The sequence below is a fragment of the Onychomys torridus genome, chromosome 2 (assembly GCF_903995425.1).
Source record: "Onychomys torridus chromosome 2, mOncTor1.1, whole genome shotgun sequence".
In the NCBI taxonomy this organism is placed as follows: domain Eukaryota; kingdom Metazoa; phylum Chordata; class Mammalia; order Rodentia; family Cricetidae; genus Onychomys; species Onychomys torridus.
Genome location: NC_050444.1, coordinates 67,319,999 through 67,390,097, shown reverse-complemented (window position 1 = coordinate 67,390,097; position 70,099 = coordinate 67,319,999). Strand labels below are relative to the sequence as shown.

General features: G+C 50.7%; 1 protein-coding gene across 3 annotated transcripts; it reads left to right on the top strand.

Annotated features, from left to right (window-relative positions):
- The first annotated feature begins 15,765 nt into the window (after positions 1-15,765).
- Tbc1d2 (TBC1 domain family member 2) lies at positions 15,766-63,230 on the top strand. 3 transcript variants are annotated; one of them, XM_036177241.1, is made up of 13 exons: positions 15,766-16,310; positions 19,689-19,830; positions 27,807-27,954; positions 34,653-34,786; positions 36,101-36,297; positions 46,117-46,500; positions 51,088-51,198; positions 52,145-52,326; positions 52,940-53,416; positions 58,244-58,364; positions 60,463-60,648; positions 61,149-61,270; positions 61,827-63,230. In XM_036177241.1, exons 1-13 carry the CDS (start codon positions 15,948-15,950, stop codon positions 62,032-62,034), a joined length of 2,775 nt encoding a protein of 924 aa, XP_036033134.1. In that variant the 5' UTR covers positions 15,766-15,947; the 3' UTR covers positions 62,035-63,230. The 3 variants fall into 3 exon arrangements, with proteins under 3 accessions (XP_036033134.1, XP_036033135.1, XP_036033136.1); XM_036177242.1 differs by lacking the exons at positions 15,766-16,310; positions 19,689-19,830; positions 27,807-27,954; ... (1 more) ...; positions 36,101-36,297; positions 46,117-46,500 and adding exons at positions 47,934-48,382; positions 48,985-49,009; XM_036177243.1 differs by lacking the exons at positions 15,766-16,310; positions 19,689-19,830; positions 27,807-27,954; ... (1 more) ...; positions 36,101-36,297; positions 46,117-46,500 and adding exons at positions 47,937-47,991; positions 48,985-49,009.
- The last annotated feature ends 6,869 nt before the right edge of the window (positions 63,231-70,099 follow it).

Below are 70,099 nucleotides of genomic sequence, written 5' to 3'. Positions count from 1 at the left end.
TCCATTAAAGGTTCCACCACTCAGTCTGCCAATCTGGGAACTGACCTTCCAGCACATGAGCCTGTGGATAGCAAGTTATTAGAGCAAGCATCAAAACGTGTTGTGCCCTGGAGCCACGGTTCTCAAAGAGCCCGAGTACAACCATAAAATGCTAGCGAGCCAGGCCAGGAACACTATGCTCACCCGGATTGCAGAATAAACTCTACACCCAAAGCTTCAGGAGTCAGGCAGCTAGCAGTTGGCCCAAAGGCTCAGCTGGGGCTTAGGAGCAATTCCCTTGGCTACCTTTGCTCTCTCTAGTGCCATGGTGGCTCTAGTGCCCTCTCATTCTCCACACCTGTAACCGGAGAGTTCTGGAATAGTCAGGAAATTAGAGCCTTAGTACAGACAAGACACATTCGAATTCTTTCTGCCGGAAGTCTGAGGGAACCGGGTGCTGGTGGCGCACGCCTTTAATCCCAGCACTGGGGAGGCAGAGGCAGGTGGATCTCTGTGAGTCCGAGGCCAGCCTGCTTTACAGAGCTAGTTTCAGGACATCCAGGACTACACAGAGAAGCCCTGTCTCAAAAAAACCAAAACAAAAAAGTCTGATGGAAAAACCTGGAACAGGATCCCCAGTCTTGAAAAACACAGACAGTTTTTTTTTTTCCCTTTGTTCCTATGTCTGGGTGTTCTGACTGCATGTATATCTATGTATAATGTGAGTGCAGTGCCTGTGGAGGCCAGGAGGTGGCTTTGGATCCCCAGAACTGGAGTTCCAGACAGCTATGAGCATGGACACCTTTTCACGCCTGCCACTGGCTTTAATCTTTTTGCTGTTGTTTGTTTGTTTGCTCAGGACAGGATCCCCTGTGACCTTGAATTCACTATGTAGCCATAGGTAACCTTGAACTTCTGATCTTTCTGCCTCCACATCTTGAGCACTAGGTTACAGGCACGTGCTCTCGGGCAAGGTTTGTGTGGTGCTGAGGCCCAAGATCACAGCTAAGCAAATCCTCTGCCTGCCGAGCCACACTCCCCTAGCCCAGACTTCAATCATTGTTATGAAGTTACCTACACATGTTCAAGCTAGAGACAAACTCATGCTGAGAGCCTTCATGAAAAAAGCCAGACAAATGTGTAGTCACAAACAAAAATGACAAGTTCAGTTTAAAAAACAAAACCAAACACATTAACCACCTTGATGTGGAGGGCCAGATGAGGTTTCCTGAGGAGTAAATTGTGGTTCGTGGAGTCAGTGAGCCCAGCTTGGCTCGGGGATCATTCTAAGCTTTCCAGCCTGCTGTGAGGCCTCTGTTACCACACTCCTTTTCTTTACTTAAGCTGCAGTGAACATCCCTGACACAGAACCCCACAGGAAGTCTGCCTCTGGTGTTCATTCCTGCACATGTGGCAGTCCTGGCCAAGTAACACACAACAGCAACTGTGATTGTGATGCCCGTAAGGCTGAGGTGGCTGAAGGTACTTAACTCTCAGTCACCCTCCACCAGATAAAAGCTCTCAGCTCAGAGGATGAGTGAGTCCTGAGTCACACAGCCAGGATGTGAGGTAGGAACTTGGACACACCCACCCGTGTGTCTTCTCTTTACAGTCTTTTTAACTTGTGTCAAAAAAAGCAGCTAGCTGAAGACAACCCACTATGCTTATTTACTTTAGATTCTATTGAAAGGAAAACTTACCTTCTCTTAGTGTTACAAGAGAGTTGCAGACCCCTGAGATTGACCTGGGGCATGCCCTAAGGATCCAGGCCCAGTGACCATAGGGAAACAGAGGCCAGCCAGCAGCTTGGGGCCATGCCTGTCAAATGCACAAATGAGTCCCTTGGAGATCCAGGGCCTCGGGACATCGACTCTTGAGGGGCCCTTGGGAGAGGGAGGCAAGTCTGCATTGACCAGTGTTGACACCAGGACTCCAAGGCAGCTGTCACAGCAGATGCTTGCCATGGCCTTGGTGGCCACCTGTCTGAAAGCTCCTTGATAGGGTAGCACTTAGGTGGGGATGGAACTGGTCAGAACTGGCTGAAGAGGAGGGCTGTCTCTGTTCTATCAGAAGCCACACCCAGGGCTGGGGATAGAGTTCATGCTTGAGGCCCTCGGTTCCATTTCCAGCAACTGCAATCAAAGAAAGAGGGGTATAACCTGGCGGGACAGATGTGGGCTTCCTCAGCTTCTGGAAAATGAAAGGCTTTCAAAGGGTCTGTTCATCATGAGGTTTATGAAGGATAGTTCTGAAGGAGGGGACTGGACAGCAGCAAACTGAGAAGCCATTTCATTAGCATCACCAAGACTTAGGGGCCAGTGGGACAGCACAGTGGGACAGAATTACCTCCGGTGGCATGTCATCATACATGAAAGGCCTTGCCTCACTCCCTGACTTGGCTTGCTGTGTCCCCAAAGGTACATGTACTAGAAATTACCAGCGTGTGATGTGCTGGAAGGCAGAACTGCAAGGGATGTGAACTGGTAGGTGATGGCTCTGTCACTGCCAACCTTGGAAAGAATGGATGTAGTTCTCAAAGAACTCTAGTTCAGCCAGAAAAGCACTTGCTGTACAAGCATTGAGGACTGAGTTCCATCCCCAGAGCCCATGTTCTGTGAAGGAGGAAGAGGAAGAGGAGGAGGAGGAGGAGGGGGGAGGAGGAGGACGGTGAGGAGGAGGAGGAGGAGGAGAAGGAGAAGGAGAAGGAGAAGGAGAAGGAGAAGAAGAAGAAGAAGAAGAAGAAGAAGAAGAAGAAGAAGAAGAAGAAGAAGAAGAAGAAGAAGAAACAGCTAAAATAAAAACCACTTCCCACTAAGCCTGATGACCTGATTTCAATCTCTGGGATCTCCATGGTGGAGATTCTCAAACACCACGATGTGCAGGCTCATGCGCGCACGCGAGCGCGCGCACACACACCACACTCAGGGGTTAGACAGTAAAGCCATCTTACAGGCTCCACACCTTTGATACACACCTATTTCTCCTCCTGCAGCTCCACCATGTACTGGAGTAGCCAGGGAGTCCCTTGCCAGAGGCCAAACAGATGGGGCTGCTAGATCTCAGTCTGCCAGCCTCCAAAGCTGTGAGCTAAATAAGCCTCTTTACAGCGTGTCCATCCTTGGGTCTTTCGTTACAGCAGTAGATCTAAGATCTCTCCAAAGGGACAAAAGTGGACAAACTCCATGAAGACACTTGTTTTGGCTTTTGGACTCAGTAAACAGGTCACACAATGGAAGGAGGCCCTCTGAGGAAAGGTTCAAATGTGGAGACTGAGAAGTCTTTGCTCCAGAGGATGCCAGGTTGAAATGAGCAAGCCTAAGAGCCCTGCTGCGGAGACTGCAGACTACCGATATAGATTCTAATTAAATATCTAGTTAGGAATCTTGGCTTGGAAGGCCCAAGAGCAGACCCCTCCCCCACAGTCAGCAGCTGTGAAACCCAAGGCCTTTAATTACTGGTCAGAAGAATGGGACCCGAGTCATGTCTCTGGTCCTGGAAGAAGAAGTGATATCTTTGTTTAGCCAGCTCTAATCCTGGCTCCAGCTGACCAGATTCCCTGCTCTGCTGGAGGCGTTCTGATGAGGAACGATGGTACGCCATTTCACATCCTGTATGAGGCAGTCCCGACAGGCTGTCCATCTCTGCCCAGGAGAGTCTCTTGGGAAAGGCTGCTTATTACAGAGAGTTTAGAAAATTGTCTACAGCCCCCCAAGAATGCAGAACACAATGGTCTCCTTGCCACTGTCTGCTCCTCCACTCTGTCTCCTCTGAATTCTTTCCATGGATAGCTCTTCAGCAGTGGCTTTTCTAGCACATTCAAGGTGTGAGCTCCTTGTTAAGACCCACATCCAAGTGGCCGTTTCCAGTTCGTGGTCTGCCTGAACTGGAGTTTTCCCCGCATACCAGCCCACTTTACTCAGGTAGGACCGGCTGTCTTCTTGTTGTAAGCACCAGAGTAGTGACTTTTCTTAGTCTTCACCTGAAAACAACAGCGGGCAGCTGTGTGTGAGCCAGTGTGCCCTCTCTCCCTGCACCACTACCATCATATACCTCTGGAAGCTGTGTGTGAGCCAGTGTGCCCTCTCTCCCTGCACCACTACCATCATATACCTCTGGAAGCTGTGTGTGAGCCAGTGTGCCCTCTCTCCCTGCACCACTACCATCATATACCTCTGGAAGCTGTGTGTGAGCCAGTGTGCCCTCTCTCCCTGCACCACTACCATCATATACCTCTGGCACCCTATACAGCTGTCCCGCGGCTTCCCTGCAGTGTAAACAACACAGAGGCAGTCTGCATGTGGTCCTGGGATCCCCAAGGTCGGGAGAGGAGACTCTTGGGATGTGAGCTAAGAGTCACGAAGCCAGGGCTGGACTCTAGCTCCCGGTGCAGCAAGGACTATTTCACATCCGAGCACTGTATTGCTTGCCTTACTGCTGACTTCGAAGAGGGTTTGAAGCGCTCTAGTCTGCTAGCCTGGGATACAAACAATAGAGTCTGAGCACTGGTGAAGTGAATAGTTGAGGTTTCCTACTGCCTCAAAACCAAGGACTTCCCGTCTTCTCTCAGAAAACAGCCTCACCGCATTTCTTGCAAAGCAGACTGAGAACATAAAACACGTAAGCCTAGAGTTTCCAGTGCCTTGTGAAATGAAATGAAGTCTAGAAATTAAAATGAAAGTATTCCACATTCTCTCATTCTTTAAAATACAAAATAAGGGGCCAGGGACTGTGGCTCCATGGCACAACACTTGCAGGCATATGAAAGGCCTTGAGTTCAATCCCCAGCACTAGAAAGAGAAAACAAAAAGACCTGAAAAGACATAAACTGGGCATGATGATGCACATCTGCAACCTGTAACATCAGAATTTGAGAGACAGAGACAAGGAGGGTCAGAAATTCAAGGTCATCCCTTGGCTACAGCAAGGATAGCCTGGGATACATGAAGCCCTGCCTTAAAAAACAAACAAACAGGGTTGGGGATTTAGCTCAGTGGTAGAGCACTTGCCTAGCAAGCGTAAGGCCCTGGGTTCGGATCCTCAGCTCCACATTAAAAAAATAAAAAGTAAAATAAAAATAAAACTATAAGACCAGCAAGATGGCTCAGTCAGTAAAGACACTTGTTGCTAAGCCTGATGAGACAGACTAGTTCAATCACCAGGGCCTACATGATGGAAGAAGAGAACCTAGCTCTTCAAGTTGTCCTCTGACCTCCATGCATGTGCCATGTCATGCAAACACACACACACACACACACACACACACACACACACACACACGATAAATAAATGTAAAACAAACTCTGTGTGTGTGTGTGTGTGTGTGTATAATATTTTCTTGTAGAATCTATCTGACATTCAGAATTCCACATGGAACATAAAATGAAGTGTGTTCATGTGTGCAAGATCAGGCAGTTTTTCTCAAGATGCTCTGGCTAAGTGCTATGGCTGACACATGAAACTGAATTTCCATTATGTTCAATCAAGTGAGCTGTGACTGATGGAAGTGCCATTTGTTCCAAGGTCCTGCCAGGTAGTGCAGGGAGCCCATCCTGTCTTCTGGGATCCCATCACATCATGCAAAGAGAATGATGATTCTCTGCCCTCCATTTCCAGCAGCCATGGATGACCTCAGTCAATAGTTTACAATGAAAACACCTGTTTGTAGAGGATGTGTGCCTTTAAATGAAGTTGATTCTCTTAAGGAAGGAAGGAAGGGGGGGGGCAAGAGGGGCTAGTGAGATGCACAGTAAGTAAGGACATTTACTGCCAAGTCTGATGATCTAGTTCAATCCCTGAGACCCACATGGCAGAAAGGAGAGAAATGACTTCTGCAGATGGCCCCTCTGTCCTCCATGCTCTCTCTCTCTCTCTCTCTCTCTCTCTCTCTCTCTCTCTCTCTCACACACACACACACACACACACACACACACACACACACAAAATACATGATTTAAAAAACTTTGACACATTACAACCATCTGTAATGAGATCTGGCAACCTCTTCTGTGTACATAATAAATAAATAAATCTTTAAAAAAAAAAAAAAACAACTTTGACACAGCCGGTCGGTGGTGGCGGTGGCGGTGGCAGCAGCAGCAGCAGCGGTGGTACACGCCTTTAATCTCAGCACTGAGGAGGCAGAGGCAGGTGGATCTCTGTGACTTCGAGGCCAGACTCGAAACAACAACAACAAAACTGAAACAACAACAAAAAAAAGATAATGCTGAAAAAATAGGTATATTAGAAAGCAAGTGATATTCCCAATGGTTTTAAACATATTTTCAACACTACTGTATAATCACATTCATGTAAGATAATCCTATTCCATGATAGGGAAAAAATGGCATAAAAAATAACCTGAAGCTTATGGTTTTTTTTCTTTCTTTCTTTCCTTCTCCTTCTCCTTCTCCTCCTCCTCCTCCTCCTCCTCCTTCTTCTTCTTGTTTGTTTTTTGTTTGTTTGGTTTTTGGTTTTTTGAGATAGGGTTTCTCTGTGTAGTTTTGGTGCCTGTCCTGGATCTCAGGCTGGCCTCGAACTCACAGAGATCCGCCTGGCTCTGCCTCCCCAGTGCTGGGATTAAAGGCGTGCGCCACTGCCACCCAGTTTTTCTTGGTTCTTTTCAGACAAGTCTCTCTATATAGTGAAATGTACAATAATTATTTCAGACATAATATTACATTTTTTACTCATATCTTCTTTAGTTATTTTAATTTACTTTAATTATTTTGCTTAATACATCTAGACCACAGTCAAAGCCATGAAAATCTCAAATATGTTGTGAAGGTAGCCATGACTGATGGGGTGAGGAGGGTCCAAAGAGCTGAGAACTGTCTAACTAAACAAGCACAAAATGGAGTCAAAACAAGATGGCATTACCTTAGTCATTTCAGTGGTCCTGGCTGTCCTGGAACTCTCTTAGAGCAGACTGACCTTGAACCCAGAGAGCTCTGCCTGCCTATGCTTGCCAAGTTCTGGGATTAAGAGCATGTGCCCCTAAGCCCAGTTTTAATTCTTTATTAATACACGTAATACAATTCTGAACAGGAACATGTGATTTGGATAGAAAGTTTTTCTGGCTTTCACTAAATAAATGGGGTGGAGGTATACTAAAGGCTTAAAGGGGTCAAATTAGTGGCACGTCTGTTTGGGATACATTATAGGTGTAAGGTTACACGCAGCTGCTTTCAAGGACTTGTGAAAGGTTTTAGGAAAGCTTGCGCAGGAAGGAAGTACCTGAAAAGGCCACAAGGTGTCGCTTTCTGACAAGCTCCTGTTTACCGCTATCCCACAGTGGAAGGGACTGTGGGGAAGCGTGTTGATGGCAGTTTGACATAATAATCACAAATGCATACATTAGAATAAGGGACAACCCATACCTCCAGATCAACAAGGACTCCTTCCCGGTGTCCCTAAACACACAGCACAAACCTCTTTTCTCCTATTTTCTCTTTTCCACGAAGCAGATGTAGATAGATGGGCTATCTGCAGCAGATGTTAGGATTCCTGATTTCAGGATAGAGGAACTAAGTAGCCAGTGTGTGTGGCGGGGCGTCACTGCCAAACAAAATTCTGGTGACCAGATTTCCTGACATTGAGCATGAGCACCCCAGCCAGGGCTTGTACAGTGAGCCCTCCTGCTGATGCTCTTATAATGAGATGGTTTTGTGCCGGAATTTACTATTTGGGGCTTTAGTAATTTTCAGTCTCCTCCCTCAGCTCCCTTCTTAATCAACTGGTATTTATTCCCTCTGTCCCCCTGTTCTGGAAACTGGGGGACTGAGGGTCCTGGTTTGCAGATGGTTCCTTCTCAGCTTGGACCACAATGGGGATGGCTGTATGAGTGAGATGCCCCCACCTGGACCTTTGTCTCCTTCCGATCTAACCCACACAAAATGAGCCATGAACCTGCAGGTGTATGAACGGCACCGTTCTGTAAGTCGGAACCCTGGTGTGGTTCTACAGACGATCAGCCATAGGTTCTAGGGCAGCTCCTCTTCTGGCTCAGTGTTGGTCAAACTCCATTCCAGGCAGGTGTAGGACTGAGTGTTCCGTTTCTGTCTGGACAAACTTCTAGAAGCTCTTAGTCCTCACACACAGCCGGCTCACCCGTACAACACCAAATGTGCCTCCTGCGGCCTTCTCCATTTCTGCTTCTGCATCCACTCAAGCTCTCCAACTTGGAAATTCATTTAGAATACTCTAAACTAAGTTTTGTAATATGACTCACATTTATACTTATTCAACATGGCTTCCAAGAAATTTCCTGGGTGTGCTAAGCCAGTTTGAGCTGCTCCTGGCATGAGTCCCCAAAGAAGCACTCTTTGATGATGGGGCGTGTGTGGGTTTGTGAGTGCCGAGGCTGAAGCAACAGAAACCAGTCCTTCACTGTTCTGGAGTCTGGGAGTCGGGCTGAGGTCTCAACCGGGCTGTTTTCTTCTCAGCCGCGGGCCCCACCCCACCCCTGCCCCGTCTGGCAGATGGCTGTCTTCTCCTGTGTCCTCAGACAGTCTGGTGTGTGGGTGTGTGTGTGTGTGCGTGTGTGTGTGTGCGCGCGCGCGTGTGTGCGCGCACACCTCCTAATCAAACTTCATAAGGCCATTCATATTAAATTAGACTATTTTCTGTAGCTTAACTCTTTAAAGCTTATCTTCAATTATAGTGGTATTCTGAGGCACTAGGGGGCAGGCCTTCCTAACGAATTTAAAGAGAACATGCTTTGACCCACAGCTGGCCAGAAAGTGAGAAGCCTAAGTTACTCTTTCCAACCCTCCCATGAAGATGAAGCTATTCTAGACTGTGTCCTCACACCTGTGCCACAGGGCATTGTTGGATGAGATATATACAAATATAGACAGATCTTTTGAGATGGAATCTGCTGTGCTCCAGGCTGGCCTCAAACTCTCCTTGTAACAGAGGATGACCCTGAGCTTCCATCTCCCAACCCCCACCTCTCAACTGCTGGGATTACAGGAATGTGCTCCCATGACTGGCATATGTAATCCTGGGGATGGAAGCCAGAGCCAGGACTCTGAACCCTGAGTCTTGGCCGTGCTAGGCAGTCACTCTACCAACTGAGGTATGTCTCCAGCCCTAAATTTCCATTTTTGTTTTGTTTGTTTATTTGGAGAAGAGAACCGAACCCAGGGCCTTGTGCTTGCTAGGCAAGCACTCTAACACTAAGCTAAATCCCCAACCCCTAAATTTCTATGCTTAAGGGTGGCTGAAGAGACGGGCCAAGCGGCTAAGTGCAGAGGACCCAAGTTCAGTTCCCAGCACCCACAACAGGCAGCTCACACCGGCCCACAGCTGGAGCTCCAGGGAATCCAATGTCTCTGGCCTCTGGGTGCATCTATAACCCAAGGACACATGTCTACACACGACACATAGGTATGATTGAAACTTAAAAAGGAAAGATTTTTTAAAATTTTCATTTTCTAAGAAAACTTCTCACTTACTGGATGTGTGAGCCCTTGATTTTCTGGGAGTATTGATATTTCACGGTGCTGGAGACTGAACCCAGGCCCTTGTGTGTGTAGGTGCACATGCATGTGTTGCCAGACAGATGCTCTACTACTGAGTCACATCCCCAAGCATTTGGTGTTTGGACCAATTGCAGACCAGAAGAAATGCCCCCCCCCCCCCCGGCTGAGACAGAAATGGTTTGTCCAGGCCGTCACCACAAAAGCCTGGTATGAAGTATTTCAGACAGCCCTAACTAGGACTGTAGGACTGTACCCTCTAGGGCCAGGGTAATCTGTGACAATCCTTTCTTCTTTCCATCAGTCCCTGCCCCCCAGCATACGTGGTGTGTGTGTGTGTGTGTGTGTGTGTGTGTGTGTGTGTGTGTGCATGTGTAGTCCTGAAATTGATGCCCATCCACTGTCTTCCACAACTGCTCTCCACTTTATTAAGGCAGGTTACTAACTGAACCCTGATCATGTGGATTCTGGCTGTCTAGCTAGCCAGCTTGCCCCGGAGATCCCCTATCTCGGCCTCCCAAGTACTGGGGTGGTAGGCAGACACATCTACTCAGCTTTAACCTTTTCCTGGGTCCTAGGAATCCAAATTCCCATCTTCACATTTTCAAGGCAAGTGTTATATCCAGGGGGAGGGAAAAAAGCAAAAATAGAACAACTCAGTATAGCCCAGGCTATCCTTGAACTCCACTTCCTCGCACCCCGACCTTCTAAGTCCTGTCAACTGCAGCCTTCTGCCCAGTTGACTCGAGGTGTCCATGGAGTGTTCCAGATGCTGGTTCAGGAATGAAGATAGTTGGGTTAGCGATTGGACTGACAGTCCTTGTCTTAAGTCACGTGGACAGCAGAGAGGTCGATACTTCTAATTAGGAAGTCAAGTCCCTCCTGCCCCAGTGTGTCTGTTTACAGGGATATGAACAACAGAAGTGCTTACAAACACAAACAGCATATCATAAACAGCGACAGCAATTTAACAGCGCTTAACACTTGCCAAGAGCACAGGGAGAGGTATGGCAGGCTCCCTGGTTGTCTCAGGAGTGGAGCTTGGAGAAGATTTTCAGATCTCCAATCTTCAGTTAAAGAATTGGGTCCAACTCTTTTTCAACTATACATTTCTGAAATATAGGAACAGATGTATGCTTGCAAACTTTTAAGGCTTAGACTTTGTTTAAATTTTGTGACAGAGTCTTACTCTATAACCTAGATTGACCACAAATTCTTTATCATCCAGCCTCAGCCTCACAAGGGCTGAGATTACAGACATGTCCCCAGTTCCTGCGGGCTCTGTTACAACAGGGTCTCACAGTGCAGGGCCTGGATGATCTGGAGCTCTGTTTAAGGCAGGCCATGCTTAGCCCTCAGATTCAGCTGCTTCTACATCCCAATGTGCCACCACACCCACCGCTGATTATATTGTTTAAATGTGGAAAACTATGTAAAAACAAGAAAAAATGAAAATTATCTCTGTGGTGGTTTAAATGAAAATGGCCTCCACAGGCTCATATGTTTGAATGATTGGTCCCCAGTTGTTGGAACTGTTTGGGAAGGATTAGGAGGTGTGGCCTTGTTGGAGGAGTCACTGAGGGTGGGCTTTGAGGTCTCAAAGTCCAGCACATTTTCATTTAGCCATACCTCCACTCTCTGCCTCATAGTTATGGATCAGATATAAGCCTCAGCTACTGCTCCAATGCCATACCTGCCTGCCTGCTGCCATGAGCCCACTATGATGGCCATGGACTCATTCTCTGAAACTACAAGTAAGAAGTAAATCCCCAATTAAATGCTGTTTTGGGGGAGAGGATTTTTTGTTTTGTTTTCTTTTGTTTTGTTTTTTGTTTTTGGAGACAGGGTTTTCTGTATAGCTTTGGCACCTTTCCTGGAACTCACTCTGTAGCCCAGGCTGGCCTTGAACTCACAGAAATCTGCCTGCCTCTGCCCCCCAGTGCTGGGATTAAAGGCATGCACCACCACCGCCTGGTTTGAATGCTGTTTTTTGTAAGTAGCCTTGGTTATGGTGTCTCTTCACAGTAAAAGTAACTAAGATTTTTCAATCTCACCACCCAGAGATAATTATCAATATTCTCAATTATTGGTTCAATTTTAATTTTTAGGTACACACACACACATTTGTTACCAATAGCAATTGTGTTGCTACATGACCACACATGCGCTGTTCAGTAGCCAAGCAAGGGGCCTAGGAAATCTGAGTGCTGTGTGGTTTCATAATTTGCACACAGGGTGATCACACAATCTATGTGCACGTGTGGTGTAGTTATGTGAGCCCACATGCGCATGTGCAGGGGAATCCATAAAAAGCAGGTCACAGACTCCTCCCCCTTCTTGTTCCCCCTTCTCCTTCCTCTCTCTCCACACATGTCCACAAACAGGCCTGAGCACACCCTCTTCTGTCTCCCCTTCTCCTAATAAACTCTCATAGTGGGTTTAGTTATGCCTCGTGACTTCTAGCAAGGTAAACAGTGCTGCATAAAAGCTAACAACCTGCCTGGGGGAATAGTCTGTGGTCTACTCTGTTAACTAATATTTCTCAGTGTCTATCCTTACTTCAGCTGTTGCTCTGACACAAATCAACTTAAAGAAGAGTTTGATTTTGCCTCAGTTCGAGGCCCAGTCTATCATGGTGGGGAAATCAGCACAGTGGGAGCTTGGAGCAGTTGGTCACATGGCATCCATAGTCAGGAAGAAGAATCAATGAATGCTTGTGCTCACTGTACTTTCTCTTGATTTAACCCAGATGCCCATCCCAGGAAATGGTGCTGCCCACAGTGGACAGGTCTTCCCAGCTCAATTAATGTGACCAAAATAACCATCCACAAGCATGCCCAGGGACCTGTCTTCCAGGTGATTCCAATCTCAAATTGACAGTTGAGATTAACCATCATGTCTTAATCCCTTACGTACCTAACTCTTGATTTGGGGACATTCATACTGCTTTTGATTTTTCATAATAATGCTATGATGAGCATGTCCGTGAGCATGTGTAGGGGTTTTTCTTACAACAAATTCTTACAACTGAACTCCTAAACTTAAATGCAAGTTGCTAAAGTTTTCTTATTTTATCTTTCTTTTTCTTTTAGTGCTAGTGAAAATTACCACAAGGTAAAAAAAGATGTTATGCTTTTTACAGAATGGTCAATGGCTCACTGGTCCTTTAAGATCTGCCCTTTGGGACCCCTAACAACCTCTCTTCTGAACTTGGTTTCCACGAGTTAACTGCTTTCGACTTATATTTGCCCTCTGAGCCTGGCTTCCTTCACTTAGAATAATGTCCAAGTTCACCCACGTTGTCCACCTCCCACCCCCAAAAGGGCACGATTTTCTGCATTTTAATGGCCTATTTTACAAATCAAAAAACTATAATCCAGAGAAATTAAATAACTTCCCAAAGGTCACAGTTAATTATCATTGGTGCTAAAATTCTAACGTGATGGATTTTGGTAAGAACAGTTTTTATTGGCTTCTACTCTCCCCACCAAATGATTTATAATGGCCACTTCTGTCTACCTTTTAAAATAATTTGTGGGTGGGGGTGTGGATGTGTGTGTACCAGTGGTAGGACTTGTCTGTGGAGAGCAGAGGACTTGTGGGCATTGGTTCTTTCCTGCTACCGTGTAGGATCCAGGGATTGAACTCAGACCAATCAGACTTGTGCCCCGGGCACTATCCACTGGGCCATCCTGCCAGTGCCTTGTCCTCCTTTACCTATAGTTACGCAGGGAATCTGAATTTATTTCAAAAGCTTGAAGTAAAGTTAATTGTGATTAATTTTTTTAATTTCAAAAATTATCCAGTGTGTGTGTGTGTGTGTGTGTGTGTGTGTGTGTGTGTGTGTTTGCACAAAGGTTAGATGACAACTTTTGGGAATCTGTTCTCTCCTTCCGCCATGTGGGGGCCCAAGCACAGAACTCAGGTTATCAGCTTGGGCAGCAAGCACCTTTATCCACAGAGCCATCTTATCAGCCCAAGATTAACTTTCTTTATACTGTTTCCAAAAGTTCTGACATTGTGGTGGTAAAAGTATTTGGAGATTTTCTGTGGAAACCAAAAATCTCTTTCTGACTTGGAGCATCAGAGATTGGGTGATCTCTATGAAAGTCAGCCTTATTACAGAATTCTTTTTTTAGGGGGGGGGGGGTGTTTCCTTTCTACTGACCCTTACAAAAGACTAAAAGCACTGTTAAAACCCACGGCAGCCAGGCATGGCAGTCACACCTATAACCTCAGCACTTGGGAAGTAGAACCCAGAGGGTGGCAGATAAAAAGACTGGGAACATTTTTCAGACACAGGACGAAAAGGCAGCCCTTCATTCCAGAGTCTGGCCAAAGTCTCTTGCTTGCTGAGAATCCCAGGACAATGGACAATTGCTCAGGCCTTCCTCCCTTCCTAGCAGTAAGCCTGCAATTTCTTAAGAATCTCACTAGAAACCCTCAGGAGGTAAGAGATATCCTAAGTCCCTTGTGCAACTAGAATGGATCCTGATTTTATCTTATTAGATTGTAATTCCAGCAAAGGCACCTCCAGAGCCACCCTAAACTCATATTATCAAAAAGGAGGACAAAAGTAAATTTTCTTAGCAATCCTTGGAGATGTCACTTGAAGGCACCAAAATAGTATCTATGGCTAGTGCTGACATGGAAGTACTACTTTTCTTTGTGAAGTCCATACCCATGCTCTGGGGTATGCCTTGTTTTCCTCAGTGCCTTTTAAATAAACTCCAATTTTGTTTCTTACTGGTTCATCTTCAAGTTATTGTTCTGCAATAAAGCCAAAGATTCAGTTTCATGTGAATTGAGGTCCCTAAAAGTTTAAGAGGACCACCCCACCCCAGGCTGCTGCCAATAACAGGTCTATTCAGAATTGAAAAGTCTTATTTGGCTAAATACCAAGTTTGAGGCCAGCCTGGGATATAGGAGACCATATCTTTAAAAGAAATATTGAAATTGCAGTATTTTCCAGTTTTAAGTGGTATGCATTCTGCCAGCCATTCCATTGTTCTCTTGGTGGCTTACTGCTCACTGCTTTGATGTCTGGTTTATGGACCTTTAATTACAGCTAGCATTTATTGGAGACTCATCCATTTCTACCAGCTATGTTCAGAGCTTCCTGCATAGTATCAAAAACAGTTCTAAAGATAGATAGGTGTGGATCAAGTTTTATTGGAACGGGAACTTTCGAAGTATTGAGGAATTTCTTAGAAAAACGTAAAATTGTGAACAAATAACTAAGCACGATAGCCAATGTTGACTTGGGATGAGAAATTATAACCAGTTAAGAGATCTCCCTAGCATTTAGACGATATGCTGATTGTAACCTTCCCATTTATAAAACCACTACTCTCCTCCCTCTGCGGCCTCTGCAAATCTAAGAGGGCTCCGTAGAGCCCCCATAAATCCGCTTTTGTCGCGAAGGGCAGGCGTGAGCAGTATCCTTCCTTACATGAGGAAACCTTGGTAGAGCAAGTCTCTCAACCCTGGGGAAATCAGAATCTTAAAAGCCCACAGGGTACTCAGTGCCATACTCCGCTCCATTAATACTCCTGACCGTACACGGATTTCTTTAAGGATGGAGGGACGAGGGAGTTGGTGGGGATGGGCTAAAAGTAACAGGAGGAAGCCCCAGGAGAGAGGTGAACCGGAACAAGGTGTATAGCTGTAGTGCCGAAATACGCCTTGGGATGGCATTTGTAAACTGAGGCAGGAAGTTAAGGGAGTTGGCTGGGATCCCAGGCCCTTTTGCTTAAAGTTCAGCTACGTCCTAAATGTGCTCTGGGTTCCTACAACTGCAGCAGGGTACTGGACGCCCGAGGCAAGGAGACTAGAGCAGTAGGGAGAACGCGAGCTAGCCGAGCAAGGGGCGGTGGAGGCGGTGGTGGCCGCGTAGGGAGAGCTGGAGGTGACCGAGAGGCTTCCGAAGCTTCTTAGAGAGCCCCGCGCCGCAGCGCCGGGAACGCCCCGCGTCCACGCAGCCAATGGCTGCGCGATGCGCCGTCCGACGGTGGCTCGCGCGGCACCCGTAGGGCGGCGGCGGCAGAGGACGCCGTCACCCTGGGCTACCACGCGAAGCCCACGGCTGCGTGGCCAGGGAGTGGCGTGTCTTGCCGCAGCCCTTCCCCGGTTTAAAGCACCTTCGAGCCACCTCGACTTTAAACCGAAGCGCCTGCACACACGACAGACGCGCAGCAGCAAACATGGCCGACGACGCGGAGGAAAAGCCGGAAGTGGGTTTGTGTGGGCGGGTCGAGGGGCGGGGCCTAGGGCGGGCCCTCGCGTGATGGAGGCGGGGCCTGCCGCCGGGAGCGGGGTTTGCAGTCAGGTGTCTAAAGGCGGTCTCTCGGCAGCGGACTGGAGCTCTCCGCCTTCTTCTGGGGGCCGGGCCGGACCCGCTCCGCCCCAGCCAGGTGTCCGTCGGGTCCCAGGTGCCCGCCGGGTCTCTGAGATTCCGGTGCCGCTGGCCTGTGCAGCGGGCCAGCAGCGATGGAGAACCACCCCGAGTGCACTCCTCTCTCCGAGTCCACACAGCTCCCCAGCTCGGCCAGGGAGCCCGAGGTGGTGCCACCCGGCGACTCAGAGGGCGGCGCCCGGCCCCTAGACACGGTCCCCAAGAAACTCTGTGGGTATTTAAGTAAGTTTGGCGGCAAAGGGCCCATCAAGGGCTGGAAATGCCGCTGGTTCTTCTACGACGAGAGGAAGTGCCATCTGTACTATTCGCGCACCGCTCAAGATGCTAACCCCTTGGACAGTATCGACCTCTCCAATGCGGTCTTTGACTGCAAGGCGAACGCTGAGGATGAGGGCACTTTCGAAGTCAAGACTCCCAACCGGGTTATTACCCTCAAGGTAAATGGAACTTTGCCCCCTTTTCCAGATTGAGCGAGTTTTCAGGGCCGATGCATGGTCACCGTAAATTGACCTGACAGTGATTACCACCTTGTGCCTGGAGCCTGGAGCTTTCCCACAGAGCCTTCACACCATTTCCTTATTGCCTTCCCACAGGCAAGGGTGAGGGACTCATTTTATGGATTGAGAAAGTGAGTCATAGACAAAAGGGAAAGGCTCAGATTGGGCGTTTACAACGATGTGGTCCACTTTTGGAATCTTCCAGTGCCGTATCAAAACTTCACTTCGGTGGTGCCTAACTACTCGATTTCCTTGACTTACTTCCTTGGTACTGAAGAGGTCAGGTTACTGTGGTTGCATTCTTTGAGGCCAGATCTGATTCATGTCTTGGTGGTTTGGCCAAGGGGAGTGAATACAGACATGGGTAGGGGTTAGGAGGGAAAATACGAGTAAGTTTAGTGATCAGTCTAGATGGTTCACCCAGGCATGTCTGAACTGGTGAGTTCTTAGTAAATGTTGTTTGAATAAACACATATGCACCCACGGGGTGATACCCAAGTCAGACCCTACCTGTTAAGAGGAAGTGTCCTGTCACCTGACTGGGAAGACAGATGCAAGCTTAGTTCTTGAGGCCCAGAATGAGTGCAAGGACAAGGGGCTGGAGAGATGGCTCAGAGGTTAAGAGCACCGACTGTTCTTCCAGAGGTCCCAAGTTCAATTCCCAGCACCCACATGGTGGCTCACAACCATCTGTAATGAGATCTAGTGCCCTCTTCTGTGTACATAATAAATAAATAAATCTTTAAAAAAAAAGAGTGCAAGGATGAAGGTCTTCTTCCCCATTGCTCTGACTCCATCTCTCTATGCCCCCAACCTGCCACTGGCCAGACACTAGGATGCCCACAGGTTTTGTTCTCCTTCCCTTGCAGGAGGTGGGGAAGGTGCCATTAAAATAATGGAAACCCAGACTTTTAGTCCAGAAAAGACATTTTAGAGGGCATGTGGGCCTTAGGTCTTGTGTTCCTAAGACAAGTGCTGTGGACAGGGCCTCTTAGCACATGGTTTTAAAGTGTTCCACTGGTTCATACATATGCCTGTGCTAGGCTCTGGGGTGTGGAACAAGTCTGACTTGTTTGCCTCTGCCCCTTGTTCTCCAGCAGCATAAGGTGTGATAGGAAAATTGACAGGCATATTTCAATGCCTTGTGGAGACACTGTGATGAGTTTGGACAGTAAGAGTGTGGTGACAACCGGGATCTGCTCCTCCAAATGAGGAGGGGACTGTTCAGAAAGGCATCACTTAAATGAGAGGAATGATGGGCTTTTTGACATGCAAATGATAAAGGTCATGATGCTGAGGGAACCTATGAGCAAAGATGAGAAAACACAGCGTAACCATGAGTATCCAGGCATACATAGGTGCTCAGAAGATGGAGATGGAGGGCAGACATTGGTGAATTAGGCTCAGAGGCTTGGACTTTGTCCAGTAGGCTGTAGAAGTTGGCTAAGAGCCTTAAGCTGGGGGCGGGGGCTGCACAATGAGGTTAGAGGGCTTAGAGAGTTCATTCAGCCTGGCTGTCGGGCAGAGAGCAAATTGGGGCAAGAGGAAACTGGTAGTCTGAGGGTCCATCCGAAAGTAGCCAGAAGGGAATGATGGCCGAGTGGGAGCTTTGGCCCTGGAGCAAGCAGATGAAGTGTAGATGGAGGAGGTGATAACTGGTTGTTGCATGATTGGAGTAATGCTAATAGGAGAGAGACCTCAGGGTGAGACTGTAGGGACACTCAGATCTGTCTTATCTGAAGTAAACTCTGGAACCTCAGTGTGAACCAAGATCACAAATGCTGGCCTGTCACAGGGTCTCCAGTGTTAGCCGAGCCTCTGACATAGAGGGGTCCCTCAGTGTGAACATGTCACATGACGTAAGGAATAAAATGAGGTGCTTGTGTTTGGCTGGAGATTGTCAGTCATGGTGAAGCCTAAGAGCAGTTGAAGCTTTGGAGGGACAGGGTGAAAAGAAAAAACTAGTAGATGCCATTCTGTCTTATTGATGTCTGTGTAACAGGTCAAGGGACTCTCATAGAAATACCCTTGTTCTAGTTGAGTTTCTGTTGCCTTGAGAAACACCACAACCAAAAGCAATTTGGGGAAAGGGTTTATGTGGCTTACTTACATATCCCAGTCTGTCATTCAAGGGCAGGAACTCAGACAGGAACCTGGAGACAGGAACTGAAGCAAAGGCCATAGCAGAACACTACTCACTGGCTTGCTCTCTCAGGCCTGTTCAGCTCCCTTTTCATAGAGCCTAGACATTCCTGCCTAGGGATGGCCCCGCCCACAGTGGGCTAGGCTGTCCTGCATCATAGACATGGCCACGGGCCTATCTGATCTGGGCAATTCTTCAGTAGCGTTTTTTCTTTTGTTGTGTTGACAGCTGAAGCTCACTGTGACAGCCTCTCTCCCCACCCAGGGCACACCTCATCTGTGGTCCTCTTGAAAGAGTGAGCTTGCCCTGATTCCTCCGTAGCCTTTTGCCATTTTTTTTTTTCAGCTTTGATTGTAGCAGCTCCATGAGGCTCACTGTCTACTCCAGTGAGCCGCCGCCAATCAGCTGTGCCTTTACAATTATGTTTAAAATAAAGTTCTGTTCTACAACTCAAAGACCTTGGTCTTGGGCCAGCCTGCCATAGCTGTGGTATATCTCCATCTATGAAAAGAGCTGGTCACTCCTACCTTCTTCCTAGAAGATCCAGCAAGCTAATGGATGTAAAAAACAGACTGGATTATTAGTTGGGAAAGTCATGATGGACATCAGCTGCTAACTTGTTTGGAGTGGTGTAGGTTTCTACCATGTTAGCATAGTGTGTATGTGACTTTTCTGCCCCTGTTCAGAGTTACGAGTTGGTGTATCCCTGCAGAAGCTGGGATTACCTCCATCCCACAGAAAGGCAGCTAGGACTTGGAGTTGTCACACAAGGAGAGTGGTGGTCACTGGGTCCCTCTGGGTCACAATTCAAAGCTCTTTCCTCTCTCATGGCACCTCTCTTTCTCTGTCTAGGGAATGCATCTGTGCACCTGCCGTGCGCCAGGCACTGTGCCGAGCACCGTATTCCCCTTTGTCTTCATAGCCGCTCTATAAAACCTGTAGTATTGTCATTACAAAACAGTTGGGGAAACAGAGGCACAGAGGCATGAGGAGGCATAAGCAGGAAACCAGAGCCTGATTCTTTTCTGTGATGTTACAGAAGTAGATACAGACCCACAGTGCTGGATTTTTTTCTGGGCAGGATGGAGTTTCTAAACGTCTGCGATCTCTAATGGCCATGCCCAGTGCCAGCCTGCAGGCCTGGGACCTTACTAACTAATGCTTGTGCTTCCCAGGCCGCCAACAAACAAGTGATGCTGTACTGGCTACAGCAGCTGCAGATGAAGCGCTGGGAGTTCCACAACAGCCCGCCTGCACTTCCTGTCGCCCCTGCTGCCGGCCTGTCTGGGAACGTACCCACCCTACACCTCAAGCTAGGTACCAATGGGCCGGCCTTCTGCCACATACCCAAGCATGTGATAGCCAGGCCTTTCCCCTGTTGCTGGGAGCTGGGGAGGAGCCCTCTGCCAAGAAGTAGAACCAGGAATGGAATATGGGATTGCTTAGGACAGGCACATGGGCTCTGAGGCCAGCCTACTTGAGTTCAGATCTCAGCCATGGTTGATTTCAGGCAAGTTACCAATCCTGCCTGGGCTTCAGTCTCCTTCTCTACCAAGTAAGGTGGAAAAAGTACACCCATCTTCGCACTTTCCTGAGGCTTAGCTGAATCCATATGCCTCAGATGCTGAGAACAGTGTCTGCATATGGTCAGAACCCAACAGAACGTCGTGATATCCCTAGGATAGCTCAAGAAGTTACACCAGCCAGAGTTGTGAGAAGGGTCAGTGTAGTGTAGTGGTTTCTTAGGCATTTTGTAATGATTTGGTGTATCTGTTACTTTAAATGTTTTCAGGGATCAAAGTTCTTTGTCCTACATTGCCTGCAAGTAAGGTTCTCTCTCTCTCTCTCTCTCTCTCTCTCTCTCTCTCTCTCTCTCTCTCTCTCTCTCTCTCTCTCTCTCTCTCTCTCTCTCTCTCTCTCTCTCTGTCTCTCTCTCTCTTCCCTCTTCCCCCTCTCTGTGGTGTGTGTGTGTGTGTGTGTGTGTGTGTGTGTGTGTGTGTGTGTGTTTACTGGAGGTTGAATCCAGGACCTCATGAATGCTAGCCAAGCACTCTACCACTAAGCTGTCATTTTTGGGGACAGACAAGGTTCTTGCTGTGTAGCCCAGATTGGCCTCGAAGCTCTTGGTCCCGCCTCAGCCTCCCTAGTGCTAGGATAATAAACATGAGCCATCATGACTTGCTGTAAGTTCTAGAATATCCCAACATGGAGAAACCTAGAAGTCCCACTTTCTCCTACCACGTGCCGTGACTGGAAACATGACTAATAGACTTCAGCATGGGGATGGACCACCCCACAGCTGCCCCTGCAAGAGCATGTGTAATCAATCAAGTCCCAGACAGAGTCAGTGTCTACAATGCCACAACGTCCCTGGACAGGCCAGTTAGCTCGAGTAGAGCTTCACATGTCCAACACTGAGAACAACCGCTGTAAGGGTTTCCCTCTCCCTTGGTAGATGACCCCGTGTGCCCACAGCAGGCCACACCCAACCCCTTCCTCAGCCTCTACCAGCCAGTCCAATCAGTCCAGCTGCCCTGAGCCTCTTACCCCTGAACTGCTTGTCAGTTCCAGTTCCCCTCACTGCCATCCCCTAGGTTAGATCTCTCAGCTAGAAGACCCCAGCATCCTCTTCTCCTTGATAGTGTCCACTGTCAAGACCTGTGTCTGAGCCTGTCCCCTATAGTCTGAGTGGGCTTTCTAAAATGAAAACCCACCCAACCCCATCACATTTCTGCCAGCAGCCCCTCAGTGCCCACCTTGTGCCCATGCTTTAGCAGGAGGTTCTCATGTCCCTCTGTTTTGCTTGATAAATCCCTGCTTATTCTGGAAGGTGCGGCTCATGTCACATCTTGTCCGCTTCCCCTTGGGTGCCTTCCGGGACTTTGCCATCTAGACTCAGTATAGGCCCTTGACATTTTTTCAGACACAGCAGGGGGACCTGTCGCATGGGTGTTCTGATTACCAGTGTCCTGGTTAGTCTCCACCCACTAGCCCTTCAGAATAGGGACCGTTCCTTTGTCGCCTGTGTCCCTAGGCCTTAGTGTCCAGCGTGTCCAGTAGTCATTTGCAGAGCGAATGTGAGAGTAAACACACCGAGCTTTATGACTAAGGACGGGGCTGTAAAATGTCATGTCAGGCGCAGGCCTAGTGCGCGGTAGCTACACTAATGACGTGTGTTTGTTTGTGACACACATTATTTATGCTATTATTGTCATCGTAGCTCCTACAAGCACATGTATGCTATCACTATCATAACATGCATGTTAACACTATCACAGTAGTACACACTGTAGTACACTGTCACAATAACATACTCATGCTATTTTTACCATGTGCATGCATGTGCTGTAGCCATCATAGTAGCATATACATGCTATTGGTGTCCAGATAGTACCTATATACTATTACTAGTGTAATAGCACACACACACACATGGGCTATCACTACTGTCCAACAACTGCTTCTTGTTGTGAATAGTCATTCACTTCTTTGGGCAGCCCTTTTTTTTTTTTTTTTTTTTGCTATGAGACAGTGTCTCACGTAGCCCAGGCTGACCTTGAGCTCACTGTGTAGCTGAGGCTATTCTGGAACTCATGAGCCTCCTGCCTCCTCCTCTCAGGTGCTGGGATTACAGGCACACACCACCATATAGCTCCAAGCAGGCTTTTCGAGGGTTTCTCTGCTCCCGTCCTTCTGCTCTGGCTCATACCCACCACCACCACACAGCCAGGCAGCCCTGACTATGTGGAAATTATAGCCTGAGTCGACACAGTTCATCACAGCCAACTTTAGAGCAAAGCCAAGGAGAGAGCCTCCTTCCTGTGTGTGTTGATCTGAACTGTGAAGAACTAAGCTCAAAGGCACGATGTGGAAGCCCACCAGCCTCGTCAGCTCTGCCACACCTGGCCCAGGTTCTTAGTTCTATAGTTTTGCTTCAGTACACATGACTAGGCCTGTCTGGGGCTAGCATTTTTTCTCATGGGGCAGGCAACATGGTGGCCTGTAACCAGGGTGGTGGTATCCCAGGGAGAGCACTGGCCTGAGATTTGGGAAGCAGGGTATGGACTTCACCTTCTGTCAGCCTTTCCATCCTGTAGCAAGCCTACCCCTGCTGGACCCAGGGTCTGAGTGGAAACTTCCTACATCACATGTGTATATATGCCCCCACACACAGAAAAAACCTTTATGAAGTCTGTTGTTTGCTTGCTTGCTCCGTAGCCCGGGCTGGCTTCAGTCTCACTGTGCAGCCCAGGCCGGCTTTAAACTCACAGTGATCATCTTGGTTCAGCTTCCCAGATGCTGGGGTTAGAAGCATGTGTATTATGCCTGTCTCCTTTTCTCTCTGGAATCTTGAACAAGCTGCTGAGCCTTAGATTAGCTGTGTGGAGCATGCTGCCCTACTCCAGCCCCTCCCCATCCTTCCTGAGGAAGCAGAAGGCTGTGCAAGCCTCCTGATACACTTCTGACTTTGAGTCACAGAGGCTGGGTCCTTAAAAAAAAAAAAAAAAAAAAAAAAAAAGTTCCGTCACACCCTTGAACAATCTGGAGGCATGTTCTCTCTGCAGCTTTATTTTATACTTCAACTACACAGTGGTCCCCAGAGAGCCAAGAACAGTCAGAGGAAAACTGACAGACGTCTGTAATTATACATTTGCCAAAGCTTACAGGGGATGTCATAAATGTCCGACATCAATAGCTCCCATTTACCAACACTGCTCTAGCGTGGCCGTGTGTCATCTCCTGTAATCCTTCATCTTCCAGGTGTTATTCTCATTTTATAGCGGAGGAAGCCGAGGCCCCTTGGCAAGGAAGTACCCACCCTCAAATTCAAACTGCGTCCTGCAGGTTCACGCCTCAGAGCTGAGGGGCCACTCAGGGCTGTACCACAGGAGCTGCAACCTCCTGGCCTAGGCCCTTTTTGTGTAGGCCAGGACTTCCTTCTAGTGCAGGGATGGCCCAAGCGCTCAGGCAAGAGAAGTCTGAGGGCTGCTGGCTATGCCTAGTATGATCATCTCACTGGGAGCCTTTCTTCAGGCAAAAGGAGCCAGGGCCTTGGGCCATCAAATCTGTCTCCAGTGGCAAGTGCTGGTCTCAGCTGTAGCAGGATCACTATGTGTGCCTGTCCCTGTTACTCTGCAGTAGGTGGTGCCTTTCTGGGCACCCCCACTTTTCCGGAACAGCGTTCTGCCCCCAGTGAGCCCCAGAGTTTAGTAAAAAAGGCAAAATGGCTGAATTGCATCTGAGCTCATGTCCCTGGCTGGTTTTGGCTTCCCCACAGACCTTATCCTCTCCAAGCTACCCTTTCCTTTCTGGTGATCCCCCACCCCTACCCCCCCCCCCCCCCACCCCAGGCAGTTTAGTGTAGCCCCAGAGTTGCTCTTGGCCACAGGCAGAGAGAGGCGGGGTGTGGGAGACCTGGCATTGCAAAAGAAATGCACACAGATCTTAGAATCTGAGAGAAACTGGTTTTGTTTGCTCTGAAAAGGGAGGGGGGGGTGATAAAAGTTTTGATGAGTAAGAAAATTTTATATTGAATCTGTCCAGAATCTGAAAGGTTGGAGTCCACATTATGGGACCTTATCCTTTTTTTTTTTTTCCCCGTGTTCTCTAGCCGTGAAGAACACAGGGTAGAGAGTAGCCTTCCTGAGTTTTCATTTTATTTTGGTGTAAGAAATTTTCAACAGATCACCAAATCCTGTGTGGAAACAGGGCCTAGCTACAGACATTCCAGAAGGTCTAGTACTTCAGGCTCTTGCTAAATAGCAGTGTACATACATCATACACACAGACACACACACACACACACACACACACACACACACACACACACAGATACACACACACACACACACACACACACACGCGCGTATACACATAAGCACACACTCCTCCTCACACATACATACAAACACACATACTCCCCCCCTCACACACACATACTCACACACCCTCATGACCCAAACCCCCAGCCATACCCTACACATGGCCGTCCCGTCTGGTCCTTGTCCACAGGCTCAGCTCTGACACTGAACTGTTACTAATGCCTCACCTCCTTGCCGTCCTCCTTATGCAGGGCCAGTGAGCTCCGGCCCTCCCGGATTCCCTGTTCTTCCCCCAGGAGTCTGCTCTGGCTCGAGGTGGAAGGACTGTCTTGACATCCCAGAACAGCTCTCGGCCCCAGCTCCTGCCGACCTGGGTCCTGAGCTGTGACTTCTTCCCCTTGCCTGCTCCTTAGCCTCAGTATCCTGCAGCTTTGCTTCATCTCACTCCCTCCAGGCCTCCCTGGAAGCCCAGTCCCTGTGTGGGGGAGAGGGGGATAGGAAGGAGGCCTCGAAAGAACCGCTCGAGTGTTCCTGCAAGTCAACAGACCAGCCTGTGCAGTGGCCGGAGCCTGCTGGGAATCAGCAGTGTGCGGTCCACTGTTGTCTAAGGGATTTCAGGTTTTCTTGGATGACTGGAGCAGCCTCCACTCCCACCCCACCCCGCTCCTGGGATCACCACCATACAACCCCAATCACACTTTTTCAGTATCCAAGCATTTCTTAAATCAGGTAAGGGCTGTCCACACTGCTACATACCAACTGTATGCAATTATAAGGGCATGCCATTTGTTTACAAAGACAGCTGAGATAGGTTGGCAAGTCCAAGACTTTAAGACATTTATAAGCTAACATAGTAAAGGTCATGCAGATTCCAGAACTGTGAGTCATGATACAGCTCTCTTTCTTATCTTCAAAATCCAGGATTTTAACCAGAAGAAATCTGCATGAATTCTGAAGATTAACAGGTTATCACTAGTCAGATAATATTTTATCCAAGAATATTATACCTTTTATCATCAACTTACTACTAATTAGGAATAATCCTTGTCATGGTAGAGGGCATGAAACCTACATTTTTTTTTTTTTTTTTTTTGTAGATTTTTCAAGTCAGGGTAGTTTATGCTTTGGCTGTCCTGGAACTTGCTTTGTAGACCAAGCTGATCATAAACTCACAGAGATCCTCCAGTCTCTGCCTCCCGAGTTCTAGGATTGAAGGTGTGCACCACACCAGCCAGCATAAGCAGAGTATTTTTTTAAAGAGACTCATGGTAAAATTCATGTCTTTGGGGTTGGGGATTTAGCTTAGTGGTAGAGCGCTTGCCTAGCAAGCACAAGGCTCTGGGTTTGATCCTCAACTCTGGCACACACACACAAAAATTAATAAATAAAAAAAATTCATGCCTTTTATCCATATTATGCCTTGAAATCTCACTAAGGTATGTGTAGTGAAGCCCAGATATGAGCCCAGCCTGGGATCTTTTCACTTAAGTGATGCTACATACTGGAACAAAAGAGACACTGAAGAGTAAACAGACTGAGACGCAAAAAACAGTTCAGTGGGACCAGAAAATAACCTGGTCAATGTCACTTGAGCAAGTGGTGAGATCTTTTTGTTTGTTTGTTTTGTTTTTGTTCTTTTGTTTTTTTTTTTCAAGACAGTGTTTCTGTATATAGTTTTGGTGTCTGTCCTGGATCTCACGCTATAGACCAGGCTGCCCTCAAACTCACAGAGATCCGCCTGGCTTTGCCTCCCGAGTGCTAGGATTAAAGGTGTGAACCACCATCACCCAGCCATAGTGACTTTTTCTTAAGTGGCAATTTTGAATTGCCCTGTGACAAATGGCTAATGATTAGATGCAAAATGGTAACTGACTAGAAGTCTTTGCTGCTAATTGATCTTAAATCTTGTTGATACCTGTGTAATTTATAGCCAATATAGTAATGGGAAGGTTCCAGTCACTCTTAAGATCAAGAAGTTTCTTTTCTTCTTTTCTTTTCCTCCCTCCCTCCCTCCTTCCCTTCCCCCTCCTTCCTTCCTTCCTTCCTTCCTTCCTTCCTCCCTCCCTCCCTCTCTCTCTCTCTCTCTCTCTCTCTCTCTCTCTCTCTCTCTCTCTTTCTTTTTGAAATTTGGAGCCTTAGATCCTGGAGCTTGTGCATCTAAGCAACATCCCTAACCCATGCAGAGTCTATTTTGAAACTTTTCAGTGTAATTGAGACCAACTGTAACTCCAGTTTTTTTTTTAAAGATTTATTTGTTTGTTTGTTTGTTTATTTATTTATGTATTTATTTATTTATTATGTATACAGTGTCCTGTCTACACATATCCCTGCAGGCCAGAAGAGGGTATCAGATCTCATTACAGATGGTTGTGAGCCACCATGTGGGTGCTGGGAATTGAACTCAGGACCTTTGGAAGAACAAGCAGTGCTCTTAACCTCTGAGCCATCTCTCCAGCCCGTAACTCCAGTTTTAAACTGGCATTTCCCACTTAATATTATATTTCATGTACGTTCCTATGTTCACTGGAGGAAAAGGCTGGCCTGGAACTCACAGCAATTCTCCTGCTTCAGCTGCCCACTTCTCTTACGTTCTTCATCAACATTTTTTACATAGTTGAGTGACAGCTGTGTGGAGACATCATGATTTACCCAGCCTGCCTCTGTAATCCTGGGTACTTGAGAATTGGAGGCAGGAGTGTGCAGTACAGGGTCAAGGCCAGTGTGAGCAATTTAGTGAGACTCCATGTCCAAAAAGAAAAAAAAAGAAAAAAGGACTGGGTAGGGAGCTGGCTGAATAGATAAAAGGTTGCCAGGCAAGCCCAGGAACCAGCAGTCAGACCACAGAACTCACGTAAAACCCAGGTGGGTGTGGCCCCTGGCCCCTGTAATTCTGGTCCTGGGGATAGAGACAGGAGATTCAGAACAAGCTGGATAGGCAGACGTGTCCTAATCAGCAAGCTCTGGGCACAGTGAGAGACATTGTTAGTAAACAAAGCACAGAGACCAAGAAAGATTATCTGACATCAACCGCTGGCCACTACACACTGGCACATACATATGCATATGTGTCCAATATGCTCTCTCACACACATGGCACATGCTATAAACAAACACACAAACAAACAACCCTGGAAAAAGTTATTTCCACTTAATTATACTACAAATGATGTTAGGATAGACCCCTTGGCCCATCAAGTTTTGGCACATTTCAGCCATCTTTTAAGAGGCTTTTGAGATATAGACTAACCTGCAGGCCTGCATGTTTGTGAAGAGTCTCTGGGAAGGCTGCAGCTGCAAAACAGATCGTTTTACAGCTGCTTTGCTGTTAATGTGCATCAAGTGTGCTGGCCCAGCAGCTGTCACAGCCCTGCATGCTGTCAGTCAGAACTGAGCCCATAGCCTGGGACTTTGGCATCCTACCGATGTACACTAGTTCATGCCAGTGCTGACTGCCTGTCTTTGGCTCCCTAGAACAAGAGGAGGAGGAGCTGGAGGAGTTCCTGTGTCCTGTGAAAACACCCACCGGCCTTGTGGGTGCAGCAGCTGCCTTGCAGCCTGTCCCTGCCATGCCTTCAGCCCTTCAGAACATCTCCCTGAAGCATCTGGGAACGGAAATACAGTAAGTGCCAGTGGGATAAGACAGCCAGTCCACCAGCACCCCTTCCTGTGGGCTTCATCTGGTTGCTGCTCTGTGTAGAGGTAGGACAAGGCTGGGATTGTTGGCTTAATTTCAATTAATCACATTGTTATTTAAAAATATGCCAGGGACTGTAGTCCCAGCACTTGGGAGGCAGAGGCAGAGGCAGGGGTGTCATGAGTTCTAGGGCAGCCTAGGCTACATAGTGAGATCTTGTTTCGAAATAGAGAAACAGGGCTCAGCTGGTAAAGCACTTGCTGCTCAAACCTGGTGATCTGAGTCCCTGAAATGGGCGTCAAGGTGGGAGGAGGGAACCAACTCCACAGAGCTGTCCCCATAAGCACCCACCCACCCTCCACCACTTCCCCACACACCATGCCACACACTAATAAACAGCATCTTAAAAGGAAAATCATTAGAAATCACCCATAGTTTCACCACTCATCATGCTTAGCAGTGGTAAATAGCTCTACATATCTATGTATAGCTGAGATCACATCAAATGATGATTTCATATCAAATTATTTCCTTTTTTTTTTTTTTTTTTTTTTTTTTTTTCCCAAGATAGGGTTTCTCCATGTAGCTTTGCGCCTTTCCTGGGTCTCACTCTGTAGCCCAGGCTGGCCTCGAACTCACAGAGATCCACCTGGCTCTGCCTCCCGAGTGCTGGGATTAAAGGCATGCGGCACCACCGCCCAGCCAAATTATTTACATCTAACACATGCCCTTGGTCATGTCAGTCATGTCAACTGCTTTGTGGTGGAGGGTGTTGAGACAAGGTCTTACTCTGTAGCCCTAGGTCAACCTGGCACTCACCACTCACCTTGTGGCCCTGGCTGGCCTTGAACTTGTAGCGATGGTCCAGTCTCAGCCTTTTGAGTGCTGGAATTATAAGGCTGAACCACCATGCCAGGTTAATTTAACTTTTAATTTTGTTATTTTATGTGTATGTGTGTTTGAGAGGGTGGCAGTGTCCTTCCCAGGAGAGAAACAGGCATTAGAGAGAAGACAGGTGTGTTCTCTGGGGCCTGCTAACCAAAGCAATTTGGACAGAGGGGCATGGAGCCCAGGAGAGAGGTCTGAGCTGGAGACAGAAGCCTGGGGGGACCTGGAGCATGGGTGAGCACCCAGACTGCAGGGTTTGTCCCTCCGGAGAGACCGAGAAGAACCGAGTATGTTGGGAACATGCGAAAGGGAAGAGGAACCTGGGAAGGCCAGCCTCCCAGCCAGCATGCATCCAGAACAGGTGGTTTGTGCCTGAGGGAAGCCACAGCCACAAAAGTGGAACAGAGGGCGTGTGGAAACAGAAAGGAAGGAAGTTTCGTGGCATCGCCCTGGCACGGCCCTCCAGTCGCTTGTGACAACCACAGACACAGGGCAACAGCAGCATTGCATTTTCGTGCCCGCACACACTGCCGGAGCCCGCAGATGATGGGGTGAAATGAGAGCTGCCCATGTGCCTGGCATAGGCCCTGGCAGGCCTGGAGCTTGCAGTGGTGCAGCCTGAGCACAGGTCATCCTCAGGGGACAGGATGAAAGGCATCCTGAGCACCGCCAGAGGCTCTGTGCTCTTGCCAACTTGTTAGGACAGGTCCATAGCGAGCTGACACTCAGTTCTCCTCCCCGCCCATCGGGACACGTCGTAACACTCGCTTCCAGGCTGTTGTGAAGATGAAATGACTATGATGCATTAACGGGGACGGGGACGGGGGGGGGGGGGGGGGGGGGGAGGGGGGGCGCGTGTGTTGGTGTTGCGATCTGTTCCTAATCGCCGTGGCAGGGGAGGCGACCCAGGAAGATAACTGGCTTGCTGGCTGCTGGTGCCCTTCCTTCTCATCACCCCAGTGCTGGCCAAGCCTTTCAGAACAGAGCTGAATTCCGTTCCCCTCTCACTGCTGTGACCTAGCTGAAGCAACTCAAGGAAGCAGGCTTGTTCTGGCTCACAGGCAGCCCGTGGTGTCCAGGAAAGCATCGAGGCGGGAGCCGGGCACATTGCGTTCACAGTCAGGAAGCAGAGTCAAATGAGCGTAGAGCTCATTTTCATCTCCTTTTTATTCATTCTGGAACCCTTGTGTCCATGCATGATGCTGCCCACATTCAAGGTGGGTTGTCTCCCTTCAGTTAAAGCTTTCTGGAAACATCTCACAGGTGCACTTAGAGGTGCATTTCCATGGTGATTCAAATCTAGTAAAGCAAGCGAGGAGTAACCATCCCAGGAGCCAGCGTACACAGAGAGTGAGCTAAATTGCACCAGGCAAACTTGATGTGTTGATGGTAAAAGGTAGAAGGCATCTCTATTCCAGAGAGATTCCAGCCAGGACCAAAAAGGCCCTTCCTGACTTAAAGTTGGGGTTTTCTTGCTCTCCCACACCCAAGGACCACCAGTCACAAGCCCTGTGACATGCTGGGGAAGCTTAATTCCTGAAAAAAGGAAGTGTGGGCAGCAGTGACAGTCACCCTGCTCAGCCAGTACCTCTGGCTATGGCCTGTGTCCCTTGTTCCCTCTCCAGCGTTTGTGGCTTGTGACCTGTGAGCTGCATGCCAGTGGTGCTCAGTACACACTGATCCCCATCATGGTGGTTGGTGGTCTTTCCTGTATGCCCACTGACATTTGTTTTCTGATGGGGGAGTAAGAAGCAAGAAGGGCAATGACCAGTCCTAGAAGTCAGGGGTCTTTTGTAACAGGGTCTTAATAATAACCAAATGTTATTATTTGTCTGGTTATTAGGATCGTAATGCTGATCTTAATCTTACAGATGACTACATTCTTTATCAGTCTATGAAAAGACAATCTCATTCATTCCTTATTCTGACCCCATCTATTTAAAACAAGCAGACTGGATCTCCTTTTAGAACTAAGTTTCAGGCTGGTGAGATGGTAAAGGTGTCTGCTGCCAAGCCTGGAGACCCAAGTTCCCTCCCGGAACACACTTGGTGGCTGAAGAGAACTAACTCCCCCCAGTGTTCTCTGACCTCTGCACATGTGCTGTGGCATATGCATGTGTGTGTGTTCACACACACAAATAAAATAAAATGGGTTTGCTTTTTAAATGTCCAACAAAATTGGTAACTTTTAGCTAGGTCAAGAAAGAGAGAAAATTCAAATTACTAAATTTGGGAACAATAACAAAAAAAGGGGGTCATTTACTACCAACTCTATAGAGATGGAAAAGGATTGTTAGGGCCAGACATGGTGGTCGGGAGGACCTAGCACTCAGGAGATTGAGACAGGAAGATTCTGAGTTCAAGGTCAGCCTGAGCTACTTAGCGAGTCCCTGTCAAAAATGAAACAGGCTCCAAGGCGTAAATGTGAAATCTTAGATGAAATGGACAAATTCCTAAAAAGACACAAATTGCTGGACTGACTGAAAAAGAATTCAGAATCTGAGTAGACCTAATAACTAGAGCCTGAAGGGATGGGGTGGCGCAGATACCTGAAGAGAGGCGCAGCGCTCCCTTTGGGGGGGGGGGGCATTTGCTGATCTGATCGCTGCACCCCCTCTCCTTTTCAGCCCGTCCCAGTTTCACATCCATTATCAGGCTCAGGCCCTTATTCCCTTCCTTTTCTGGGACCTGAACTAGATTCTCTAAAACCGTGTTTTGTGTTTCTCCAGCGTCCAAGCATTTGTGGAATGAGGGTTTTCCAGAGTGACTGTCTATCCTATTTCTCAAAGGACATGTCTCACACAGGGATGAAACAGCAGAGTCAGGGCCCATGTAGGTCTACTGACTTTCATATCCTCCTGTCTGAACATCCCCACCCCACCCCACCCCACCCCACTGCCCTTTAGTAAATGCCCTCCAGGTAGAATATCACCTAAATGGTAACTGGTCATAGTGGAAATTAGTTGTTTGTTACAGCTCAGAACAAATGTCTGCAATTCACAGAAAATATTAACCCTCACTAGACAGGGTAACTCTTAATGTTTTCTCTTTTTTTTTTTTTTTCTTTTCTCTCTTTTAGAAAAAGAGTCAACATATCAAATTTATTTCATTTTTTTCCTATTCTTTATTTAAGGCAGACAATGTTCATGGATACTCTGTGACAGTGAGCATTCTCAGTGAGATTGGGTCAAGAGAAACGTGGGGCTGGCGATGTAGCTCAGCAGAGAGAGCTCTTCCCGCTCAGGCTCATCAAAGCTCTGCACTTGACCCCTAGCAGCCCATAGCAGAAGGATTAGAAGTCCAAAGTCGTCCTCCTCTGTCACATAGTAAATTTGTGATGCCTGAGATGCAATCTGAGATGCATGAGACCCTGTCTCAAAAATGTAAAAACTGAATAGAAAGAACTAGAGAGGTGGCTCAGTGGTAAAGTGCCTGCTGTGTGGACCTCAGATCCCTGGCACCTGCCTCTGACTGGAGCACAGGGGAGGCAGAGACAGGAAGATCTCTGGGGCTCTCTGGCCAGCCAGCCTAGCTGATCAACAAGCTCTGGGGTCAGTGAGAGCCCTGTCTCAAAAAAAAAAAAAAAAGTGGATAGTGAATGAAGAAAATACCCAATGTTCCCTGTTGCCCACACACAAACGTGGGGGTGGGGTGGGGCTGAGTTTAACCTTTTTTCTACGTGACAAAAGGATTTTGATTGTAAGATCATTGTGGACTCACAAATAGGAACATTCAAAACACATTTCAATCACTCAGGCACCAGAGTCTTCTACATCTTTTGCATCTACATTGAAACAGGTCTCGGGAAATTTCAAAGGCCAGTGGCTAAGTCTCCTTGCCTTCAGAACTCCTCCTACAAAACTCCACCAGGAAACATGGATGCTTTCTGTGGCTGGCTTTCAGAAACCCTCATCCTCCCTGCCACACACCGTGGCCGCCCCCCCTAGACAGGTGTGCCTCCTGTGGTCTATTTCTTTTCGTTGCGCCTAGGCTGGTTCTTTTTGCACAGCCTGACTTTTCAAACGGTTCACTCTTTTTCCCTCCCTTGCTATTGATTTCAGAATTGATGTGTTTTATCTCTTCGCCAGGGAAAATAAACACTTGAGCTCCCTCTTCATCTGGTGGACCATGAATTTTGCTGTGGTCTGTACTCTCAGGCCAGCCTTCGGTACTAGCCGGCTCCTTTCTGTAAACTGCACAAGGGTTAAAGTCTGGACCCTCGGATGGGGCCTCAGCTTCAACAAGCTATTGGCTGAAGCTGGCCTGGGAACCAGCATAATAAGCTCCTTGGAAACCATGAGTCAGTGAAACCTGCAAGGCAGGGTGGGTCTGGGTCCAGGAAGAGGGCAAAAGCAGAACGCTGCCAGGAAATGCTTACAACATGCCTCAGCAGAGCTGGGAACCACTTTGGGCATGGCAGTTAGGAGGCCAGAGGGTTTGGGGAAGTTAGGTTGGCAAGTCCATTCAACATTTGTTCAACAAACATGAAGCAATTTCTTATTACAGTCACTGTTCTCAGTCTAGGAGCAAGCAGAACAGCAAGTATGGAACACATACTCCAGCAGCAGGGTTGAGGCTGCAGGAACAAAGCCTAAAAGAAACACAGTGTCCATTGCAATTGTGAACTTGCAGAACTGTGGTTACCTGTGCAAGACCTGTACTAGATAAAGCCAGTCAGCAATTTCAGCATCAGTCAGGGAGAGGCTCATGAGGTTCGCCCCTAGCTGAGGAGCTATTGGCCACTGGAGGCTGCCAGGGGAGGGAGTCATTGTTCTTCAAGGCTGTGGCCAACAGTAGGTTGTCCATGCTCAAGCAGGCAACAGTAATTAGACTCAGTAGGAAGGCATATGTGGGGGCGGGGTACTCAGGGAGGGGGGAGGGAGGAGGATGGGTAGATATGTGGTCAAGATACATTTAGGGGGCTGGGGAAATGGTTCAGTGGTTAAGAGCACTTGTTCTTTTTGTAGAGGCCTACCTGGGTTCACTTCTCAATACTATCATGGTAGTTCACAACCATTGGTAACTCCAGTTATAAGAGATCTGATGCCTTCTTCTGACCTCCACAGACGCCAGGAATGCACATGGTTCACAGACATATGTGGTGTTTTGAAAGAAAAGGGCCCCCAAAGGGAGTAGCACTATTAGGAGGTGTGGTCTTATAGGAGTAGGTGTGGCCTTGTTGGAGGAAGTGCATCACCATGGAGGAGGGCTTTGGGGGTCTTATATATGCTCAAGCCACACCCAGTATCTTAGACCACTTCCTGTTGCCTGCAAGTCAAGATGCAGGCCTCTCAGCTAGCTCTCCAGCACCATGTCTGCTTGCATGCCACCATGTCACACCATGATGATAATGGACTGAACCTCTGAACTGTAAGCCACCCCATTAAATGTTTTCCTTTATAAGAGTGGTTGTGGTCATGGTGTCTCTTCACAGCAATAGAAACCCTGACTAAGAGACATACATACAGGCAAAACACTCATAAAAGAAGTCTAAAAAATTACACTATATATATATGTATATGTATATACATATATATATATACGTGTGTGTGTGTGTGTGTGTGTGTGTGTGTGTGTGAAATTCACCAAGAATAAAAGGGAGGGGAAGTATGGTGTAAAAGGGGCTAAATGAGAATGGTGAGGGGCTTGGGGCAGGGGGGTGGTCCCTCGCACAGGATGGGGAGTGTGGAGCCCAATCTGGATGGTTGGAAGCATGCTGGTGAGGCCGGAGCTCCAGCAGGCAGCCAGAAGAGCAAAGAGGTCGCCAGCCTCATGCGCCTCGCTTCTTCTTTCAGAAATACCGTGCACAATATCCGTGGCAACAAGCAGGCCCCGACCATGGGCCACGGACGACTAGTGGGAGAGTCTTCACAGGGTGTGGAATCTCAAGGCGGGGAGCAGCCCTTGATCTCGGACCCCAGCACTCCAGGTGAGCTCTGCCCAGGTCTGAGACCAAGCCCTGTGTCCTCCCTGCCTGCAAGAGCGTATGTGTGTGGCTTAGACAGAGCACATTTACTGTAGTTCTGGTTGGATGGAAGGCTGAGAACTCCAAGGTCAGCACACTGAAGGTTTGGATTCTGTTCAAGCCTCCATTCTAGGCTTGGAGACGGCCACTGCTGTCTCTCGGGCGCTGAGAGTCTCATCTTCCTCTTCTAAGGGCACTAATCCTGTCAGGGCTCTATCTTTATGCCTTCATCTCCATTACTTAAGGCCCTTCCTCCTAAAGCCATCGCACTGGGGACTAGAGCTTCAGCCTGGGGCTATGGGGGACAGACATTCAGTCCTTAGTGGTGTATGGAGTGTGACAGACTTTTCCTGGGGAGATGTAACACACACACACACACACACACACACACACACACACACACACACACACACACACACACACGACTATTTACCCCCAGAAAGGAGACCCACGACAGACTAAAATAATGATTATACCAAAGTGCAACTTGTCTGAACCAGTAGGTTTTGGTGGGGTTACTTAAGAGGGTCAGGAATGACTCAAACAACTGCATCACCCAAAGGTGCCCAGCACAGGTACAGACTTCCAAAAGCTGCAACCCTGGAGCTCTCTGCACACCTCGAGGGCAGATCAGCAGTCTGTGTAGTCGAGTTGATCTGTCTCCTTCCCCGAGCAGTTTCCTCGGTTTTATGCTACTGGGGAGAGGCCTCCAGAGTCTCCCAAGTGTTCCTTCTCCAGTGAGTTACCTTTTGTCTACCTTTTGTTTACCTTCTGAGTCTTACAAGTCTCCCGTCCCTCTTGGAGTGAAATGTCCAAGCCGAAGGCCTTCAGCATTCTCCTGGGCTTCCAGGGGTTAAAGAGCAAAGATTGCTTTGTTTCCACCTTGAGACAGGGTCTTCTGTGTCCCAGGCCTCTAATTTGCTATGTAGCTGAAGATGACCTTGACCTTCTGATCCACCTCTGCCTCCCTGCTGGGATACAGGCATGCACCCCACACCAGGTTCAAGGATGTTCTCTTGTAGTAAAATATACGTAACAATTTTCCGTTTTACTAGTTTTTCATTACACCGGTCTGTGGCATTACGTGCGTGCGTTCACACTATTATGTGACCACCACTGCCATCTTTCCCCCAAAATTCCTAGTAATGATTCATGAATAAAGCAAATTCATAGGGAAAGAGCAGATAGGTGCCACTGTGTACGTGAGGCGTCTGTAGGTAGATGGACCATTTTATTGTTTCTGCCCATCCTGACATCTGTGTTTTTCTCCTTGAGCAGGAAAAGAGCCGGAGGATCCTCCCAAGCCTGCACCCAGGTCCTCACTGCCCTCCAGTCCCATGCAGAAACCTAAGCGACAAAGCAATACTTTCCCATTCTTTTCCGATGGGCTGGCTCGGAGCCGCACAGCCCAGGAAAAGGTGGTGGCCTTGGAACAGCAGGTGCTGATGCTCACCGAGGAACTGAAGTCACAGAAGGTGAGCCCAGCCCTGTGAGCCTTGCTGATAACTGAGCAGTGCCTCAACCCAACCCGGCACAGCTAGTCTGTGGTCTCCAAAGGACACCTGTAGAGGTCAGAGAGCCTCACTATCAATCACTCAGAAACATGCTGTCACACAAACCAGGCGTGACACCGAAGGCATGGGTCTCTGGAGGCTCACTTTAATAACGGGTTCTTGGATGCCGCTTAGAGAGACTTGAAGAAAGGCAGTGTCTGGGAGGTGCTGTCTGGAGCAAGGTCTTGGGAGGGGTCACTGATGCACAGGGAGGGTTGGTGGCACCTGATGACTTTGTGCACTTGAGGAACTGGCACAGGACAGAGAAAGCTGGCAATGTGTGGCAGAGAACGGTGACAGGCAAGGTGATTTCATTTTCACATGAGAAGTTCACTGTCGCAGTTACAAAGAGGAGGTGTGGGGCCGTTATGGAAAATACAAGGCATGTACCCAGAGGCAATAACGTTATTCAGAAGGCTTCAACTCAGAGCAAGGCATGTTTTTATGGGTAAAGGCTATTCTGTGATGTGGTGAGCGTCAGTGACAGGGGCATGGGAGAGCGGCAGCGCTGGGCAGGTACCTCTCTCTAGCATAATGAAAGTGAAGGTCTCACAGCTGTTATCACAAAGCCCAAGGAGGGCCTTGGTGGGCTCTTTTGCCCCAGTAAGGAAGGTGGAAGCTCCAGCTCCCCAGAGCCCCTTCCTGCTTTCTTCCAGGTCCTGGCTTGCACAGGACTCGGGCTCGGGTGGGGCATGTGGTCTGTCCTGATGAGTCTTCACTCACGTCTGGGATTCTGCTTGTGCTTTCTGCCCTGTTTGGGGAGGAGGCAGTTGAGAGAAGCACTCTCTCCTACCTAACCTTGCCCCTTCACTGCAGGCCAGGAGTTAGAGTTAGTGAAGTAGATGGTGATTGGAGGGGGTTTCTTCCATTCATATGTCTTCACCTCAGGCCAGTAGTGCGCATGCAGTGTGCTGGTGTCGGGGAAGGACAGAGTGAAGGGCACAGGCCCAGCCCATACGGGCATGCATTGCATCACAGAGGCAGCTGTGGGGCCAACCAACACCCGGACATGTACTTGCTGCCTGTGGCGTATCCTATGTGGGAACATAGCCGTGACGTGGGAGCTCAGGTCTTCCCTGAGCCCTGTGATCGGTCTTTTCCTTCTGTCCTTCTGGCTTCCCTGTCATAAAAGCATATTCAGTGGAACAGAAATGGTGTCGGATCCCTGGATTCATGTCACTGAAGCTTCTCACCCAAACTTGGGAGAAAAAGAAGGAAAAGAAACCATGGTTGTAAACACAGCCTGTCCCGTCCCCGCATGTCCTTTCCTCCCAGAGCGTACAGGTAGCTCACCCCTTACCTAACCTTTCTTTCTAAGGCATAACAAATGGCCAGAGGTACTCAGGAACCCCTTGGAGACCTGTGCACCTCTGGAGGCTCGCTGCCTTCCATAGGTGAAGGCAAGACTCTTAGGGACCTTTAAGGGTTGCCAGGCTATAGATACACATTCAAAGGAGAGGTCATGAGGAAGTTGTCTGGGCCTTTCAAAATGTGATTTTACTGAGTAATTTTCTAGGAAACCTTCATTTTGTTGGGACACATGGTTGGGGAAAGGGTTTGTGGTTTTGCCTTTGACTTAGAGCGTGAGAACACCTCACTGCTCCCAGCCTGTCTCGTGCATGTCCAGCAGTCCAGCAGTGACTCCAGGCACAGGCCCACATTCTGACTGTAGCGTGTCCGTTAAACTCCCAGCCCGTATCCTCTTGGTAAAGGGAGTTATGGCCATTCTTGCTGGAGAGGTCCAGTTCTGAACCCTCAGCCAATGCCTGGCACCCCACAGTGCACCACAGCTGCCAGGTATGGCCATCAGGCTTTAACTTGGATGCCTGCAGCCCTAAGTATTGGTTCCTCCTGCCGTACAAAGAGCAGGTCCCCTCCTTTGGACTCCGAGGAGAGACATTCATCTCAGACCCTTTTTGTTGCTGTGGTAAACACCATGACGAAAAACAGCTCCGGGAGAAAAGGGTTCGTTTTATCTTACATGTCACAGTCCCTCACTAAGAGAAGCCATGGCCGGAACTCAAGGCGGAGCTTCAAGTAGAAAACACGGAGGAACACCACAGCGCCACCTACTGATTTGTCCCCACGAGTTTGCTCAGCCCCTCTATACAGTCTAGGCTCACCTGCTTCACAGGCCAGTCTGATCTGGGCAGTTCCTCAGCTGAACTTCCCTGTTTCCCAGTGGCCAGGTTTCTGTCAAGTTGACAGCTGGGGCTAACAATGACAGAGGAGGAGACTGCATCCTGGCTTTCCCAGGGGCAACACCTATGAGATGCTTTCCTCTGTTTGGTAAGAAAGTGTGTCTAGCTTCAGGGAAAATGGCAACATGTCTAAGTTTAGCCATCCAAGTAGACCAGTGGTTCTCAACCTGTGAGTCATGATCCCTTTGGGGATTGAACAACCCTTTCCACCAGGGTCACCTAAGACCACCCAGAAGTATAGATTTTTACATTATGATTCATGACAGTAGCAAAATTACAGTTATGAAGTGGCAATGAAATAATTGTATGTTTGGAAATCACCACAGCATGAGGAACTGTATTAAGTGTCGCAGCTTCATGGGGGTTGAGAACCAGTGAAGTATATGAACATCAATGGAGTCAGTAGCCCTGTGAGATTTACCTCAAATTTTATGCTGTGGAAAGCATACTGGGACCAAACCCCTGTGTTGTAGAATATCATTTTAAGGTGTGTTACTTTTGTTTATATTGCATTTGTTTAACTCTGTGAAGCTGTGTTACTATGCCTGTCTAAAACACCTGATGGTCTAATAAAAAGCTGAACCATCAATGGCAAGGCAAGATAAAAGATAGATGGGGCTAATTTAAAGTTAAGGAAAGCTGGCTAGAAACAAGCCAAGCTAAGGCCGGGCATTTATAAGTAAGAATAGGTCTCTGTATGTGATTTATTTGGGAGCTGGGTGGCGGGATCCTCAAAAGAGCAAAAACAAACAACACCCCTGCCCTCAAAGACTCAGCCATCCAACAGGGAAGAGAAGATAAAGTATGCTTACTGCCAGTGTTGTGTGGCCCCAGCACAGGGCTGTCTGAACACCAGCTGTAGTTTTTATCATGGATGCCATCCTCCCTTCCTGAATAGGAAACTGGAGGTCTGAGGGTCTGAGAGTTCTCCAAACCCAAGCTTCCCAGGGACCAGAATCTGGGCTCAGAGTCTGATCTGTTCCCACTAGAGCCTCAGTCCTTTCATTGGGCCTTGCTCGAGGGGCTTAGAGGAGGTTCCTTGCCTGAGGTCTGGTGCTGCAGGCCTAAGATGCTGTCCACAGCCAGGGCTGCCTCCCTTCTTCCCCAGTCTCATGGCCTAGCATTATACACAAGTGCCAGGACTGATCTTAGAAAACATGAGTGCACTCTGAATGCCTCCCTATGTCAGTAAATCCATGAGGACTGTGGTACCCCATTAAGCCTTCATCCCAGTATCCATCTGGGCATCCCATTGCTGGCCCTGTAGAGGTTTAGACTCCAGGAGACAGCTCCAGAGGGTAGGTTGGCTAGGTGCCTCAGGCCCCTGAGCTGACAGTCACACCCAGTTTGAAAGCTGTCTGCCCTGGCAGATGGCTGACTGTTGGCTAGTGTTGGCCATCTGTCAGCTGCTGGGAAGCTTGGACCCCAATGGGGCCACTTAGGCTCACTCAGGAGGTCTTGGTTATTTGTTTAGGAAACTCAGTGGGGACAGTCCTTCAGCCCCTTCCCCGAAACTCTAGCCGGAAACTTCAGAGCACTGCAGACAGGGCCTGGGCCTTGACTTGGAAGGAGGGTGGGAGGCTCCCTGGCTGACACAACTTGAGGAGAGGCTTTTGAAACTTTTTCCTTTAATTCTTGAGGCAACTCTGCAGGGAACTGAGGTCTTTATCACCAGCCTAATTAGGGGAAAGTTGATTTCTATGAAGTAGCCAGCCACCCTGTTAGATGGAGCCTCCTTGTCTCTGTTAGCCTGTTATTTGTGACTGTAGCAGTGTGCCCAAGGCAGGCTGCTTTATGAAGAAAAGGTTTGTTCTGTCTCAGGGTTCCCCTGACTGCTGGGGTTACAAGTACACACATAGCTCACTGTAGGCAAGCACCCCACCAACTTTAAGGCTGAGATATCACACCTGGGATGGCCTTGCGGGCAGAATTCTGAGGCAGTTCCGGGCATCATAGGACAAGAGACAGCGAGTTCTTATGTGTGCGCCCTTTCCTCCTCACCAGCAGGGTTCAGTGGTGGGGACTCCACCCTCATGACCTTATCTCATGCTACTCACCTCTCAAGGACCCCAGAGGCGCAAGGGTGTTTCCTCCCTCTTAATAGCTTCCAGTGGGACCGCAGATCAATATGTGAAGCGTAGACACTCACGCCACAGCAGAGCATGAGGCCTGGGTTAACTCCCAACCAGTCTCCTGAACTTCACTTAGCCATGCGCATATTGGTGCTCTAGCAAAATAAAGGCTGATTTAAAAGGATGCCGTACTGGCTTTTAAAAATGAAAATCACACATCTCATGACCAGGAATGAAAACCTGAGACGGGCCAGACAACAACTGAACTGAGAAGTAGCCCTCAGTCAGCTCTCTGCTTCCTACGACTGGTCTGCAGGTATGACATCCGGTCTTGGAAACCACCCAGCCATCCCAGGCAGGGTGTCCAGGACGCAGGGGATTGTGCTGCGTATATCCGAGTGTTCCTGACATGTCGCACGTGGGCGCTGCTAACTAGTCACTGTCAAGGAGGGATCCACAGTGTCCTTAGGATAAAGGCAGCTTCAAAACTGTGATTTTGGGTTGGGGGGTAGCCCATGCTGGTAGAGTTCCCGGTAGCACACCTTGCAATCCCAGCACTCAGGAGGTGGAGACGGGACAATCAGATGTCTTTATTCACACAGTAAATTCCTGAGGCTACATGATGAACTGCAAGCTTCCCTTAGCATTTCCCTGTGGTAGTATATGTGTAGAGAGTGAAGCCAGTTTCCACAGGATGGCTCTAAGACTGGCATATGGTTTACACAGCTGTCGGGTCACCTGGTGACGGCATCCCCAGACCTGTCCATCTCTGCCCACTCTCCAGCCTTCACTGATCTGCTCTCATGTGTTCCTGCTGAGGCTCATCTAGAGTCCTCACAGACATGTCCACATCAGAGCTTCTGAGCAGGTGAGAGTTTCAACCGTTTGTACCAATATAATCGGTGCTGCTTCTAAATGGTAGTTTTATGTTTTTTTTCAAGTCATCGAAAATTTGCATAAAAAGCATGAAATCTTTGGTCAGAAAAAAGTAATGTAACTGTGTGCCTTTTTAACAACTGTACTGTGGTGCTGGGACTAGAGCCCAGGCCCGTGTCCGTGTTAGGTGAGTCCTCTGGTGTATCTATACTCCAGCCTGCCATTGGCATTTTAAAGAGCATTATGGACTTGTATGATTATTTTTTATTTTTAAAAATCATTACATTAAAATGGTTCGATTACTGCAACTTTTGGCACCCCCAACTTTGTAGTTTAAAAATAATAGTAATAATAACATGACCACTGAGAGTGTGGCTCAGTGGCATAGCATCTACAAGGCCCTGGGTTCTAGGCCCAGCACCACCAAAAACAAGCAAGCAAAAAAAGTAACATAAGATCACAGTCTGGTTTTAGGTTTGTTTTGGTTTAGTTTGGTTATTTGTGATCTCCCTGTCTCTGTTCGCCAGTGCCAGAATCGTAGGTGCATGCTATCACCTGGCATCCTGGAGCCGTTTTGAAGCGCTCAGGCCTGTAATGATATATATGTTCATATTGAACAACAGATCTCCTCAGAGTCTTCCTCTTGCAGAGTGAAAACCTGAGCCCTTTAGCAGCTACACCCCTGCTCCCCAGCCTGGGGACCACACTGTTCTTGGCTCTGTGAGTTTGACCACTCTAGTTTCCCTGACCTGCGGAATTGCAGCCATGTTTGTGACTTGCTGGTTCCACTTAGTGTACCACCCTCCAAGGTTCATTCAGAGATGAGAAGGTGGTTCAGTGGATAAAGGCACTTGCCACCAAGCCTAATGACCTGAGTTCAATCCCAGGAACTGGAGGAAGGTGAGAACCAACTCCCATCCACGAAGGGGCACACACATGGGCATACACATATACACATACACAAATAATAGCTAAACATTAGATTTTCCTTTTGTCTTTTGAGACAGGGTTTCTCTGTGTAGCAGTTCTGGCTGTCCTAGAACTCACTCTATAATTTGAGGCTGGTCTCAAACTCACAGACATCTCAAACTCACAGACATCTGCCTATCTCTGCCTCCCAAGTGCTGGGATTAAAGATATGTGCCACCACCACCACCCAGCTACTAAACATTAAAATTTTAAAAAGCTTTTTAAATTAATAAAACATCCCTATAATAATCAAAGTTTTTTTTGTTGTTGTTGGTTTTTGTTTTTTTTTTTTTGAGACAGGGTTTCTCTGTAAGCCTATCCTGGATCTCGCTTTGTAGACCAGCTGGCCTTGAACTCACAGAGATCTAGCAGGCTCTGCCTCCTGAGTGCTGGGATTAAAGGCGTGCACCATCACCGCCGGGCAAGTTCCTTCTTTTTAAGGCTGAATAGTATTCCTTTGCATGTATACAACACATTTTGTTTACTTACTCTTTCACTGGTGATACACCTATTGGTTGGGTTGTTGTAACAAGGTCTCACTGTAGCTGGCCTCAAATCTCTGATCCTCCTGCCTCCACCTCCTAAAAGCTGGCATTGCAGGTGTGCACTACCACCCCTTGGTTCTTGGCTATCTTGACTGATATTGCTATGTTTATGGGCTTTTTGCACTTCAAAGAGAACTGAAAAGAAGCATTCTGCTCCAGAATCTGTGTGCTGGGGCATGGAGAAGCCAGGGCTCCTGAGCTTGGACTTGGAGCCCCCTGCCCTCTTTAGTCTGAGCTTTTTCTGGGGCTTTAGTCTATGTGACAGCATGGTGTCTGGGCAGGAGGTCCACGGGGTCTCTCTGGCCTCCAGATTTCCCATATTGATGAGCTTCCTGTGAGGCTGCTTCCTTTTCTCAGGCTCCTTTCTCCCAAGCATGATTTCTGGTGTAGAGATGGAGGAGTAGGGTAGTGGTTGGGGCTCCAGGCTGGAAGCCTGATTGGAGATGCTGAGAACTGAGTGAAGGACACGGACTACTCATGGGCTGTGAGAGCCAGCTTCCAGACCCTCTGAAGCAGGAGAAGATGCTTACCTGCTTCTGGTCCAGAGCGAGACTCAGCCATGGATGGCATCTGTGCCTGTTTCACCCATCAGTGATGCAGGGCCATCCAGGTCTCAGCTAGACCCTGGAACCACAGGAATGTTAATCTCTCACTAGAGCCCCAGGAAGCTGTTGCTCCGTTCTGGGACATTCCAGACATAGTGGTCTGGTGTGCAGTCATGTCCCCACCCCATCTCTGCCCACACTCAAGGGCTCCCGAGGCTCTGAATCTCCCCTTTCTGTTCCCTGGGCCTTTGCTTGGGCCGTCTTTTGAGCTTTCTTTGGGCACCTAGCCTGGAAAGGCTTCCCTGCCCTAATCTCCCGTGTGCTGTTGACCCTCTCTGATCCTCTTCATTCCTCAGGACTCTGTTTGAATTGCTTTGCCATGTTGTTGAGTGTAAGGGCCTCTTCCTTCCTCACCTCCACCCCAGGCAGAAGCCACCGTGCCCCCACCAAACCCCTTTGCCCCCCCCCTCCCAGCAAACCGTCCCACTACAGTGGTCCGTCTTTATTTCTCAGTCTTTGCAGCCCTTGGAGGTGGGAACTGTAACCTATCCCTTTCTGGGCTGCAGCACCTGGCATGGCGGTGTGGGGCTAGTTTTTGAATTTGGAAGCCTGAGGCAAGAGGCTCATGAGTTCGAGGCCAGCCTAAGGTGATAGTGAAGCCCTGTCACAAACACAATTGAGAGCTGGAGAAGAGATTGTCAGTAGACCCAAGGTGGTCTTATCAACTGCTCAGTCATGGTCTTTGGCAGTTCTCCCAGATGAAACCGTGCTTAGTAATGAATCCCACCCAGCTGATTCACTTACTGGAATGCTGCAGCTTGGGCGCAGTTGAGATATCACTAAGGCATCGTGTGTTCCAAGTGCACTAGCAGGGTTAGGACAGCGACCTGTGGGCTTCCCCACACCTGGGCTGCCTGGCCTGGATCAGTTCATTTCCCCATTTTGGGCTCCGCAAGCCTGGGTCCTGGGGAGGTTAGAGTACTCTGTCCCAGTGAGGCACCGCAGACCTGGGGTCAGAGGACGGAAGGCCAGTGCTGTTTCTGATCATCTAGCACTTATTTCCTGTACTGGCCTTGCAGGCACTGTATCATTGCTGGGCTGAAGCCTAGCCACAAAGAGATGGGGTTTGCTTGGTGAGTGTCCTCCAGCGGCTGTCTGGATACTGTATTCATTATTGTTTTTCCAGTGGCTGTAACAAAACTTGACAAAAGCACCTTCAAAAGAGAAGGGTTATGATGTAACTATGAGGCACAGTTCAGAGTTACATTCCATCCCTGCAGAGAAGTCCTGGGTAGGACCCAGGCAGCTCATCACATTGCATCTGCACTTAGTGGGAGGGGAATGAGGTGCTCAGCCCCCTTACCCCTTTCCTCCTTTGTATTCAGCCCAGAACTCCAGCCCATGGCAGGGTGCCACCCACATTTAAAGTGGGTCTCCCACCTCAGTCAACCTCTACTCTAGAAACTGGTTCACGGACACGCCCATGTGTGTTTCCATGGTGATTCTAAAGCCCATCAAGTTGACAGTCAAGATGAACCGCCACAGACGCCATCTTGAGGATCCTGAGGCTTAAACTACCAGGGCAAGAGGAATGTCACAGTCTTTAGAAATATGTGGAGGCAAGAGAGAGTGAAAGACAAGAGTCACACGTGCGTGCCACACACCTGCGGCCCATTTCGGTGCTAAGTTCAGGCTTTGGGGTCTGGATGCTTTAGGATTGAACTCCCCTTTCCTGGACTTCAGTTTGGTGTTTTGTGTGTGTGTGTGTGTGTGTGTGTGTGTGTGTGTGTGTGTGTGTGTGGTTTTTTTTGTTTGTTTTGTTTTATTTTTTGTTTGTTTGTTTTGTTTTGTTTTTGTTTTTTGAGGGTTTCTTTGTGCAGTTTTGGTGCCTGTTCTGGATCTTGCTCTGTAGACCAGGCTGGCCTCAAACTCACAGAGATCCACCTGGCTCTGCTTCCTGAGTGCTGGGATTAAAGGTGTGCGCCACCGCCGCCCCACTGCTCTTCTCTTAAATAGACATGGATAAGTCAGAGTGTGGGTTCAGCTCCTAACAGAGAAGCCTCAGAACGCTATAGCCTAAAGCAAGTTCAGAATTTCTTTTGTTCTCTTGCACTGAAGAACCCAGATGACAATAAGTAAGCCCGGGCTGGTGAAGGTGGGCAGCTCAGCATGAACTTCGGCTTTGGGGGCTGGGGACTGTTCTCTTCCACTCACTTCCCAGCCAGAAGGAAAGGGAGCAGGACCCATGGAGCATGTTTCCAGTGGTTTCTCAGGGGTAACCACATCTGCTGCTCATCCATGTTAAGGCAGAACTTGCTGGGATGTATTTTGTGTTGTTTGTTTTGTTTGTTTGTTTGTTTTTTAACCAGATAGCCTGTGCTCAGCTACCATTCTTGTTGGACCAAGGAAGCAGAAAGGAGTGCTGGAATAAGATGTCCAGGGGAGTTGCTGGGCACCGCAGAGTTTGGAGGTCTGGGATAGTATGTGCCTACCAGGGCTTCCCGGCACTCATGGCTGCTCCGTTCCCATGCAGGAGCTGGTGGTGATCCTACACAAGGCTCTGGAGGCTGCCCAGCAAGAGAAGCGAGCATCCAGTGCGTACCTGGCAGCCGCTGAAGACAAGGATCGGCTGGAGCTGGTCCGCCACAAGGTGCGGCAGATCGCAGAGCTGAACCAGCGGGTGGAGAATCTAGAGCAGGAGCGAGAGCGCCTGGTGCATGAGGCCGGCCTGCTGGAACAACAGGTGCAGGCGCTTCAGCAGCATGTGCAGCTACTCATGGATAAGAACCAGGCCAAGCAGCAGGTCATCTGCAAGCTCTCCCAGAAGCTCACCCAAGACCTCGAACAGCCAGACCAGCCTGCCAGTGCTGCCAATGGTGACTTCCTGAGCCAGCAGGAGAGAATGGAGCACCTGAAGGTAGGCACCTCTCTCCGCCCAGCCTGCTGTCCTGGCCTCTGGGGGCCATGAGTAGCTTTCTAGTTGGGGTAGAAGTCCCCCCTCATTCTGGACCATCCAAACCAGAACTAGGTAACAAGAAGAGAATTTCTCTTCCCTCCTTCCCTTTTTGAAGGCCCAGTGCCATTTGACTTTTCATGCTGTGCAGGGCCTCTGAAAAGTGAACAGGTTCCCAGCTTATCAATTTAGAGGTGAAAGAGCCCAGTCTGGGGCCTGGTTTACACAGCCTCCTTCAGTGCGATTCTGCTGCCCAGGATCCCCAAGGTGCCGAGGCTGCCCCTCAGTGCGGTCTCACATGTAGAACAACCGACCAGAGCTGGCTATGGCTGACCCCAGGCAAGGGCAGTAATCACCACTGAGGGCTCTCCACATGCCAGGACTGTCTCCAGTGTTTGCTGTATCAGCTCACTGTGGCCTGTACCAGCCCTGCAAGGCAGTGGCTGGCAGGTCCTACTTTTGCAGCTTCAGGTGCTGAGGCCAGGAGCAGAGATGCTTGCCTGTGAGGCCAGGAGCAGAGATGCTTGCCTGTGAGGCCAGGAGCAGAGATGCTTGCCTGTGAGGCCAGGAGCAGAGATGCTTGCCTGTGAGGCCAGGAGCAGAGATGCTTGCCTGTGAGGCCAGGAGCAGAGATGCTTGCCTGTGAGGCCAGGAGCAGAGATGCTTGCCTGTGAGGCCAGGAGCAGAGATGCTTGCCTGTGAGGCCAGGAGCAGAGATGCTTGCCTGTGAGGCCAGGAGCAGAGATGCTTGCCTGTGAGGCCAGGAGCAGAGATGCTTGCCCGGCAGCTGGCACAGGGGTGGGAACAAGACTAGGCTAGAGCTTGTGTATGATGACTGGTCTACCTGCCCACACCTCCCAGCCTCTCTGTACCGCCTTCCGTGCCTCGCCCTGCTTCTGTTCTCTGTTTTCATCTCTCTTGTCAAGCCACCCCAACTCACAGGGACCACCTGTGACGCTTAGGAATATCATTTGTGGTGTGATACCTGCTGTGGACACAGGCTGCTCTGAAGGCTGTGACGGGCTGCCAGAGCACCAGCATTCCTGAGGCTGAGGATAGGTGCTCTTGACCCTCTCTGTCCCTAGGGACAGCACACAGAACCAGGGCCAGTCTGGTCCCAAACACTGCTTCTCATGGCCTCCCATGTTCTTGCACAACTCGAACCCCAGAACGGCTGGGTGGTGGGAGGGAGAGAGACCAGCATTGGTGAGTGAAGCGTGGCCACTGCTCACCCTGTGAAATGAGCTAGCCCTGGTGTTGAGTCGCCTTGCTAGCTGAGTGCCTTTGGACTTTGGACAAGTTCTCGTTCTCTCTCTCTCTCTCTCTCTCTCTCTCTCTCTCTCTCTCTCTCTCTCTCTCGGAAGTGGCCTAAGTATTCCAGAGGCTGAAGAGTCCTGACAAGGATGGAGAGGACTTGAGATCCATACTCCCATCCCAGCCAGCCAGAACTAGCAGGTACAGGACCGCTGTTAGCCTGAAGCCAACAACTCTGTAGGAATACAGCAGAGTGAAGAAGAGCTGCTGAGGCCGCTAGAAAGCCTCTGGCCATGCATGCGGTGGAGGGAGCACTTCTTGTTGTCCTACGTGCCGGGGGCCTCCTTACCTCCTTCCTCGTCAGGTGTCCACTCTTCTAGTCCCAACAGAGCAGCACGGGGCTGAGACATAGATCAGCTGGACAGTTCTGGAGTGCAAGAGCTGCCCCCGGGAGCCAGAGTGTTCTTCGCTCACGCCTGTGGAAACATCATTTGTCTAGTGAGGTGTGAGGAGACTGGCCGCCGTGGGGTTTTATGCTTCTAGATCATGCTTCTGAGCCCATCCTGTGGCCTGACAGAGCTGCATGGACTAGGTGTGTCTTAGTTCGTAGCTCTTAGAAGGCCCATCAATGGCCCTCCTCATCATATGTGAGCAGAGAGTGCTCACATTTCCTGCTTGCCCGAGACAGGCACCCAGCCTTAGGGAAAGGCCCTCTTATCCTGTCATTTCAAGAGTAGTGTCACTGATCTCTTGAATTTCAGAGCTGGGGTGGAGGGGTATTTGCTAATACTAAGCTCGTAACCCCAGAACTAGGAGGCGGGAAGGTTAGGAATTCAGGGCCATTCTCAGCAGAGAGTTTGAGGCCAGCCTGGATTACATAAAGTCCTGTCTAGGGCTGAGGGATTCAGAGATGGGAAGACTGAGGACCTAACTGTGCAGAAGCACTGCCAGCAAGTACAGTGGGGTGGGGTGGGGGTGGGGATCCTGGTCCTGGTTCTACAGCATGGGCAGCAGGGTCATGGTAGACTCAGCTCCCCCTACAGGAGCATTGCCATGAGAACCTGAGATGTCTAATCCTGCACAGGCTGCAGCAGGCTCTCCTTCTGGGCCCCTTCTACATGTTTTCCTCTTGCTTTGCTTGTGACTTTGTGTGGCTCTTTTCTCCTCTGAGGTCTCTCTTTTTCTTCCCTACAGTTCTGAGCCAAGGCGCGCACCCAAGGTAGGGCACCAGTCTGATTGGTGGCTGCCCAGCGGCCATTCTTGCCCACTATGCTCACACCCACCTCCCTCTCTGGGCACTGCTTAGCTTCCCTTTGACCCAGAAATGGGCACCCTATATGACAAATCCATATTCTCAAAGTCTGAGGGTGCCTGTGCTGAGCCTGGGTAAGGAAGGGGTGTGAGCAAGATGCAGGAGTGGGTGTGCTCTGGGCAGTCAGTTTGCTGAGCACCTGCTGTGGGCTGAACACTCCCAGGTTGGGATCCTTGCTCTTCTACCCCAGCGGTATCATTGAGGGGTTCGCCTTCTAGATCCTTGTTTCCTCATCTGTAAAATGGGAATAATGCTACTTTAACACTCGTCACCCACAGATGGCACACAGGGGAACTGGGGGACTGACAGACACTTTATTCTCTCACCTGGATGCTTGCGGCTTCCCCAGGTGCTGGGGAAGAGTCCCATGATCAGCTGCAGCAAGGCTCCCCACAGACTGCAGGAGCAGGTGGGCTGTGGCAGCCATCTTATCTACCTCACATACACACAGTGACTAATGGAAACACTTTCCGAGCCTATAGCCTAGGACTTCTCTCCAACAGGAAAGGGAAGGCTTCATTTCTCAGGGGATGTGAGTGTGCTTGAATGACTTCTGGAATATTCTTCTCAGTAGAATAAAGATTGTGAGCCACGGCTGTAGCTCTGAATGGCTCCTGCTGGCTTGGCCAGCTTCTCATCTGTCCAGGCAGCAAGCTATCGCTCCCTGTGCTGGACTGTGAGGGGCAATCTCAAGGCTCGTAGCTGTTTATCACTGTAGCTTCATACGCACAGGGCTCACATTTAAAAACAGCAAAAGAACAAGGACTAAGTCAGCTATAGGAAATTTCCCAATAGAATAGCCATCAGTCAGTAAATAATAATAATAATAACTGTTGGAACTTGGCACGGTTGCACATACCTGTGTGTCCTAGCTGTTCTAGAGGCTGAAGCAGGAGGCTGATGAGTTAGAGAGCAGCCTGGGATACATAAGGGGATCTTCTCAAACAAACAAAAAACAAAGAGGGACCAGGTATGGTGGTATATGCATATTGCCAAGACCTGCATAGCTTTGGGACTGACCTGACAAGGAAAACAAGGGAATGAAGAAATGACAGATGCAGACAAAAGCTGGGATGGGATGGGCCAGTGTGCTCGGACTCCCATGGGTCTAGACATCGGTGTCCTTGCCATGGCCATGGCCACAGTAGAGTCAGGACCTCATCCACTCTGCACAGCCTGTAGTCCTAGCACTTGGGAGACAGAGGCAGGAGGGTCTGGAGTTCAAAGCCATCTTTAGCAATGTAGCAAATTTGAAACCAGCCTGGGATATATGAGGCCTTGTTCAAACAAACAAAACCAGGAAGGAAAATAGAAAAAAAGAAAAAGAAAGGTCTGGAAGTGTGTGGCCCCGTGCAGAGCCCATCCTCAGATGCCAAGCAGGCTGGGGTTGAGTCCTAGTGTCAAAAGTAGTCAAACAAATAACACCCTTGAGCACAACACAGTCATGTTTACAAAGTGATACTTGACAAAAAGCAGTCCACACACAGCTGCAAATACCTGGCCTGTGTACTGACCTAAAAACAACCAAAGCAATATAGGGGTGGTGTCTTATCCTAGAGTTTGAGAGGTGGGGGCAGGAAGTGGAGGAATTCAAGGTCAACCAAAGCTACTTAGGGAGTTGGAACCAGCCTGGGCTACCTAAGACCTTGTCTGAACTAAACAAAACAACATGAATATGGAGACACAGGCCTGCGTGCTTTGCTGGGTCTGTCACTTACTTGGTGTTGCCTGTTAGCCATGTACTGCCCCAGCTGCTGAGGGGGGATTCACAGACGTCCTTTCACAGACGAGAAAACACAGGGTCCAAATGGTTCCGAGATGGCCTAGGGCTCTCCCTTCATTGAGCTGAAGAAGTCTCTCAGACTCACTTTCTCTGTAGTTTTGGGGATTTCCCAAGGTAGGAAGCTTTGGCAGCTCCTTTGAGGATGACTTCTCCAGAGCAGTGTGTCTGTGGTACTGCTGCTGATCACCTTGCCCTTTTCCAGGATGATATGGAAGCGTATCGGACCCAGAACCGCTTCCTCAACTCCGAGATCCACCAGGTCACCAAGATATGGAGGAAGGTGGCAGAGAAGGAGAAGGTCCTGCTGACCAAGGTACCAGGGGCACATCTGTGGTCTGACCCCTCCCTGTCCCCTGCCTTCCCCGCTCCACTTCCCTGGTCCCCTCCAGCCCCTCACTCCTGTGGCTGCTTTGCAGAAGGTAGACTTGGCAGTTGGGAGTCTGTACCAGAAATCCCTGCAGTGCTGAGGTCAAGACAGGGGAAACTCTCTATGAGAAGAAGGAGGTGGGCAGGAGAGACAGGAGGGGAAGGCCAAGGTAGGGTTGGATTGAAGTGTCCGTGGACACATGCAAGTGGTGCCTGGGCAGGACTATAGTGTTTGCAGTCTCAGCAAACTCCTCAAGGCAAAATTCCACCACCCCCATCTCACAGAGACAAAAAGCAAGGCCCAGAGAGCCCACCCGACTCACCCAAAACCATCTGACCTGTGTACTGAAGTGGAGGTAGGGGTGGGGGTGCAGGGGCACACCCTAGGCTGAGGAAGAGGGTGCCCAAAAGCCCAAGGGAGGAAAGTACAAAGTACGGGCAACAGGGGGTGCCAGGGCAGTATCCTGCCAGCCGCCACCTGCAGGGAGCCGTCTCTGTGTCCAGTGCCTGGCAGGGCTTTAAACAGGGCTCGCTGCTCCGTGCCAGAATCCTGAGGAGACCCTGTGTCACCCCTGGTCCACAGTTGAAGACTGAAGTATGGGGTGAACCGGCACGTTAGCTGTCTTGTCACAGGCCACACGGCTTGTCTGAACCAGGATGGGATTCCACGCCTTACATGAGCCCTGCTGTGTCTGCCCCTCGCTTCTCTTCCCCCTAATTTTAAACCCAGCTCCCTCCTCGATCCTGGTCTCTGCTACTTCCCTTGCCCTTCTCTCTCTGCAGCTCCAGGAGGGGGCGGGCAGGGAGAGCTGAGTTGGGAGGGTTTGAAGCTGATCAGGGGCTTTGGCAGCCTGAGCGGTCCAGAAGCCTGACCAGCTGTTCCTCTCCTGCAGTGCGCCTACCTCCAAGCCAGGAACTGCCAAGTCGAAAGCAAGTACCTGGCCGGGCTGCGGAGGCTACAGGAGGCAGTGGGGGCCGAGGCTGGTGACTTTCCTGAGCTGCTGCGGCAGCTGGTCCAGGAGGCACTGCAGTGGGAAGGAGAGGCCTCGGACAGCATGGAGCTGAGCCCCATCAGGTGAACCCAGTGGGCAGCCGGGGAAGGGCTGTGGGCACGGTGATCACCGTGGCTGCTGCCGCTGGCAGCCACATATGCCAGCACTACATAGCTGTGGATTCCCCAGGCTCAGGCACATAGTTTGTGGTGGCAGCTGGCGGGGGGGAGAGGGGGCTCTGTGGAGGCACACAGATCACCCAGTCACCACATCCATCACTACCCAAGCTGTCTCCTCCCGCTAAACCCTTGCTGAGCACAGGAAAAGGGGGAAGCTGTGTGGTATGGGCTCTGGAGATCACGGGCAGGAGTCTGCCTGTTGTACTGTGTGCCCCTAAGCAAGGTACCTTACCTTCCTGCACCCCATATTCAGCCCCCGTGTACGGACAAAGAGCCCTGCCTCACGGGCTCCCTGGGGATGACCCAGATGGCACACACAGGGCACACAGTGAATTGCAGTCCCTAAGTGCATGTCTCCTGGGCTGCATATGGGCCCTTCTAGTTTACCAAAGGGATCTTCCTCATCTTCAGGAAGCAGAGCAGCTAAACTGAGGCTGGGCCCTGGCGTGATCTCAATGCACCCAGGGTGGAAGCCCATGTAGGGAGAGCCGTGCTGATGTGGCCTTTTTGCCAGCAGTGAGTATGATGAGTATGGCTTCCTGACGGTGCCGGACTATGAGGTGGAAGACCTGAAACTACTAGCCAAGATCCAGGCCTTGGAGGTGCGTTCCCACCATCTGCTGGCCCTCGAGGCTGTGGAGCGGCCACTACAGGAGCGCTGGGCTGCCCTGACGGAGCTCATGCCCTCAGCGGAGCTCAAGCAGCTGCTGCGGGCGGGTGTGCCCCGGGAGCACCGTCCACGTGTCTGGAGGTGGCTGGTCCACCGCCGTGTCCAGCACCTGCACTCTCCAGGCTGCTACCAGGAGCTCCTGGCCCGGGGCCAGGCATGTGAGCACCCTGCCGCCCACCAGATCGAGCTGGACCTCAACCGGACCTTCCCCACCAACAAGCATTTCACCTGCCCCACCTCCAGCTTCCCCGACAGGCTCCGTAGAGTGCTCCTGGCCTTCTCCTGGCAAAACCCCACCATCGGCTACTGCCAAGGCCTGAACAGGTAGGAAGCACAGCACGTGACACAGCCTTCTCTTCCCTGCACTGTCTTGCAGCTCAAAGCCCAGGGCCTTATCCTTCTCCCCTGACAGGCAAAGAGAGGGCCCGTTCATGGCTGAGCCGGGCTAGGGTTCAGGTCCTCGTCCCCAGCCCTGGTTTACATGTGGAACAGGAGTTTGTAAATGGTGAAGAAAGAAAGCAGGCTTGAGGGGCAGAGGTCACAGCTTGCCTGCCTGCATTCTTCCTGTGCGTCTCTTCCCCTTGGGACTGCTCCCCACCCCTCTGCAACCACACAGGCTCCGGCTTCTCCCTCTTCACCTCGTTCGTCATCCGCCTCTCGATGGGGCAGTCTCTGCCACTCATTCTTTGGACATGTTGGCTCCATCAAGGCTGCCTAAGTTGAGACCTCAGCCCTGGAGCCTCCCTACCTCGCCCCTCCCTTCCCACATAGCCTTAATCCCTCATAGCCAGGCTTGAAATTCTAAAAGTGGAGCGTGAGTGGTCCAGCCTGGATTACTGTCTGCTTGGCTCCAGTCAACAGCAGAGGGAGAGGTGATCAGAGAGAGATCGGCTTGAGGAGGGGACCACTCAGTTAGTAGAAGTGGCTGTCTCCTCCACCACTGGGGGCTCTCATGAGGACCCTGGTTATTGCCATAGAAATTGCATAGTCTCATACATTTCCCAAAGCAAGTTTGACTCAATTTAGTTCCAGCACACATAGCCTCGTGCTAGATTTACATAAGCTGTCTACTCTCCCTTCAGAAGAGGTGATGTGTGACATTTATTTAGCACAGAATCAGGCTCCGAATGTCCTCACTTGGATTTCAGTGAGTCCCAAGGGCGGAGATTTTCTGTATTCCTATCTCTGATCTAAATGTGAGTGAAATTGAGCATGTGTATGTAATCCCTGGGATTTGTGAGTTAAACTCCCAGCAGCCATGCAGCTCAGTCCCCAGCCCTCAGCAAGACTGTCAGGCTGGATTGTTGCTCTGCCAGGGACAGATGATGACCATAGACAGCAGCCTGCCCACTCAGTCCCAGCCCAGCAAGACTGAGACTCTTTCTAGATGCGTTAGGCTCCAGAAGGGCACGTGAAGGTTCTTTAGGAATAGCTGTGAAGGGACGGCAAGATCTCCCAGAAGATGAGGAGGCTGGCTGCCATGCTTGATGAGCTGAGCCCCAGGGTGGAACACACCTGGCAGAGGGGCCGAATCAACTCCCACAAGTGGTCTTCTGACCCCATTCAGCACAAGCCCAGCACACATATATATACACGCCCAAATAAATTAATTTTAAAAAGGTTAGGAGGGCCTAGAGAGATGGTGTCTACTTAGTGTTTCTCTTGTGATAAACCACCATGACCAAATGCAGCTTGAGATAAGAGGGTTATTTCAGTTTACTGCTTGTAGTCATCATCAGGGAAGTTGGCAGGAACTGATAGAGAGACCATGGAGAAACACCAGTTACTGGCTTGATCCCATGGCTTGCTCTGTCTGCTTTCTTAGAGCACTCAGGACTACCTGCCCAGGGGTAGCCCCACCCACAGTAGACTAGGCCCTCCCACACCAAACACTAATAATTAAGAAATTTAATCATGAAAATGTCCCACAGGCTTGCCTGTAGGCCAGTCTTATGGAGGTATTTTCTCATTTGGGATTCCCTTTCCAAATAACTAGCCTGTGTCAAGTTGATAAAAATACTAGCCAGCATTGATAGTTTGGTAGTTAAGAGCACCTGCTGCTCCTCCAGAGGACTAGGATTTGGTTCCCAACACCCACATGGTGGTTCCCAACCACCCATAACTCCAGGGGATCTGATGCCCTCTTCTGGCCTTCATGGATACAGGCACATAAATGTGCTGAGCATAAACCCATATAAGTACACACACAGATGTCCATAAAAATATCTAAACAAGTAAAACAGTGAATGCTAATGAATTCTTGACCAAAAATAAAAGGAGGAGGAGTTAAGAAAATGGGTCTGGTGTCAGAGACCTATAATCTTAGTTACTCCAGAGGCTGAAGCAGGAAAATCACAAGTTCAAGGCCTGTCTGGACTATTGTTGAGTTCAAGGACAGCCTGCATGATTTAGTGAGTACTTTGTCTGGGGGTTGCGGGGGATGCCTGAGGATATAGCTCAATGATAGAATGGTTGCCTAGCATGTGCAAGGCCCTGAGTTCAATCCCCAGCACCCTCCAAAAACTGGAGGTTAGGAGGGAAGGCTGTGAGGGACCAGAAGCTCTGGAATTAAGCGAGTGATAGGTTTTATCTGTGACCCTGCAGATGGGAATGAGCACCCTATTTTCTAGCTGAGACCTGAGATGTTGAGGAAGCTGTCCAGAATTTCACCATGCATGCCATGCATGGCAGCTCTACAGCCCCTGTCCCTGGATTGCCCCCATACTCAGTCCTTCATACAACCTACCCTCTTAAGTGGGAGCTGGGCCAGAGAGGATGCTGGGCCACGCCAAAGCCTTCCTGATCCGTGTGTCCTTTTTGGAGACCAGGGGGACTTAACCACACTGGGGCTCTGGACTTCGGAAGTTGGTCTCATAGTAGGAGGGCCTTGAAGTTAAAGTTAGCCACAGGGACAGAATGCCCTGTGTAAAAAGCAAGTCAGCACAGGAGGACAAGAGGAAAAGGGCAGGTGGGTTTCAGTGCATCTCTCTGTGCTGCCTTTATTTAAATTGATACACAAGCACACATGATTGGTATCACGCAAATATTTATGCCATTGCTTTAAATAGAAAGCTAGTGTACTGGCGCCTGCCTGGATCTCAAGAGAGGTGTGTTTTGCAGCTGCAAGCCCCTTATGGCTGTCTGTCACCATCTAGCGGTCAATCTAAGAACTGCATGCATTGTGTCAGACTAAACAGTCTTCACTTAGGGCAACAAAATCCAGCTTGTTCCTGAGGTCACAGATAATGTGAAGATGTCGAACGCCAACTTAGAACAAGCGCTTGAAATCCATTTCCCCATGAAAATAATTGGAGTGTGTTGGATGTAGTTCTTCTTCACCATCTGCCCACGCCTTTGCAGGCCTGCTCTGTTGGTAGCCCCTGAGCAGTGGCGAGCCCTAGGGGACTAGTCTCCGGTAACTGGCCTTATGTATGCGGAAGTCTAAACCAATACTGACAGCAGTTCCTGATCTGAGGACGTTCTTGGGCTTTGAGGGAGTAGGTGAGCTAGGGTAGACAGCAGCAGGCTGGACTTTGTGTCCTGGATTCTGTCCCCTCTGCCAATAGGCTCTTGAGTGATGGCCACTTTTGCCTTCTAAGTTCCAATTGCCCCATCTGTGTGGTAAGGAGTTTGCCTTGATCAGAGGTGACCCACGGGAAGAAGAATGGCCTAGAGACCCGTTTGAAGGAATTGCTGGCATAGTATCCAGGCTCCATAGCAAAAAGTTCCGTGATTAATTACATATGTCTGCCCTGGGCATTGATAGAGTGGTAGTTGATACACAGGATACTTTCTGTTCTTGAACTCAATGACCTCTGCAGGTGCCCTCCCCCAGCTCAGAGAGGGCAGAGCTTCCTTTGTCCCAGGAGACCTGCTGCTGTTTTTCTCTTTTGCACTCGGCTCAGACTCAGGAGGGTTTGTATAAACATGTAAGCCAGAGCAGGGAACAGTTCCTTTCCAATTGCTGGGGAAGGAGGAACACACACACATACACACACACACACACACACACACACACACACACACACACACTTGTAAGAATCAGCCCTGGTTCTAAAGTCATGAACCTCAAAAGAAAATGGAGGTCATGAATTCAATCTATGAGGAACCCCAAGAAGCATAAATACCTGGCTCTGAAAGGGCTCTGCAATACAGGCTGTGGTGTTGCACACCTGTGACCCCAGCATCCAAAGACTGAGGGCCGAAGGATTTCAAGTTTTCTAGGCCAACCTGGCTATATATCAAGACTATCTCAAAAAAAAAAAAAGTTAAATAAAAATCAAAGCTTCTTAAAGTCCACTGAGAGCCCATGACCTTCAGTGAAGGCCCCCTTCTCCCTACAGGTGCCCTGAGGGGGGCTGCACCTCATGTGTGATGCACAGAAGGGCCCCATGGTCCCAAGAGCCCCCTGCATCAGAGTCTCCCGGGGGCTTGGGCTGCAGGCTGTCCCGAAGCTTTGCTGAGACTGAGCACAGTGAGCCTCCAAGAGTGGCTGGAATGAGCAGTGTTCCCGGGATGTGGGACCTTGTTTACACCGGTCCATGGAAGATATGCTGGGGATTGTGTTCTGGGGTTGGCCCTGGATGTGGCCCCTCAGGGAAGGTGGAAGAGAAGAGCGTTCTCTGGGAAGATGTCCCCACTCGGCTCTAGGCTTGTGTCTGCCCCGCCCCGGTCTCAACGGGACCTCAACTGGGTGAAGGTGCACAGGGGTATGCCAGTGAGTGGGGCATGAGGTCTGTTCTCACCTGGGCCCGGGCAGCTCTCGGCATGCCACACACTGGGTTGGACACCAGATGTGTTGACAGCCTATGGGGCTGACCATTGGTCCTCATCCAGTCCTGATGACTATAGGAGGCTGAGGCTCAGAGAGGCTGAGTAGTTTACCCAAGGCCACCCAGGAAACAGTTAAACGTAATCCGTACCCAGGCAACCCAGGCTCGGAGCCTCTGTTCTGAACTGGTCCACATCGCTCTGAAAGTCAACCTGGGCATCCTCCCCCAGCAGTGTCTCACCCCAGCTGCCATGACTACCAGCCTGGTAGAGGGGTTGCACTAGGTCAGCTAGGGCTCAGCCCTGGGATCCAGGATGCCGCCTCTACCATGCAGTACCACAACTGCTGTGGGTCACTCCAGGCCTCTCCCTCTTCTGCAGGCTGGCGGCCATCGCCCTGTTGGTCCTAGAGGATGAGGAGAGTGCTTTCTGGTGCCTGGTAGCCATTGTGGAGACCATACTGCCAGCTGAGTACTACAGCAAGACACTGACAGCCTCTCAGGTGAGCTGACTGCATCTCCCGGGGAGGCTCCATGGTAGCCATTTGAGGTAATCCCTAGAGGAGTTCCTTCAGGCCAGCAGGTCCTGGGTCTCCACCTCTCTGAGGCCTAGAGGTTCCCAGTGAGCTGAGGGCCTGTAAGAGTGTGAGGTCCTGCCCACTGGAGGTATGTTAGTCCACTGGTGACATCATACCACCGGGAAGAGCTGCTTCCTGGGGAGGGGAGAAAGAAACTGAAGTCCCTTGCCATCCAGCAGTCAAGAACTGAGAGAGACCACAGGATGGTGAGACAGGTGATGAACGGGCTGGGGGTGATGGCCGCCGTCCCTGCACATGCTTGCAGTTATGCCATATCCCTGGGGGGTGTTGCTGCCCTCAATCAGGCAGAGCAGGGTTCACGGCCCATTGGCTGTGTGACCTCCCGCATATCACTACTCTGAACCCCAGGATTCTAGAATAGGAATAAGGTCACCGTGGCCTTAAAAATTATATAACTGCAAAGTCCTGTCCCGGTGCCCCAGTGCCCCGCCCCACTCTTGCTGAGGCGGCCTTCTGCCTTGTAGACCTCATCTTTGACACACCCAGCCTCCCCCTCACCTCCCCCTCCTCCTGTCCTGCCTCACACCCATCCCTTCTCCTGGGCTGCCCTTTGGGTGGCAGGGGTCATGTGCAGCTGCAAGGAGAGAGAGCCAGCTGGGACTGCATCCGGCCTCACAGAGAGGAAGGGCCTAAGAGTGGTGCCCAGTCCCTAATGTGTCAGTGCTCAGGCTCTTCCCAGCTCTGCCATCCTTGAGTTTGTCACCCAGAGGTTTCCAGAGTGCTGCACCCCGCCCTTAATCCTGTGGTCGAGGTGTATGCCAGAAGAAGCAGTCAAGGGTGGGGCAGTCAAGGGTGGGGCTGACCCTTTCAGTCCGCCATTTCTACTTCCTGCTTAAATCTGGTGGTGAGAACTGTATCTTAGGTTTGCCCTCTGGCTGCAAGGCAGGCTGGGAAATGCCATGTTTCACCTCTGGGTTTTTTTTTTTAAGATTTATTTATTTATTATGTATGACTGCAGGCCAGAAGATGGTTGTGAGCCACCATGTGGTTGCTGGGAATTGAACTCAGGACCTCTGGAGGAGCAGTCAGTGCTCTTAACCTCTGAGCCATCTTTCCAGCCCCCACCTCTGGATCTTAATGTCCCTGAAAGGGAAGTGCATTGAGAAGCAGCACCAAGCTGACTTTCGGCTTTATTTTGGTAATGGAGAATTTGCCACATTCAGAACAGTAGAGAAAATAGGCAGCCGGGCTCCCCACCTAGTGTCCCTGGTCACCAGCAGAGGGAAGAGGCCTGTCCCTGCCTTGGTGTGGATCTCAGGCAGTTCTTTGACTCCCCTGGGGCTCTGGACCGGTCATGGCCTCTGCTGCTACCATGCTTCTGAGTAAGGGAAGAAAGGCTACCCTGAGTTCTCAGCAGAGCAGTCCTGAAGCCAAGACAGCCACGCATGGGGAAGCGGTCACTGTTCTAGACAAGAAGGAGCAGGAGAGGACACTGATCAGGACACTGCTGGGGAGGAGGGGGCCGCTCTAGGGGTCATCAGCCATGTCCAGGTCCCTAGCAGCAGTGGCCTTTAGCGTCCTGCTCTAAGGGGATTCCTGCTATCTGAAGTGGCATGCCACTGTTCTCCCCCAGTATCTGTCACAGGCCCTCACTCCAAGTGTCTGCCAAGTGTCTTAAGGGTCAGGCCAGTATGGGTCCAGAGAAGCCAGCAAGATGCTCCTGGTTTTCTGTGCAGATGAGCATGAGACTGATTTCCTCGAACTGCCAGGGACATTGGCTGAGTGAAGGGGCCAAGAACTTACCCATAGAGAGACCCCCTGCCAAAGCCTGTTTCTCTGCCTGGGCATTTCACCTGTGTTGGGAGCCATGGTGATGTCACTACACCTGCCTCACACATACTACACACACACACACACACACACACACACACACACACATACACACAGCGCCCCTGGTACAAAGTAGGCCCAGCCAAGCAGTTCTGAGCATATAGACTGATGGGGCCTGAAGAGCAGGCGTGGAGGGAGACAGCAGATGTGACCGGCCTCTGCTGTCCTACAGGTGGACCAGCGGGTGCTCCAGGACCTCCTCTCAGAGAAGCTGCCCCGTCTGATGGCGCACCTGGGGCAGCACCACATAGACCTCTCCCTCATCACCTTTAACTGGTTCCTCGTGGTCTTTGCCGACTCCCTCATCAGTGACATCCTCCTGCGAGTCTGGGACGCCTTCCTGTATGAAGGGACAAAGGTGGGTATGCCTGGGCCCAGCTGCCCAGCCAGGCCCCACAGAATGGAAAGCCTGCCACCTGTCAGAGCCCTTTGGGACGTCTGAGAGCAGAGCTTCTTAAACTAGAAAGTGTTCTGTGCAATATGAGAGGACACAGTGGCCCCACCTTTAAAGCCTGGGTCTGCTCCAAACCTTGCTTATTACCTTGCCAGGAGACCTTGGTGGGGGTCGGGACTAACAACCCCTTACCTCCAGCAGGGCAGTGCTTCCTTGTGCCTTCTTGTAGAGGGGTCAGGTATTCGGAGACCAGACACAAAGCCATGTTTCAGGCTGTGCTCCCTCTAGGGTCTTCTGCCGCCTGTTCTTCTAGCCTTCTCCCCCAGCCCCTGCCTATCCCCACACACACCACATACACCCACCAGCCTGCCAGGACCCTCCACATTCCCAGAGTCTCTGGGCTTCTCCCTGCACAGTCCCTGCCTGGGCTCCTGCACCCCACTGAGCCCACACTGTGCCCTAAGGTGGTGTTCCGCTATGCCCTGGCCGTCTTCAAGTACAATGAGGAGGAGATCCTGCGTCTGCAGGACAGCCTGGAGATCTACCAGTACCTGCGTTTCTTCACCAAGACCATCTGCGACAGCCGGTGAGCTGCCCACCTCTCTGTCACCACACACACACACACACACACACACACACACACACACACACCACCCACCCCTTCCCTAGCTCAGGCGTCCCAGGGGCCATTCTGTCTTCAGTCCATCTGTGTCCTTGTATGGCACGCAAGCTCTCCAGCCCACCTTCACCCTGCCACCAACACCCAGGCTGTGGAACAACCAACCCCAACATGGCTTGGCCTCTGGTTTCTCCTACTTGGAGCATCCTGGCCACTTCCTCCACTGCCCCCCCCCCCACCACCACCATCACCATCTTGGGCCTGGTCCATTTCCTCAAAGCTAAGCTCCCTATCCCTCCTGCAGGAAACTCTCCTGAGCAGCCCTTCCCTACTGGGTCAGGTGCCTGCTGAGCTAGCTCCCTCCAGCCTCAGCTCTGGATGGGAATGGTCTCCCCTTCCACCCCACCCTCTCACCCTGGAAGGTAAGCTCCAGAAGGCAGGGCCACCATCCCAGAGTGGATGGGTGTCAGGGCAGGCCCAGAACCAGCAACCACTGCACTGGCTGACGGTATCTTCCTCCCAGGAAGCTCATGGGCATCGCCTTCAATGATATGAACCCCTTTCCCATGAAGCAGCTGCGGCAGCTGCGGGCAGCCCACCGGGAGAGGCTGGAGGCTGAGCTTCGGGAGCTGGAACTGCTGAAAGCAGAGTACTTGGAGAGGCGGGCCTCCAGGGGCAGAGCAGTGCCCGAGAGCTGTCTCAGCGAGGATGAGGGGGAAGGTGATGGCTGACCTGCCTCTCGGCTCCCCGAGGCCGTTCTTACCTTTGCCGGCAGGATCCGAGAATACAGGCATGGGCCAGAGGTCTGTGTGACCCTGGAGAAGGCCCTTCTCCTCGCTGGATCTTAGTCTCCCTACGGACACTGCTTGCTGTGAAGCCATTGGTCGGAGTCACTCTGCGTCTCCCAGGCTTGCCAGCCTGTACCACAACACCACAGAGCACTTTACCATGGAGGGAGGCGGGGTACACTCCGGGTCACCTGGAGCATTCTCTGAGGCATGACTGTCTCCCTTTGGTTTGGGTTTGGTCTTTTGAGACCGGGTTTCATGGAGCTCATGCTGGCCTCATACTCCTATGTAACTGAGCCCGGCCTTGACCTTTCCTGCTCTTCCTGTCTGAGGCCTGTTGGCACAGACAGCTTTAGGACAGATGCATTCTCATTACCAGTACTCCTGGGCAGGCCGAGGGTCAGGGAATGCTCCCACTGGCACCCTCTGGCTCAGGGTCTTGGTCACCATTCTTGTGGCACTCCAAATTCAGGGCCTACATTTCCAGGGCCTCTGTCTCTCTGGGCACAGCCCCTCTGAAGTGCCACCTGACCCGTGTTGAGACCACCCTGCTCGACGGGACTGTTTCTGGAGCCTCATGCCTGAGCCTTCCCTTTTGTTTACAGCCCACTGGGGACATCCCAGGGGAAACCCCTCCCTGCCACCCTGAGAAACTTGTTGGGGACAGGACAGTGGGTCCCAAACAGCCATCCACTCTGACACACCCGTCTTGTGGGGCCAACAGGGCAGGGTTGGGAGAGCGGGCGGGGCTGCAGCCCACCTGGCTGGCAGAGCGAGTTGAACAGTTTTATGGCCCAGCGTAGCCCTGTTCCTCGCGTTCTTCCTGGTCTTTTCAGCTGAGGGCCACCCCGTGTGTCCTCCCTACCTAGGACAAAGGCTTAAAGGGGTACAAGGGTCCATATCTCAGTGAACCCGCTGCCATCAGAGCCTTGAGCGTGGCTCTCAGAGGGTGGGGGTGGACTGGGGGGAGCTGTAGTCTCTGTGGAGGCTGTTATGGAAACTCCCAAAGTCAAGGCTCCCGTGGAGCTGGGACAGCACCTATTGTAGTACAGGCCCTGTCAGCCCTGAGAGCCATGGTGTGAACCTGAAGGCTTGGCATGCCTGGTACCCAGAGTGTCTCTGTCTGTCTATTGTGTCTCTCTCTCTCTGTCTCTGTCTCTCTCTCTGTGTCTCTCTCTCTGTGTCTCTCTCTGTGTCTCTGTCTCTCTCTCTGTCTTTGTCTGTCTGTCTCTCTCTCTCTCTCTCTCTCTCTCTCTCTCTCTCTCTCTCTCTCACACACACACACACACACACACACACACACACACACCCCAGCTCCTGGCTGAAGGATTCCTGTGAGCACCCTGCACTGGGGGCTTGCCTGCTGCCTCTGCTGAGGCCTCTTACCCGCAGACAGTTTCCATAACGTAGAAACAGCAGGAGGGAGGTCTGGGGAGCTTGGCTGCACCCTGACGGGCACGGTAACTCTAAAGTGGGTCCCAGGTGAAGAGGCAGCCCCAACCCCATGGAGCATGCCAGAGAACGAAAGTGGATGCTGGTGCCTAGTGCAGGGAAGCACCCAAGGCCACCGGTGAGCAGCCGCCCTACCTGAAGGAGACATGGCTAGATCAAACGGCCGGTCGGGTTGGTCGGCACCAGCTCCTGGACAAACAGTGCCTTCTGCCCTCTCTGCCACTCCCTCCCCCCACCACCGCCCCCACCTCTCCTCTTCCTCCCTTCTCCCTAGAGGGGGCTCTGCCAAGCGCTTGTGCTCCTCTTTGGGACACCAGACCAGCTTTCCTACCGAGCTATGCCTTAGAATCCTGAAGGAGCGGGCTTTGTTCCAGCGGCGCTGCTGGGGCCATGGCGTCCTGAAAACCGTGGGAGGGTTAGGGTTCTGGGACTAATTCCTTCTCCAGCCCCGAATGAGGAGGCAGGCTGAGAACAGCTTGTCCTACAGCACTCTCACCCGGGTCAAGCTCGGATGACAGGGCACAGAGAAGTTAGTGACCTCCAATGTCACACAGCAGGGGAGGGCGGGCCTGTGGGCACACCCATAGGGTTAACTCTAAGAAGAGAAAAGGAGTCAAGTGTGGGGGGGGGGGGGGGGGGGGACGACACACTTCTGTCCCAGCAGTCCCAATACACCCTGGGCTACACAGCCAGATAGTGTCTCCAAAAACAAACCAATAAAAGGAAAACAGATGCCTGTCTGAACTGCTTGAACTGCAGCAGGGATGACAAGGGGTACAGGGTGGCTGGAGCCTGAGACTATCTGGGCTGCCGCTGGGGCCAGTCTGCCCCTCCCTGGGGCAGGAGCCTGGGGCCCACCCCCAGTGTCAGGTTCCTTGCTCGCCCCACAGCTGTTGCCCCTTCCCCAGGGACCACTGCTTCCTAGGCTGGAGGATCTGATCCCACAGCTCCACCTTCCTACCCAGAACAGGCATGGGACTCCATGCTCCGCGCCCCCCCCCCCCAACCCTGGACCAGCAGGCCTTATCAAAGAACAAAGGGACTGGGTCAAAGGAGGGGCCTGGGGACCTGATAAACTCCACGATCCCTGTGGGAGGGGCAGACTCCCTCCAGATTACTCTGCTTACAGACCCTTGCCCTAGGGGCTGTCTTCTCTCCCACCCCGCCCCCACCCCAGACAGGGCACTTTCTACAGCAAACTCCGAGTAACAAATAGATGGAAATAAAGCGGCAGATGGCATGAAGCAATGTCCTTGTGACCGATGGCTCTCCCCCCTTAGGACAGAAACACTCTCATTACCAGTGTGCCTCTTGGGGCTCCATGGCCCCACCCCCAGGAACATGGAGTCGGGCCTGGTCCATATCTTCAAGTTAGTCCTTGTCACTCTCCCCACCCCCACCTGTTAAACCAGGCCCTGGTCAGTTGTGCCCCTTATGTGTAACATGAGTTGTCAGGGGCCAGTCTTACCTTCTGCCACACCTGAGCCAGGATTAGGAGGAGGTAAGAAACAGGCAGAGTCCCTCCCTAGGCACAGAAGGAGCATGCCAGGTTCCAAGCCTCTCCCCTGATTTATAGGTCCGTATGCTCGTGGTCCCCAGCCGCCAACTGGCCCTGACACCCATGAACAGAGGTTTCTTAAAAAATGATCCGGAAAGGGGACGGTGTGAGCAGAGCCTCGGGGCAATGATGTTGGGAGAGGCGCTCCCGAGACCCTGGCCTCAGCCTTTAGTGAGTTGGAACATTCAGGTGACTCAGCCCACCCCCAGATAACACCTTAGTTGGCCTAACATGGTGGTACAAATTTATAATCCAGTTCTTGGGAGGTGGAGGGAGACAGGATGAGTTTGAGGCGTATTCTTAGTTCCTAGACAGTTTAAGAGCAACCTGGGCTATGTGGGGACCGTGTCTAAAAGAGTAAGAAAACAAATAGGCTGGCAAAATGGCTAAGTGGGGAAAGTGCTGGCCACAGAAGGCTGGCAGCCTGAGTTCTATCCCTAGAAACCATGTTTAAAAAAATCTGATTTTCAGCTCTCCTGCTTGGAGAAGGGAGTCAGAATTGCCCAAAAGCCAAGGGACAGCCAGTCTGGAGAACGCAGCATGGCAGAAACAAGAGAAACCCTGTCTCAACAAGATGGAAGGAAAGAGCCAACTCCTGAAAGACTTTCTCTGACCTCTACACAAAGGCACATGCACACACATGTAAACAAATGATTAAAAAAAATCTTTTAAAATACTGTGGACCCGTGAATGCCAGGTGCAACTGTTGCATGTCCACATCTGGTATATGCTATGTACCTCTACCAGTGCAGCTCCAAGAGGCCCAGTCGGGAGCTGCCGGGAGGCTTTGATGTAGGGAACTCTCAGCTGCACGCAGGGGAGTGACCCAGGGCACTGTGATTCAGGACCCCGAGGCAGGCTGTTCTAAAGAGCCCAGGGACTCCACCAGAGCTGCGTGTGGTGGTGTACTCCTACAACCCCAGCTACTTGAGGCTGAGGCAGGAAGATAGCGAGCTCGAAGTCAACCTGAGCAACTTAGTGAACCCTTGTTTCACTGAAAGAAAAAGAGTTCTCACAGTGTAGCTCAATGTTAGAACACCTGTCTGGCATGCACAAGACCCTGTGTTCAATCCCATAGTCACAAATGCATGCATACACACACACACATTAAATTAGTTAATGGAGCCTACAAAGAACTTAGCCAATCTCAACTTCTTATCTATAAAACGGGGCTATTATTATGACTAGATTGAAGGAGTTGGTAGATCAAATGTAATAATACGTCAATATATGCAGTACCTACTATGCGCCAGGTACTGCGCTAGTGCCCTCCTCCCTGCCCCCAAATACATCACTACAAGACACGAAGAACTCTTTCCAAGATAGGTGGTGTGGCGTGGCGTGGTTATGAAAGACACGACGTTCCATCTTCCACGTTCAGTGTGCTCAGGGCTGATAGCGGGCTAGGCGGGGCAGCAGCGCCCCCTACTGGCAGCCACGGGAAGGGTCTCCCTCCCGGGTGCGCAGCCGCCCTCTGCTCCCCGGTTCTCCCGCCGCCGAGCCGCGGTGCCGGCGCCCGCTGCGGGATCCAACCTGGAGCCACCTGGGAGGCAGACGCGGTGACTGTCTCCATCTCAGCAAGGGGAAACTGAGGCTCGCGACCCAAGTGCCACCAAAAGCCTGCGGCTAGAGAGTGCGGGAGGCGAGAGCGTGTGCACGCGGGACGGGATCCGAGCTGCGGGCCACCGGCGGCGCACAGGCGGGGCCTCCCCGGCCCGCCCCGCCCCGGCTCCGCCCGGCCCGGTCCCGCCCGCCGGGCTTCGCGGGGAGGCGGCGGCGCTGGGCGCGGGGACTCGGCGGGCGGCGCGAAGCGCGGAGCGGGAGCCGGAGCCGCCGCCGTCGCCACCTGCGCGGCCGCCAACAAGGTAGGGCGGGACCCGGCCGGGCGGGACGCGCGCTGCGCCCGGGCTGCGGCTTGGCGGCGGGAGGGATGCTGCCCCCGGCGCCCCGGAGACCTATCTTCCAGCCCCGCGCACGACCTCACACAAAGCCCTGCCCCGCTCCGGTCCTCAGTTTCCCCAATGGGATAGCGGTGCGGCCGCCCCGTCAGCGGGTGACTAGTTACAGCGACCCCCAGGTTTGGGTTCCAGAGGCTCGGAGCTAGTCCGCACCGCCCGCGCCTCCTGCCGCGGTGAGCGGCCCGCCCTGGGCGCGGCAGCCAGTCCCGACAGGCCCTGGTGTGGCCCTGGTGCCCCGTGGACTCGAGTCGTGATTGTTCCTCTCCTGGCGGGGTTACTCGCGGGGCGTCAGTCCCGGGAAACGGTGGAAGAGGGAGCATCCCCACGTCCCTGCCGAGGCGACCTGGGCGCGCGGGTGGGGCGAGCAGTCTGCCACCCAGGCCAGCCTCATCGCCTGGAACTGGAGGAGGAGCCCCCCCGCTGGCGGTGGCCAGACCTCAGCCACAGACCTGCCTAGACCCAAGCCTAGCAGACACCCACTCTGCGTTCAGGCAATGGGGAAGGATGGCCTGGTCCGCGCCCTGGCCGGCTGCAGGAGCTCAGTTCTCTGTTTCAGTCTGGTGGGAAAGGGTTGACTCTGCCACACTCGGACCTCAGAGAGTCCTGCAGGGCAGTGTCTCCCGGGGTAGGGGGACAGAGCACTTGTCTCAGGGTGCAGTGGCTCCAGGGCCTGTGAAGACCTGTGCCATGGGTCTAGGACGTTCTGTAAGATGCCTCTGGATGACGATCTTGTGTTGCATTCTTCTTGCAATGGGAATCTCACTAGCTAGAACTGGGGAACCTGCTCCCACCGCGGCTCTAGTCCTGCGAGTGCCCTTTAGACATCGTCGGGCCCTTCTGCCCCAGAGCCTGGCCTTGTTCATAACCACCTGTGCCTCGGCATAGGCATGGGCCCTTCAGCTGCCCTCCCCTCCCTCCTCCCCCCCCATCTCTTGTGGCGTGTGGAGGGAGAGAAGGACCTGGGCCATCTCGGGGCCTTTCTGCCTCATTTCCTGGCATTTGCCCCAATTAAGGAACAGGTTCAGCGCCTGCTGATCGCCTGTCTCCCTCCCCCTCCCCCAAGGGCTTTCTTGGGGCGAAAAGAGGGGACTTCCTCCTCCCCCAGCCTCAGCGCATCCTAAGTATACAAGCAGAGGGCTGGGTGGGCATGGTAGGGTGCCATGGTATTCCAGGGCTGAAGCAGAGTGGCAGGGGCCTTGCCCCATGGCCCTCAATCTGTAGTTTCCCTGCAAATGAGTGTTATTATCCTCTCATAAAAGGAGCCTAAGTATAAGGGTGGCTGCCAGAGCCCAGCACCAACTTGGAGGCCTAAGTACTACCTGAGTCCCCTGTCATTGTGTGCTCATGTGATCTGGGAGGCCACTGTGGATGGTGCCTGAGCAAGGCGGGTTCTGGTTATTACAAAAGCATCCTGTACTTTTAAAATATACTATAGAGTTGGGGGTTATCTGACCTGAAACCATCTCACCCACTCCCCTTGTTTTATGGGTAGATATCACCTGTCCTTGAAGGGGATGTGACTGGTAAATGGCCACACAACCCACCAGCCAGGCATCCTCATTTCAAGCATGGAGTGTTTAGATGCTAGGATGCAGCTCAGGTGGTAGAGTGCTTGCCTCGCTGTATGAAGTCCAGTTCCATCCCAGAACCAATAGACTGAATATGGTGAATCATGCCTGTAATTCCTCCACTTGGAGGTGGAGGGTGGAGCATCAGGAGTTCAAGATCATCCTCTGCTACAAATCAAGGTCTAGGACAGCCTGGGATATATGAGACTGTCTCTAGTGTAAAGGGAGGCATGAAAACATGTCATAAATGAAACAGTCTTATTGCTTTGTAAAAGGAGCAAGATATAAATATAAAAGGTTAAAACTCTGTGCTGGCAAGGTTACAAGGATTAGCCTGAGGTGTGTCATTTTGTAGGGTGATCTGGCCGCCCTCAAAACAAGTCTATGGAATGGATCTGCCTGCCCTTTGCTCCGAGGCCTCTCCTTTGGGGGCCTTACCCTAAGGAAGTCACCAGAGAGACATGTATGTAGCACTACTGTCTCGAAGTTGCCTGACAGTGGAGAAGCAAGCTGAGGCTTCTGAAACATTTTATTTGAAAAAACAAAAAAACAGTGTCAAAAGTGGCAACAGTGAAGTCCCACTCCTGCCCCAGTGTCAGGAGGAAAGACCCTGAGGCAGGGCGGCAGACAGACTCCTGCCCTACTGTGTGGCCTCACTTTCTCCCTCGTGAAGTGGGCGTGGCCTTGGTGATGGCTGAGTCTGCACAGCTCAGCCATGGAGCCTTCTACTGGAGGAGCAGAGCGCCCTGGACATCCAGAGACTGTGGCATCCTCCTTCCCCCAGAGATAAGTGCTCCCCAGGAAGGGTTGCCAGCTCCCCTCAAGGGGTTCTGCTTGAAGCCTTTGCTCTTTTCAAATAGCCCTGATTCGGGCCCGGGGAGCTTTCCCTCGTCTCTGCCGGTCACAGGAAGACCCCAGATGCTGCTGCTTTCATGCTGAGGCAGGGGCCTCTCCTCCAGAACAGGAAGGAGGCATTTGGCAGCCACACTACATCTGCCAGGCCAAGAGACCTCTTTCCTTCTCTGGATGCCTCCTGGGGACCTGCAAGGTGCTTACCACGCCATTAGTTTAAACCATGCCAGAAAGGCTTATGGCCAACTTTTTTTTTTTTTTTTTTAACTTACAAAAAAAAATAACAATTTTTGTGTGGTTCAGCGTAAGTAGAAAAGGATATCATTAAAGATGTAATTATGGTTCCTTACAATAAGTGAGCCATGGGGTGTGGTAGGGGACTGGGAAGGTGTGATTAGAGACCTAAAGTGAGGAGGCCTTGAGTCAGACAATCACTAACTGTAATGGCAACCGCAGGGCTGGTGTCTGTTGAACACTTGCTACTCCAGGCCTCTGCCCCCAGGGCTTCCCCATCGTTTACCAAACACCTCCACTGTAAACAAAACACCCATTGGAGAAGATGCCCTGGAGGAGTTTGTGGTCTGTCTGATAGGGACAAAGGAAAGAAAACAAAGCAACCA

What these genes read in the sequence shown, in the direction of transcription:
- Tbc1d2 (XM_036177241.1), top strand. Translation starts at nt 15,948, where the DNA reads ATGGAGAACCACCCCGAGTGCACTCCTCTCTCCGAGTCCACACAGCTC. An exon ending in CATCTGGGAACGGAAATACA is followed by an intron (nt 27,955 to 34,652) that starts GTAAGTGCCAGT and finishes TTCTTCTTTCAG; the next exon opens with AAATACCGTGCACAATATCC. An exon ending in AGAGAATGGAGCACCTGAAG is followed by an intron (nt 46,501 to 51,087) that starts GTAGGCACCTCT and finishes GCCCTTTTCCAG; the next exon opens with GATGATATGGAAGCGTATCG.